The sequence below is a fragment of the Nelumbo nucifera genome, chromosome 2 (genome assembly GCF_055504915.1).
Source record: "Nelumbo nucifera cultivar China Antique chromosome 2, China Antique-T2T, whole genome shotgun sequence".
In the NCBI taxonomy this organism is placed as follows: Eukaryota; Viridiplantae; Streptophyta; class Magnoliopsida; order Proteales; family Nelumbonaceae; genus Nelumbo; species Nelumbo nucifera.
In genome coordinates this window covers 52,675,702-52,746,881 of record NC_142650.1, presented here as the reverse complement: position 1 = coordinate 52,746,881, position 71,180 = coordinate 52,675,702, and the positions used below count along the sequence as shown (strand labels likewise).

General features: G+C 39.9%; 5 protein-coding genes, 1 non-coding gene and 1 pseudogene across 8 annotated transcripts; 4 read left to right on the top strand and 3 right to left on the bottom strand.

The window, feature by feature from the left end:
• Positions 1-4,309: 4,309 nt before the first annotated feature.
• LOC104601322 (F-box protein At3g07870-like) lies at positions 4,310-5,616 on the bottom strand. The gene has a single exon (XM_010264611.2). The coding sequence runs from the start codon at positions 5,529-5,531 to the stop codon at positions 4,425-4,427; it is 1,107 nt and encodes a 368-aa protein (XP_010262913.1). The 5' UTR covers positions 5,532-5,616; the 3' UTR covers positions 4,310-4,424.
• Positions 5,617-5,877: 261 nt separating this feature from the next.
• Positions 5,878-11,766, top strand: LOC104601195 (uncharacterized protein At2g39920-like). 2 transcript variants are annotated; one of them, XM_019198382.2, is made up of 5 exons: positions 5,884-6,219; positions 7,409-7,441; positions 7,556-7,855; positions 9,025-9,225; positions 11,267-11,766. In XM_019198382.2, exons 1-5 carry the CDS (start codon positions 6,125-6,127, stop codon positions 11,433-11,435), a joined length of 798 nt encoding a protein of 265 aa, XP_019053927.1. In that variant the 5' UTR covers positions 5,884-6,124; the 3' UTR covers positions 11,436-11,766. The 2 variants fall into 2 exon arrangements, with proteins under 2 accessions (XP_088753159.1, XP_019053927.1); XM_088897033.1 differs by having other exon boundaries at positions 5,878-6,219; positions 7,409-7,855.
• A 27,526-nt stretch (positions 11,767-39,292) lies between these two features.
• On the bottom strand, positions 39,293-39,364 carry TRNAT-CGU (transfer RNA threonine (anticodon CGU)). The gene has a single exon. It is a non-coding gene; the product is annotated as a tRNA-Thr (tRNA).
• A 181-nt stretch (positions 39,365-39,545) lies between these two features.
• Positions 39,546-40,440, top strand: DET2 (3-oxo-5-alpha-steroid 4-dehydrogenase family protein). Its single transcript, XM_010264446.3, has one exon. The coding sequence runs from the start codon at positions 39,557-39,559 to the stop codon at positions 40,409-40,411; it is 855 nt and encodes a 284-aa protein (XP_010262748.2). The 5' UTR covers positions 39,546-39,556; the 3' UTR covers positions 40,412-40,440.
• Positions 40,441-45,845: 5,405 nt separating this feature from the next.
• On the bottom strand, positions 45,846-60,801 carry LOC104601192 (acetyl-coenzyme A carboxylase carboxyl transferase subunit alpha, chloroplastic-like). 2 transcript variants are annotated; one of them, XM_010264444.3, is made up of 12 exons: positions 60,452-60,801; positions 59,879-60,297; positions 59,702-59,776; positions 58,982-59,089; positions 58,701-58,861; positions 58,393-58,507; positions 58,149-58,303; positions 57,585-57,636; positions 57,422-57,490; positions 56,902-56,979; positions 55,635-56,814; positions 45,846-46,425 (listed from the first exon to the last, which is right to left on the bottom strand). In XM_010264444.3, the coding sequence occupies exons 2-11, from the start codon at positions 60,206-60,208 to the stop codon at positions 55,636-55,638; spliced, it is 2,322 nt and encodes a 773-aa protein (XP_010262746.1). In that variant the 5' UTR covers positions 60,209-60,297; positions 60,452-60,801; the 3' UTR covers positions 45,846-46,425; position 55,635. The 2 variants fall into 2 exon arrangements, with proteins under 2 accessions (XP_010262746.1, XP_010262747.1); XM_010264445.3 differs by having other exon boundaries at positions 45,846-46,410.
• Positions 60,802-62,840: 2,039 nt separating this feature from the next.
• On the top strand, positions 62,841-66,146 carry LOC148802219 (tubby-like F-box protein 5; annotated as a pseudogene).
• A 583-nt stretch (positions 66,147-66,729) lies between these two features.
• Positions 66,730-67,734, top strand: LOC104601321 (protein CHROMATIN REMODELING 5-like). The gene is made up of 3 exons (XM_010264610.2): positions 66,730-66,840; positions 66,922-67,012; positions 67,251-67,734. The coding sequence occupies exons 1-3, from the start codon at positions 66,745-66,747 to the stop codon at positions 67,727-67,729; spliced, it is 666 nt and encodes a 221-aa protein (XP_010262912.2). The 5' UTR covers positions 66,730-66,744; the 3' UTR covers positions 67,730-67,734.
• Positions 67,735-71,180: the final 3,446 nt, after the last annotated feature.

Genomic DNA, 71,180 nt, shown 5'->3' with positions numbered 1-71,180 from the left:
CAAAACAAATACTGAAAGGTCAATTAAATAAATAGGTTGTAAACTAATTGAGGTGTTTAATAAAATGAAAACTATAGGGTAGGCTGAAATAAATTCATCAAACTATAACGGAGTTCTAGTAAATGACCCTTTAGTCTTTAAACCAAAAGTAAAAAAATGGAAATTATCTCTTCAGATATAGACATAGAGTTAGCTAGTGGGGTCAATAGGGAGCTTCCATACAAGTTCTATCATGAATGTGAGCTGCCCAGTGCCTAACCCCATCAACTTCACATTGTACCATCTTTTTTTGTATGTTTTGTTACACCTAACAGATAATATTGTTATACTGGGTCATGATGATATCAAAATATTACAATTGCTCAAAAAGCAATATTTTGTTCTCACTACTGTGGCAAGGGTTTTAGACTGAAAATTTCCCTGGGAATTAGGAAGACGATTTTTTTTTTATTTTTTATTTTTATTTTTTGGGATAAATGAGCATAAGGCAGGTCTTATGCATGTATACAAGTAAATGGTAAAAATATAAGTTGGTATTGTATATCGAATTTAACTTTTATGACCTTCACCCAAACCTGGGAAATCACCTGATTTATAATTGTATAGATAACAGGGAAGACAAACTTGTGGGGCCATTTTTGAGTCCTATCCAGTTTCCAGTTTGCCACATACATAGATTCATTGGTTATTTATTCAACCTCCACTGCTAAACCACTTGACTATAAAATCACTCTGTCATAAATGATGTGTTGAGAAGGGCAAGTAAGAAATATATTGAGACCTAATATTATTTTTTTTGGTAAAGTGGGTTTTGATTCATTGATTGGTTGAGTATATAGTCAAAATTTTCATTTTATTCCTTTTATTCGTTTGATTGTGTTTCATAAAAATAGTTTTTTCTTTGAAATTTTGAATTTTAAATCAAAATCCTTGATTTTTCTTTTTCTTCCTCAAGTTCCATGTGAAAAATTACAAGCTTTCTCATAGACAATGAATAAAAATTTCCATAGGCTTGGCTTAATGCACATAATTCTCTCCATTTTTGTGAGCAAGTGAAAAGTTGAAGGAGATATGATGGGTAGAAAGGTACACAGAAAACCAACAAAAGATGGTAACAGCTACAGCCCTTAACAATTCATCACTTTGGGATGCTCTGCCTCAAAACCTTTGTTGTTTCTCTCCTTCCACTCTTCCAGACTCACCCACCTAAAAACTGCTTATGTGACGAGACTCCAAACCTTCTTACCATCTAGCCACCCAGAAACCCATAAACAAATTGAGGGAATACCCAACTGATATTAAGGAGGTTCAAAAAGAAGCCTAGATCCCCCAGGTGGTATGGCTGTGAACAAAAAGGTAGTCCAGAAGTCTCCAACTGCTGATTGTAGAACACACACCTGACCTCCAATACTACGTCAATACCTTTCCTGCACAGGTTCACCTTCGCATGGATATTATCCAGCACTATAGTCCAAATGAGGAAAGACACTTTTGATTGTACCCCATACACCTAAATCAAGTTGTGAGGGAACTTTGGATGAGGGTCACACATGGCCCTAACACAACTTCACAAAGAAAATACCTGAATGTTCCTTTTGTTGTCATTACTGCTAGTGGCTGGGAGATGGCCCTGAATTTTTGCAAGCAAATCCTCCACTTCATTAAGCTCCCAGTCTTGCAAATTTATTATGAATTTGGGGCCAAACAACATCTCATTAATAATGTAGTAGCAATTGGAAATTTTGCATTATGTATTCTGGGCCACACAAATAAGAGGGCTGGGAACAAACATTTAAGTGACCTGTCATCACACCAAATATCTAGCCAAGATACTTACATACATATTCATATAATATATATAGACACATGCATTTGGAACTTATTATATATAAAGCATTTTCTGTTCAGAAGAAATAAAACTTAGTCATTTATTTCCAATGAAAAACAACTAACATACTGTGAAGATAAACTATGTATTTTAACAGGAAAGCATGAATCTGATCACCAATAACTCTTCGCTAATCTGGTAAATTACTAACATGTCTTTAAATCTGATTTTCACAGAACATCACATACACTCCTGTTTGGCACACTCTCAAACAGAAGGTCTATACTAGTATACCACCACAATCAACAAACTAAATATAATCATCCAAGGCGATCACAACTTAAAGAGAAAAAAACTCTCACAGATCTTATCCCTGGCATGGAGATAAATTCAGATATATGACAAGTAAAAAAAAAAAGATACTAGGAAAAACTGCAATACACAACCAATCTGATACCATGTTTTAATGGCAGAATAGCAGATAAAACTGAGTTTAGCTACCAAACAAATAAAATAAAATAAAACTGTCTTCATAACTAGCTGGAAAGACATTCATATCCCTACTTACATCACCACTGCTAACATTGGGTGTAATTATAGGATGGATCCAAAGAAATATCACGTAATTTTCCAGCACAGGAACTCAATGAAGTGGGAAGTCTGGTTAGAGCGTTAGAGAGAGAGAGAGAGAGAGAGAGAGGCCTGGCTAAATAACTGAGAGCATCGCATCTTTCATTTGGACCCATATATCAGCCAATGGTATGGCTGATGCATTGGCAAGAAAAGATGTATCAAATGCATATCTGTTTGGGATTTTGGTTGCTAGGGAGTTCCTTGAAAATAAGAAATGTGGAATCTTGTCTAATGCACAAAATATACCTTAAGAAAGAGCACAATCATGCAAATTGTGACCTCTTGTTTGCAGTCATGAGGCTACTAGGTTTTATGATAAATGAAGGGATTGGATTCAAGCCTGCATATCTACTGCTTCAGATTCAGTTGTAATTAATTGGTCTTCTACCAAATCCTTTAGATACTGTAGAAACCTTAAACAGGGAGGTCCACTCTCCCCAGTGCCTCTTGTTCTTGTTATAGAGGACTGACTAAACAAAACCAATGATGTAGAAGAGCGAAGCTCTTAGACTTATTTCTGGTCTCAAGTTAAAAAGAAGCTTCAATAATCAGTCATTTTCAATAAGCAGATGGTTTTGTGATTTTTCTATCATAGGAATTGTAATTTGTCCAATTGGAAAATTCATTTTGGTTTCAATGTCGAAGGTTTCATATTCAGCAAGGCAGGGGCAAACGTTTACAATACCACAACTACATATAATTTTTGTCCTAAATTTGACAATAAATTGATTATTTGAGCAGTACAAGTTTTGGCACCAGAACATAAAAACACCTCTTAAGTGGGTTCCTGCAAATCTGTCAGATGAGAAATCTTTTTTGGAAACGAGTTGAAGTAAAACAAAAGTGTAGTTCCCATGATTCATGATGGCATCAGAGCATCATATTTTAGTTTTGAGTTCAGTTCAGAAAATATCTGAAATGGCCTCATTTGAATGGTGAGAGCCATAATGAATAAACCACAGTGAATTGCCTTTGAAGATTGAACTACTGGTGGTTTATCTATAGGCAAGGTGAAATGGGAACATCTTACATTAGCTTTCAAAATAAATTGTAAATTCATTCCAGTAAACCCTGAAATATGGCCCCATTAAAGTGGTGTTTAGTTCATGGTTCTAAAAAAGGGTGGTATGGTTCTAGAACCATATGAATCCTTTTTTTTTTGAAAAATACAATTGTTTTTTTTTTTTTTTCAAACCACACAATGCAAAAGGTATTGCTCTATTCATGATTCATTTTTTTGAACCATGATATGCGATTGTATGATTCATGTGTGCATGGGCTTTCACCATCTACTTTTGATTGTTCTAGTGTGATGGCATGTGCTATGCACAGATGCAAGTAAGAAGTAAAGATATGAATTGACATTATACAATCAAAATTTAATTTTTATGACCTGCACCAAAACCAAGGCAAGTATCCACTTTATAATAGTATAGACGGCATCAAATAGAGATATGACCGGAGGAGCTATATTGGTGCATGCATAAGACACACTTTATAACTGGCATGCATATGCTTACATCGATGAACAATATTTCCTAGTTCAGAAAGCCATAAAAAGTTGTGTTCAAAAAAGGCCATTTTTCTGGTTCTGTAACCATGGATTGCTAGCATACAACGACAATGAAATCGTTCATTTCACATGGCATTACGGGCATAAATTGCTAGAGTACATGGCCACAAGCTAAGGCTCAATTTGGAAAGAGTACAAATACAAATATGTAGAGTACAAATACATACAAAATGTAAGGTTTTGCACTCTACAAATTTGTATTTGTACTCTTTCCAAACAGTGCCTAAAAGGCACAGTGAATGATGGCAAATAAGAAGGACAAAGTCCAGTTGCCTGTCCAATGTTTAATTGTTTATGCATTAATTCAACTGAAAATTATGTGTGTTACATAGTCAGATATAAATCATACAATTCACTACCAAGAGGAAGTTAAAGAAGATGGGATCAAAATTACATATCAATGGAGGCTCTTTTAATTGTCCAAAAGATGCTGCTATTAACATGAGGAGCATAGAAAACAAGTTGACTGATATTTTGATCAATCTTCATTGCTCGACCGAGTTTGACATTGTAACAAAACAAGCAATTGCTGCATGAAAAGATCATCTCTTCCCCTTTTCCCAAGCTAACAAGAGGTTTAATGCAATGCAGAAATCTTGTGGGAACCACATCTCGTATAAGAACTGTGTCGATGTAATACTGTTTGATCCATCTCTTCCCACTGTAATCCTTCAAAACCCATATGTCAATTCGAGTGTGCTTGATGTTCACAAAAGCAAGAAATCCCCCCATCTCCAGGAGATGAACATTAATGATCTTACATTTTGGGAGAGGAGTTCTTTGGAATGTTTCATTACTGCAATCCAGTGAGAGAATGTGACTTCGGGAGTCAGTCTTCCAATGCAAAATTCCACCGTTTACCAGTATTGGGACCTCCATGGTCGATGGTGTTAGTCTGGAAAGAGGCCCATTCACATCTCTCCATGTATCATTGCATCTGCCATTAAAGCAACCTCTTAAACTAAGAATCTGACACTTAATGCCATACCAATGGCGAAATATGCATACCACCTTATAGTCTGCAGTGGAGGGAACAAATGCAAGCCCAAAAGTGCAACCGCTTGCAATGAACCCATTACACGGAGGAAGCCCTAACCATTGCCCAGTGATAGGATTAGTAATATGCAGAAGAGTATAATCGACCCAATTTTGCACCAGTAGCAAACCATTACAACTGGCCCTGATTTGGCCAGTGAAGAACCTGCTTAGGTCTCGAACCCTAATGTTTGCTCCTTCAATAGACATCAATTGTGTGTCGAACAGTGACCTCTTGGTGACAATTCGGTCCTGGATGAGTAAACAAGGCTTGGAGTGAAGGAGGTGTTCTTTGATGAACTGGGGATGCTTGATTAAGTTAAACCATTGGTTGCAGGCATACCTGAACTTATGAAGCGATTCAGCAGGAAGTCTACTAAGGATGTTGCAGATGATATGTTCTGGGATGTACATGTAGTGGGTGGTTCTTTTCTGCTCCCTTTTCTTTCTCTTCGTTTCCATCTCTCTACTTTTTGTACTCTTGTGATGAATAATTAGAACCAATTTCTCAACAAGAAACAAGGAAATACCAAACAAATCTTTCTTTCTTTCTTTCAGAAAAACAAGTTAGTTTCCTATATTGGCGGAAAACGTGTGCAAGTTAGTTTCCTACCAAAACTAAGGGTCTTCAAGTCAAAGTCCTAACCGTTTAAGGTCAGTTTGGAAATTTCTCACCGAAGGTCGTTTTGTGTTGTAACTCGTTAGTACTAACTACGGATGTTACTTATCCCCACTCGCCTTTATCGAGAGAGGTATGCCAGTGGAGGTTTTCAGACGTTGGATATGATCAAGGGCATACCTCTGATGTGTTGCCGTGGCCCACCTTTAGTTAGATGAAATGACGTGTTGGTGGGGCCACAGGCCACTGAAATACACCTAAGGCCATGATTTTCTATTTTAGCCCTGCGTTACGACAGTGTCGTAGCAAAAGTGAACTCAGTGATGACTGATGAACAGGCTGGACTTCAGATTACCGCCGGAGCATGAGGAGACGAAAGATAGATTAGAGAGAGAAAGAGAGTGGGAGGGGGGGGGGGGCGCTTATTGATCGATCGATGGCGGGATTTCAATTTCTGTGGGTTATATCGGTTGATTCTCTTTCCCATTCAACCTGGTCCAGGGATCACAACATCTTTCGTCTCACTCTCAGGTAAGCTTCTTCCTGAATTACATTCGATGTTAATTTTCAATGGTTTGAACAATTCAATTAATGGTGCCCCTTTGGATGAGTTGAATTCCCCCTCCAAGTTACATCAGGTGTGGAGTTCTAATTTCCCAATCAATTGCCAGTTTTACAAAAAAAAGAAGTGACTATTGGAGGGTGAATATGGAAATGGCCTGTCCAAGTGGCCTCCTATCGAGTGGCATCTGAAATTGCTTAATCCATATGGCATATAAAAATATATTCAAAAGAAAAAAAAAGAAAAGCTATTAGTGTTATGAACTTATGATAAATATTAACTACTCTTCAAATCCATTTCAATGGAAATTGGAGCTTCTCATGCCTTCCAATTTTTATTAATGTGGCAGGCAAGGAATCTGAGCTATATTTGATGTACCTTGGATATTGTTAACTTCCCATATTCTTAATTACCAGACGTCTGATTTTGGGGGTGCATTAAATATACCTGATTTTCTGTTTGTTTGGACTATTTATCTGTGAGAGGATCACATAGACTTTCTACTGGTTCCATCTCAGTGATATATTTCTTCAGATACTACTTGAACCATGTCTTCTTTGGAAAATGAAATGGAGCGTGGGAACTCTACTCGAAGTCTTTTGAGTAGAGAACGTTCTGGTATGTTAATCCTAATAATTTGCCAACTTCTTTTGAATGCATGGGTTTTTATTTATTATTTATTATTTTTTATTGATGAAGCTTCTGAAGTACCTAGCTTGTTGACCATTAAAACCAGATGCCATTGGCAAATTGATTGACATGGTGTTTGTGGAGGGGAATGAGATCTACTATTCAATATGTCAATTGGTCCTATCCAATGACCTTATATACAGAATTCAATTTGACTGGATGTATTTTTTGATGTGATGAATAACATGAGGAATGGGTCAGAAAAAGATACCTGGATAGTTAAGATCACAAGTGGTATCAATTTGGCATATAATATTCCATTGGACCAATTGAATGGAATATCAATATCTTTGCATTTCTGTACAATTGCCAATGCATTGGTAGGCATGCAAAATACACCTAATGGCTGATCCCAAGAATTTTTGGAAATACATTTGTCTTATGGTCACCTAATTGCCAATGCATTGGACCAATTGAATGGCATATCCCAGCAGTTATTTCTTTACCTTTTCTTCTTTTTGGGTGCAGAAATGGGAAGCAGTGGCTATTTGATAGAGTCAGGTTTGTATCTCACATCTTTAGCTGCAATAAACTTCATTGCAGCACTTGTAACAGTTGGGATTTTATTTATAACGGTTTAGCATTGGCTGTCATGTTACAATCCTGTCAAAATAGGAATGCTGGGGTTATTGAGCTCAGGGAAACAATTGATGACTTTGATTATTGCAAAGCTTTTGCTCTACATGTGGAGGTTAACAACTTGGAACTGGATGAGTTTCCAACAATTTGTAAGACATATTTCATTTGGTACTTCAGAGAAGGTCAATATCTGAGAGATTTGAACTTGACCATGCTGATTGTTGAAAGATACTTTAGAAATTTGGCACCAGAGGATGATGGTTTGGATGTTAGCTTGATTGATATATATGATATTTTTCCCTCCAATCCTCATCATACACATCCATTGCTGTTGAGGTAATTTTTTTTAAGCCCTTTTGACTTATTCTCTTGATAGCATTGTTTTCTCCACCTTCTTTTTGAAGATTACTGTTGTGAGTAATAAAACATAAATGGCATCTAATCTTAAAGCATATTTTCTGGGGGTTATGAAATATAAAATAGTCCAAACAAATTGGAGAAGAATATTCTTCTATGTTGTTTCCATATTTTCAGTTTATCAAGTCTGACCTGCTCTTCATGCCATGTTTGAATTCACATTTACTTTGTTCAGGGAATATTTTTACTGCCGGGTGCATGGTTTAGATCAACAATCTGCATATTCTGTCAATGATTACATAAATGTCCTACTACTGTGAGAATATTGCCAACCAAAAATCAAATTCAGCTTTAAAAGCTAAATTCTCTTCCACTCTATTTTCTGATAGCCTCTCATTCTCCTATGAAGGCCATCAAAAGAATTGATAAAATAATTAAGAACTTCCATGGGAGTTTGGGGATTCCTAAAAGGATTATTTTGTGAATCGGATGACTATTTATAGGAAGAAGGAAGATTGTGGCCTGGCATTATAGAGTAACAGAAATACATAATTGTTAGGAAAGTTACTTTAGAAGTTTCCTGATGAATATCAAAGTGTTTGGCATTTAATCATTAAGAGAAGATATTGACTTTATGAGAACAATCAGGAATTTAGTTTAGCTAGTAGAGTGACTGTAAGGTGCCTTTGAAAAGCTATAGATGCCATCCCTCCACATTTTGAGAAAACATATCAGGTATGATCCCATTTCCATTAGGACAGTGAAAAATTTTGGGTGGGAACTTGGTCTAGAGAGATCCTTTTTTGACCTGAATGCTCTAGGCTTCACTCCATATAAAAAGACATTTGCCTAATGCTGGTTTAAACAATCCATGGTATTGGGATGGCTGCACTGGAAATGGACCTAACCTCTGGCATGTTTAACACGAAGCTGCCACTCTCAAACTTGAGCCTGCATTCTAACACTTGTCATCCCTAGACTGCACTCCATCTCTCTGCAAAAGCAAGTCCATCCTTGATTTGGTGGCTTTCTATCCAACTTACAGAGGCATGGGATGTCTATTTTCTGTTTTCTTCTTGTATTAATTGATATAGTTCTTTGATCATTATTGCTGATAAAATAGCTAATTTCCTGTCTTTTTGACACAGATCTGGACAGCATGACAGGAATGATTGGGTTGGAGAGGTGAGGCGTCTGGCTCATATGCGTTTTCTAAGATTGTTAATGAAGCTCCAATCTAGTGGGTGGTCCCTGATATTTATAACTAGGAAGAGAGAGGAACAGTGTAATGCTACCACAAAAGAACTCATTTCTGCAGGATATGGAGGATGGGCATCTTTGATTATGAGGTAACATGTCCTTGATCCTTTGGAAAACCTTGCAGAAAGAGGCTGGGCCTTGGCACAACAGTTGGGTTGTTCCATTGTGACCTGGGTGACCTCAAATCTTGAAAACAGCCCCTCTGTATGTGCATGGGTAAAGCTGTGTATATCTGTCCCTCTCCAGACCCCACATTGGTGGGAGCCTTGTGCACTGTGCTTCCCTTTATATCCTTGACCTTATGTAAATGGACAACAAGATGAAACAAGGACAAGTATTGAATTTCTAGTCTATATAAACCCCAACATCTCCCCCCTAATACATACAAAAAAATTAAAAAAAAAGAGAAAAAAAAAGAAAAAAAGAAAAAAAGAAAAAAAGAAAAAAAGAAAAAAAGAAAAAGAAAAAGAAAAAGAAAAAGAAAAAGAAAAAGAAAAGATAATCACCTGATTGATCTTCTATCCTGGGGATTTTCTAGGTTTTAAGGTTGTTCTAGTTAGGGATACTACTATTATTGAAGAACACTCATGTCTTCAATTTTATGGAGATCTAGGGAACTGGATTCATTATGAAATTTTGCATGTTGAACCAGTGTTTTAAAGTGTATGTGGCTCATGCCTGAAAGAAGCACTTTCAGGAAAATGCGTGATCATTCATTCCTTTATATTCTCTTCCTATACAAACCATTTCTCTTATGCGTGTTTTTTAGGTAATTCATGAAGCTTAAGCCTCATGCCCCATGCATCTAGATGCTTGCTTTTAAAACACTATGTAGAACTTATAGATGAATCAATGTGATTGTCCTCCATCTAGTGTAGAGAAGTTAATACGTGAAAATTGTGATCTTGTTTACCTTATATTCTCTGGGAGAATTTTTTCCAATTTTGTTTTGACACCTGAGACATTTTCCTTTTCCTAACTTGAGTTAGAAAATCCAAAACGTTGATTGCTTGATTTACATCATTTACTTGCACATGTGGTGGAACTTTTTGTGAAAATTAATCAACTATTCTCCAAATAGCATGGGTAATCATTTTTCAGATTTTGTTTTGATTTGATGGCCACAAATGGATTTACAAGGTTCTTTTGAAGGTCATGGTGGTCAAATTGATGATCATTATAGCCTCCAAGGGAAAAGCTCAAGCTGGGGTACCTGCAAATTGCTTTTGTGACACTGTTGTCAGTGGACCCTTGAAGAAGTTCCAAAAACCTAGCCCAGAGTTTATCTTAACCACTTCAGGATATGGATGAATATATCTTCCATAGTTGGTACATGTACCCTTTTTATGGTGCCTGTGAACCAATTCTATATATTGAATCTATTATTACATCTTTAAAATAAGAGGACAAAAAGAAAAGAAAATCTGAGTTCACAATTTTACCTTAGGACTGGGAACATATAGCTTTTAGACTCCTTACTTTGCATGCCCTGTAGTTTCTTTGGATTGTGCAGGATACAATTCTTCCTTGGGCGAGACTTTCTAGTGCTTTTGATCCCAACCTTAAGGAAAGAAAATGACATTTCTATATTGACTTGACTACCATTGGTTGACTGTTTCATATGCTTATATGCACGTATCAATGCAGATATTTTTGTCAGGTCCCTCTGCATCTTTGTCCTTTTAAACTCATTATCTTTTGATCAACTTCCACATTAGATTTACCTTGTTGTCGGAAATCTCAACAACCTAATCCTTCAACTAGTGTTAGAGACACGACTCTACAAGAATTACCTCAGTTTTTTCATTGCATTTTTCTAATGGATTTATATTCAGTTCTGAACTTATTTGAACCTTGATGGATCCTTTCTTGGGTCCATTTGTTGGTGGATTTAAATATTCCCTATTTGTCTTAATGGTCTGATTTGTAATACCCTGGCGGTAGTTTTTTTCCAGCACTGTTATTAGCTTGACAGGTTAGCAAAATCAGTACACTACCTCATGTGCATGGTTGTGTAATGGAGTCTGAGCATTTTATTTGTCCTTCCAAAAACCAGTATATTTTTTTAATGTTTGTGTGATATTTACGAGTATTGCCAACAAGCTTGGTTGAAGGCTATTGTTCTTGCAGATCGGATGATGAGATGCAAATGGATAGCTGGAAATTCTTTAACAAAAGAAGGGCAGAACTGCTGAATCAAGGTTTCCGTATGGCTAGTGTTATTAGCTCTCGGATGGATGCTTTAACAGGCCCATGCTTAGGAAAGCGTAATTTCAAGCTTGCAAACCCTATATTCTAAGGTAGAGCCTCAGATTGAAACAATGGAACTACAATAGAATACATTTGAGCAAGGTGGAAAAAGGACTGTTCATGTGTGTGTGTTATTTGGATGGTAGGCACCTCATATCATCTCCAACATATATAAAGGATGTTTTAAGAACCTTTTTAATTTTGGTGGGGGAGGGGGTGGATCCCCTAGCCCCTGCGTTCCACGGTGATCACAACCTTGTCATTTATACTGGCAGATGACAACCTCTTGTATATAATAGGTATTTTTTATGGCATGAAGAAGCCATTTTCTCAATTTATTCTCATCTATAATAAAGATTGAATTATCGATAGATTTTGGTCTATTTTCTAACATTAACTTCTGTCTCCACAGTCCTCAAATTTTGCCTCAGAGAAAGCTTTAGCATATGCTTGTATTGTATAAGCTTTTACTTGTGTACTCTCAAAGCCCGAAGGGGTTTAGCTTTAAGCTTTCAACATTTGCCTTTGGTAAATGAAGCCCAAGATTCATCATTTTTTGGGTCAGCTTTTATTACTCCAATCATGTTTGATGAATGGACTAAATGCTATTGCACCTCGAAGTTTTTAATCTATAATACTATTATAATTACGAATGAGTTTGTAGAGCTTTTTTTTCTTGACTAAAATGGCTCTATTTTTTTGTTAAAAATACCCATATTTATTAATTTGGTCATTGTTTAATTGTGAGAGAAGAAAATGTAATGTGAACTATTACTTTTTTCCTTATTTAGTTCCATCTCATTAAGTCTTTTATTCAAGGCATTAACTCTCATTCTCTCAGTTATTATGTTAGCTGGCTCGCTCTAACATGAATGTGGATTCGATTCCCACAATTACTGACTTGGGGGAGGGGGGTTATTAGTATGGTGCATGTAACACCAAATACCAAAAAAGAAAAAAAAAATTCTCACTCTCACACTAAGTCTTATATCTAATATATTTTTTTTCTCACCAATAAATTCTACTAATTAGATATATATCTAATACTTTTAACAATAAAACCCATGTTTTTTAAAACAGACAAAAAAATGAAACTATTTTTCATAGGTGGTAAGCAATTTAACCATCTGGATCAAATGGGTGATTCCATGATATCATAGTTAAATAATAAAAATGGTGAAATAGTAATAGATACAAAAAATTAAAAAATGAAGAAAAGTTTGAGAACATCTCTAATACTTTTCATTAATCATATTAAAGAAAAATGTGTAATAAACAAGAATTGTTTTTATTGATGATAAAAATGAAATATACAAGTAAAACCGATGCAAAAATAAAATGTTTTCCTATTTGATGCTAGGTCAACAGTTCAACCTTTCCAAGTAGATGCGATCTTTTTGTAACACCAACCTTACAGCATGTCCAAGTCACATATTGTGAACATTTCCCATACTTGTATGTTGTTATTCATGGGAACATGTTCCCAATGCATAGTAGGATTAGACTTGTTATGGGCAGGGCTTTGGGCTTGACTTTATATGGTTTCGGGCTTGGGGTTTAGGCCAGACCCATTAGAATTTTGGCAAAAGCCAAGCAGTCCAGTCCATGAACAGGTCTAGGTGGAATGTACTGTGAGGTCAGTGTGACCATGCATTTTAGGAGTAAACTCTGATTCCTTTTCAAGTCAATTGTGTCAATCCTTGACGAATAATTAAATAATAAAATTCTAAAAAATAAAACACAAAAAATTGCAAAAAAATTATATAAATTTTGTAAAAAAATTTAGGCACATCTATAATATTTTATATGCATCATATTGAACAAAACAAGTATGATAAATAAAATGATTTTTATATACACAGAAATATTAAAAAATTAATAAAGAATAAACATTAAAAAAATTTGGACAGATATCATCATCATCATTGCACGTGCACATTTGCTTGTAAAAGTTAAAAAAAAGGACAAAAGCACGTTCAGCTTCACGTTATTCTCGCAAAATTGGTGCACTTTTTATTTTTTTGGTCCTAAATTAATATGAACTTATGAAGCAAAGTTGACACTATAGAAAGCAATCAACTAATTAATGGCAATTTTGCAAAAAAGATTTAGCTAATGGCAAGTGCCACAACTCACAACCTGCTGACTGGTGTCACAACAATTTTCAATTCTAAATTTTACAACCACTTAATCGATATGCATCATTAGGAGTTCACATCTCCGCCCCACCAGGAGCTGTCCCACGGCATATTCCCGCTTTGTATTGTGAACTTCTTCCAATGATAGTATCAGTCTTGATGACATCATCATTAGGGGTGGATACGAGTCAAGTTAAGCTGAATATTTGACTATTCGAATTCAGTTCGATAATAAAATAATAAGCTCAAATTTGGTCTTGAGCTCAATTCAAACTAGAAATATCAATTTGAATTCGGCTCGAATAAAAAACATTTATATTCAAGATCGGTTCGGCTCAAGCTCAAAATGAACCGAGCCTATTCGAGCTCGAATCCAAGCCTTTGAGATCAAATTTGAACTCGAATCCAAACCTATCCGAACTCGAATTTGAGCTTACTCGAGCTTGAATTCGAGCTTAGTGTTTACAACCTCTGAATAATTCATGGTCACACAAGTTTTCAAGTCAAGGACAAGTGGCAACTATTTCCACCGAATATTATCAGCTAAGCCATTTGGCAACTTTTGTGTCACACATTTATCACAAAATTATTAGTTAAAGAGAACATTTTCGGCGGCAGCGTCTTCACTTGTTGCACACTCGCACAGTCACACTTGCTCTCTGCTCGTCTCTCACAATTGCAGACTTGCAGTTTCGTATTCTCACTTCTCAAGTTCTCAATCTCAAACCAGTTTGAGTTTGGCAACTCAAGATTCAATCGAGGGTTTTTTCTCAATTTCTCAATTTCAAACCAGTTTGAGTTCGACAGTTCAAGATTCAATCGAGGGTTTTTTCTTTCCCTCCCATCCCAGACATTAGATAAAGTAAGAAAATATAAAATACAATAGGGACCACAATATAAGTGTGTGTACACCAATAAATTTAAATATAAATTATATAATTATATATAAATATAAAAATTATATATATATATAGGGTTCGAATAGGTTCATGAACCTAACGAACCGAATTGCATAATATTCGAGCTCGGCTTGATTAGTAAACGAGCTCGGTACTCAGGCTCGAATTCGGTTCGAAGCTTGGTTTGGACCAAGCCGAACCGAGCTCAAATAGTTTGTGAAAAGCTCGGTTCACATCCACCCCTAGTCATCATCAAGAGATGTTTTCAATACATGGCGGAGATGTACTGTGGGGCAGAGATGTGATCTCCATCATTAGGCATTGTTAATGTTTGCATGATTAATTAGTTGTCAAACAAGTCTTACAAGTCACACCACTTGCTTATTGCCGTAAGTGAGGCTGCCAAAGAAGCTGTGTGGATGAAGAAGTTCGTTCACGAGTTGGGAGTTGTTCCGTCCAGCACATCACCCATCCCATTGTTGTGTGACAACAATGGAGCCATTGCTCAGGCTAAGGAGCCACGAGCCCACTCGAAATCGAAGCACATCGAGAGGAAGTACCACGTACTGCGGGAGATTGTTGGTAGAGGGGACGTCCTGATTCAGAAGGTAGCGTTAGCGGAAAATGTAGCAGACCCATTGACAAAGCCACTATCACAGAAAGTGTTTGAGAAACACGTGGAAAGCATGGGACTCCAGCTAGTACCTGATTGGACCTAAGTGCAAGTGGGAGCTGTTAGACAGTTTTGTATGCCCTTAGCTTCAATCAGAATGATGTACTTTATGAGTTTATTGTAAATGAATAAAGATACATATTTGATTCATGTTCCCTTGGTATGTTTCTGTGTAATATCCTTAAACTGGACACTTAATGAGACTCGTGTTAGTTTAGAATGTTCACAGCCAGTGGGTCGGTCTGGGGAGACCTATCCTGACAAGGCTGACACTATGGTGCCACCAAGTCGGTTGGGGTGGCCTATCTCAGCTGCCAGGGTGAGACCCTAGGCACATACAGTGTAGGATTAATTGAATCTTTGAACTGGACCAGATTTCCAGTATTGCCCTGGACCTTGGAGATTGATGGGCAAAACTGGAAAGTTACACCCGACCCCTAGACTCGATTATGATACTGCACTAGGTGTCGGATTGGGCTATCTTTGATGTACCAATCAATGAGATCCTTAGCGGGGGTCAAAACCTGGGTATGTTGGGACAGTCCGAGAATTCATCTGAGTGGGTGATCATAGTGACAGGATCAGCCCCTTTGTCGGACAAAGGTAATGATCGGGGATGCACTCTCTCTGATGGAAACCAAGACTGCCGGCAGCCGATTTCAACCGTTGAGATCTGTTTTGCAAAATATATTTTATATAAGATATAAAAGTATATATATGGTTTCCAAAATGTTTGCAAGAAGGTTTTAATTCCCGGGATCCATATGAGTGGAGAGTGCAACACTGTTCCTTGCAGCCGAGGGAGAGGTCCTCTCTTGTCGGGCAGTGTATGATCATTATGGGCTGAGAGGTTAAGTGTAAGACCATTGAGGATAACACCTGATTGGCTAATCTTGCATCCGCCCACAGTCCCTGGGTGTTACAAGGTGGCTTGGCCCAAGGACCACTTAGTGTAAGTGTTGGGCCCATAGAGCCCATTTGATGGGTTTCAGGGGGTATATTGTCTTCAGCAGTGCATTCGGCCAGGCCTTGTAACAAAGGCTGGGCTGAACCCATGTGGCTGATGTGTAGATCAATGCTTGGGTCCCACGCCATACAAGGAAGCCCAACTGGGCAGCAATTTGAAAGGTTTTTGAGTACATAACCTTAAATGGGTCTTAAGCCCATTTCGAACTGGGCTGATTTGATCAGTCATCTAAAGGGGGCGAATTCTGAAGTGGGTCAGCTAAAAGGATTGGGCTTAGACCCTATCCACTCAGAGAGTCCAAGATCTAAATAAGATTTAGATCTGGAAACCTCATAATTAGATTAGGAGACAGTTGATCTGATCTGCAGATAAGATAAAGATTATCCCTTATCACTAAGGGACTTCTAACCCAAATATGATTTGGATTAGCAACTCCTAATCTGATTAGGAGCTGATCCCTTTAAGATTATAAAAGGGGAAGGGGGGCGGCAGCCTTGAAAAACACAATAACATCAATAGCATTCTTCTCTTTAAGAAAGAGAGATTAAGAGATTTCCTGCATACTGCGAATTCTCTTCTGCCGCCACCTTCCTACCATTGCCATTCCTTCAGTTCGATCTCCAGTTCTTGAGAGCAATCAAGATTGGATCTTGATTTCAATCTTTTGGGGAAAGATTGATTGGAGCTGTACTCACAAGCCGTCCAGTTGATTCTTGCGAAGGGTCAAGTTCTTTTGAAGAACATTGCTGATTCTGCTCCATCCTTCACTGCGCCATCTTCAGTGGGAGTAGATTTTGGATCCTTCATTGGGCGTGAACACCTCCATTGGGAGATAGTATTTCTCCGTATCAGGTATAATCCTCTCCCACTCCTTTTGGTTCAGATCTGGTTCAGTTTATGGTTCAAGATTGATCCTTGAAAATATGATTTTCTAAATAGGGAATACGATTCCCAGTTGAAGGGAGAGATAAAATTTTTGAAATTCGTCCCTTATTCCGCAATCTTTGGGCGTCCATAGGATGGATCTCTCATCCCTTCAGTGGTATCAAAGCCATGGTTCAAATCTTGAACCAGTTTGTTTCAGATCTGAACCTGCGCAAATGGGCAGAAGGTGTTCTACCCAATTTGCGCAGATATGGGTTTTGGGAAATTTATTCCCAAAATTAATGGGCGAATAATCTGAAATTAATTATATATAAATCTGATTATTATTTAGAATTGTTCTTTATGATTTTCTTGATTTATGGGCTGTTCGTACAAGAGGAGATTGAAATCTTGGTTTGCGCAGGGAACCTGCAAGATTTGCAGTTTCTTGATTTATTTATTACATTTGGTTTGTAAATAATTTTTTTTATTTTCTAGACTCAATGTATAGGTATTCGATCTGTTGTAATTATTAATAGAAATAGGATTTCTATTTATTTTAATTATGGATCGAAGATGGCGGCGCAGAAAGGGAGATTTCGCAGATGGAAGAATCGCTATCTGCGATTTGCAGTTTGTGAAACTGCATTCTGTGATCTAACCTCTGTTTTGCAGGATGGATTGTGCGAACAACCCTGATTTACTGATTGTTGTTTTTCTTTTATCAGTAATTAATTTCAGATTATTTTCTTGAATTAAAGATTTAATTAAAAATCAAACCCTAGACCCATTCGAACCAAGATTGGTTCAAACTGTTTGGACCAAATCTAGGGTTTAATCAAGGCTGAAAGTCAGCCCTAATTTTCCCACTGATGGGCCTAAGGATTGATATTTAATTAAATGGTTAATTCGGCCCAACCTGTAAAAGCCCAGTTTTAAATAGTTAAAACTGCTAAAAGCCCACTTAACACATAAAGCTATATGGGTTGAACCGTTCGGCCCATATACCTAGATAATGTTAATGGTTAATATTATGGATTTAAAATGGGCTTCAAATGGGCTTTACAGATAATTAATTGATTGGATCAATTTATCCTTGCATGTGATGTATGGATGTGTGATGTGCTACGTACATGGGCCATAAGTACTTGGCCCATGCTCAATCGACAGTGGCTCTTTCGCACACCATGGCTGAATGCACATCATTGCCATGGTGTCCTTTTTGGTCATTGGATGACCTCCCTCAGTGGTGGGCCCCACACCTCATCATGAGGTCTCGTGCGAAACCCTAGCCGATTTAGGCCCACCAAAATCTGGCTTTATGAAAGTCAGTGGGAGCCACTTTGGTTTGACCTAAAGATAGAACTAGGGCGTAATTATCTGTTCCCTCCAGATAATATGAGTGCATGTGATAGGGAGTTTCATATGATGAACTCTCTAAAGGCCTTCCATCATTAGCACGAAGATGGGTCCTTCAGTAATGAGGAAACGCACCAGAAAATGGGCTATCCATTTGCTGTTGGGCTTGTCTAAGTGTTTCATAAGATGATAGGGGCGTCATAGACCGATGTGGGAGGGGCTTCACCAGAAAATGGGAACTCTCTCACGGTACCTTGGCGTTCACGAATATGATGGGTAAGCACTCACTGGACAGAAAGGTTTACCTGAAAACGGCTCTGAACCTTGTCTGACAGAGGCCAAAGGGAAAACTCATATGATGAGTGGATATGATCCTTCACAGAAAGGTGGTGGGGTTATGCAGTTGAAACAGTTGGCTTCATGCACCTTATGTGATTTCCCACATTTCCAGAGACAACCCGTAGTCTCCGTCACTGAGAAAGGAGGGAAATCTCAGAGATGAATAAATGGAAATGGACCATAGATTAAAATCCATATCTATGAAATGAACATGAATCAAATTAGGTCGTGGACTGATGTTTGCTTTTTTATCAGAAAATGGCAAACGGATCATTTGCAAAGCTACTTGATGACAACAAGTTGAAGGGCCCAAACTATGATGACTGGTATAGGAACCTTATGTTGGTCTTAACCTCTGAGAAATTGGACAAGGTAGCAAAGAATCCTGCCCCGGATCGTCCGGGAGATAGGGCTTCTGAGGCCCGAAGAAGAGAATACCAAGAATGGGAGGAGAAAAACTCCCTTGCCCGCTGCTATATCATTGCCTCCTTGGACAATCCAATTCAGAGGCAGTTCGATCAGATCGAACTTGCTAAAGACGTATTGGACAGTCTTAGGACAATGTACGAAGAGCAGAATCGTTCTACTCGGCAGAAGGTCTTGAAACAGTTCATGACCGTGCATATGTCCAAGGGCCAACAAGTTCACGACCATTGTCTTCGGATGATGGGCTATATCAACGAACTAGAGGCTCTTGGATCCGGGCTGGATCTGGTAACTCAGATCGATGCAATTCTCAACTCTCTGCCTCCATCCTTTAATCCATTCATCATGAACTACAACATGAACAAGCTGAACGTCAGTTTGCAGGAACTCAGCAATATGTTGCAAAGGGCCGAAGAATTGATTAAAAAGGATGAGCCCATTGCCATGCTTGTTGAAACTGGCAAATCGGGCAAGAAAAGGAAGGCAAAGAGAAAGCCCCAGAAAAGGGCTGCCAAACCCAAGAAACAGAGGAAGGACAAGGCATCAGATGCCTGTCATTTTTGCAAGAAGACCGGCCACTGGAAAAGGAATTGTCCTGCCTACCTGGAATCCAAGAAAGGTAACTTCGAAACTTGTGTTATAGAAACCAATTTGTTGGTAGCTTCTGCGTCCTGGTGTATTGACTCCGGGGCTTCAACTCATGCGTGTAACTCACTGCAGGGGTTCAAGGTAAGCAGAAGGCTGAGTGAAGGAGAAGTCACACTCAGCCTTAGGAGAACCATATCACGCATGTCTCTAATGGCTGGGGTGGTGACTACCTTAGAAGTTAACATGTGTCCCATGAAATGAAGAGCATACTAACACTTCTAGACACCTATATAAGGGCACATCAACCAAGGTGAGATCTTGTTTTCTTGTTGTGGAAAACTTTCTTAAACTCACTTGCTCTCTAAGTTCTTCAGCTCGTATGGTTAAGTTCAACTCGTCTCAACCAATTTGGCTTAGCCGAACACCTTATTTTCTCTATTGACTTGAGCATCGAAGTGCTTTTCCCTCAGAAACCACCTTGGGGCCTCAGACTCTTTGTGTGCACAATTGTAAGGTCATTACAACTCATCCAACTTAGATAGTATCAACACCACATGCATTTGTATTGAAATACAATTGCAATACAATGGCACAAAATAAACTTTGCATTTGGTTTAGTAGATGATTTAAGCCCTAAGATTTGTACCACTTGTTGTATAGAGTTGTGTGCCTGGGGTGTCTTCGAAAACATCATTTTGATATTTTCCCCAACAAGGGGCATTTCTACTTAGATTGCCTTGTGCTTATGTGTCTCAAATCACAATAGAAGGGTATTTTGGAGTTTGGACCAATCAAAACCTTGGTGAATAATATAAATGGTCACCACTCAATTTAGCTATATTTGGTCTTTTTTTTGTATGAAGAAGTGTTAAAGGTACTTTTGGAATAAACAATCAGGGGCATTTTCCACGTAGTTTAGGTGATAATTTTACTATTTTCAGATGGAAAAGCAAACACTTCTTATGAAAGGTTAATTAAATAAATAGGTTGCAAACCATAGGGATGCTTTAATAAAATGAGGTAACTTTAAATAAATCCCTAAAACTATAGGGGCGTTCTAAGTAAATCCCTAAAACTATAGGGGCGTTCTAAGTAAATCCCTAAAACTATAGGGGTTGGGCTTGGATTTTCGATCCTGGGCCTAAGAAGTCTGACTTTTTTATTTTTTGGATCGGGCCTAGGCCTATCCCTTAACTAGCCCAAACCCGACCCAACTATATATATATATATATATATATGTAAATTTTGCATATATATATATATATATAAATATGTACACACATAAATATATGTATACATATTTGCATAAATAGATATGTATATGTATAATTTTAGAGTGGGTTCATTGACCAACTTGAGCCCAACCTGAGTGCATCAAATTGCAGTAAGGGTTGGGCCTAAGTTGACCATAAACCCACCCCAACTTGCCCGACTTGCACCCTTAGCTAAATAGTTGGGACTTTTTATCATCTAGGTTGATTGGTCACAAGTTTTTCCGGTATCATAATCGAACCCCATGCCAAAATATTTTATTATTCCCCTTTTTCAATGAAATATTTCTTGGCACAAACTTTCATACTTAACTAGAATACCAAACATACCACGAGGGCACGAGGGGGATGTTTTTCAAAACAAAATTAAATGTCATTCTAGTAAAATAAAAGTTTTTTTTTATAGAAACCATGGGGGTAGCACGACCCCAAAAGTCACTCTTACAAATAGAAACTAACTTGCATGGAAGGTTACAAAGATTTAAATACAGGCAACCTAAACTAGAATGAGCTTCATTAGCTATCCAATCAGCAACTTGATTCGCCTCTCTGTACACGTGCTTATAACTCACCTGACCCTCAAACTGATCTTTCATCTTCAAGCAATCTTGGATGATATTCTTTAAATTCCACGGTGGAGTGGTCTGGTTCCTAAGACACGAGATGACCAACTTCGAATCCCCTTTAATAATCACCACCACATTTCTGAAGTTTGCCACCAGGTTGTGAGCCTCCCACGCAGCCTAAATCTTTGCATTGTTGATTGAATGCACACCTAATGAGTAGCCTTTGAAATCAAGAATCTCTCCCCTATCGTTCCTAGCCACCACACCAATAGAACACATTATGTTATTTTGATGAGATGCATCAAAATTTATTTTAATCGATCCAACTTCAGGAGGGACCCACTTAATGGTCTTCCAATTTTTCTTTCCATTAGTTGAAATTGGGTCGTTGCTCAACTCTCTATATTCTTTAAAAGCCATAGTCACTTTCTCAATAATCACTTAAGGGGGAATCGAGGTATTTGCAAATTTTTTATTATTTATGTTCTACCAAATTTGCCATAAAATGAGAGCACATCTCTCTTTCTTATTTGCATTGTTTTTAATATCCTCATCATGGATTTTAACCCACAAGCCTGATTGATTTTTAGTAAATCCAAAGGGGCTAAGAATGTTATTGTCTACAACCAACCACACTTGTTTTACAAAATCATAACTCATCAATATCTTCCTCCTCACCACAAAAGCAGCACCCCTATCAATACTAAGACCCCTATTTCTCAGGAATATTAACTATGAACCCAGTGGAATGCAGGTTAATTAAAACAATTCTTTAATACTCCCCCAAAAAAGAAAAAAAAACAATTATCTATTCTCTACTTTACTCTAAAATGATCATTTATTCTATAGAATCTTTATACTTTTTGGATCTATACTTGTTGAAAGACCATATGGGTAGGGATTTGTCACCAATAGAACGCTCATAATGTTGTTGGGTCATTGCTACCGAGTTTGGATCTCCTATATCTATTTATAGGACACTACAATTGTACATTGGGAACATCTCCTTTATTGTGGGCACCGGAAAGTGACCCATTTCATGACTTGGTTATTGGAGTCAGTCACCCATCATAATAGATAAAAGGGAGTTATGGGACTCCCAGCGTTCAAATTAAACATCGCTCTCTTGGTTATTTGTGGTGATTTCGCTATCAGGATAAGGTAGTTCGAGTAAGTTGGAGGGAAGGTGTTAGACATTCCTCTCCCTGTCAGTGTGAATATTGCTAACTCTGAACCAAAATAAAATAGCTGAATTCTATTAAACAAGACTTTATTAGTGTACTCTAAACGAATTAAAGAAAACTTTATTCTGCTGCTAAACTTGCTATCGGCTACCACAATTATTGAATATTCATTTTTTTTTATTTCATTGGATTGCTAGTTTATTCACAGCATGCTAACCAAAATTGATTAAATTCTAAGCTCATTTGGGCACCGTTCTCCTTCATAATGAGCTTCAGTGAATGGAGTGGTACTGAGAATTTCCCGTCACACTTTTCCTAAAGTCGATAGCCTACTTGGGGAGGACGAGAACCCTGATGTCTATTGCCCCAAACCATTCTGGCAATTTGTTCTAGGCAATAATAGAAGAAAGAAAAAGGAGAAAACGATGGAAGCTTACCTGTGTGCGCAGATAGTTCACAGAACGTGACCCAACCCAGAAAACACCAAGGGGTTCCGAGAAATCTCTCGACGTCTTAACCCAAGCTCTTGGACTATCGGCCTTGGAAGCTCTCATCGCATCGGAGGTGAGTGACTTAGAGACTGCCGTGAGAAAACCGGTGGGGAGAGATACAATGATTATGGCTGACTCGAAATCGTTGGAAGCTGCCTGATGAAGGGTGATTTGGCCTGACCTCGTAACAGGGGGACACGATGACACAACCTGACTAACAGATGACAGCTCAGCATGATCAGCCCACAGCATCACAGTCTCGGGTACCCATCTACCTTGGGCTAAAGTGACCTCGAGATAGGGTCACCCCGAAATGAGATCACCTCGGTACCAGTTCGCAACAAGAACACTTGGATGCCAAGGCACTTCGACATTCAGTTCAGTTCGGGACTTAAAGGCATCAGCTCGGGGATACCGACGTGCCATTGTGAGGATCCCTAAAATCCCTCCGACGGTTCCTGGGCTTCATGGGATCACGCCGCGTAACAACCAGCGTTATCTCCCCCGACCGATTCGGGCGGACTTGATAAACCTTATTAGTTAGCAACATTATCTCCCATTATCACGGAAACGGATCTCATCGTGATGAGGATTCCGGAACTACTCCGCGAAACCCATGAGGACTCCATTATACAAAGGCTCCACCCCCCAGGGGTGCAAGGTATGCGTGATTTTTCTGCTCTCAAGCCCTTTCATTTTCAAAGAAATTTCAGCTCGCTATTAGCTTACTGACTTAAGCATCGGAGTGACCTCGCTGGGGTTCTCTGATATCCTTGCAGGTTCAGTCCGCCGTCCGTCTGGAAGCCAGGTCACCTCTAGCTGGGAGCAATCAGATCGCGCTAAATCAATTGGCGCCGTCTATGGGAACGCTACTAGAAGCCTCTTTCCACAAAAAATCTCAAGCTCAGAATCAATGGCATCCTCTAGCAATGCCGAAGAGAACGGTGAAATGAACATCTCCGGGGGGCAACCTCAGATCCTGATTGTGTGCATTGGTCAGTTCACCATACCGCTCTCCACGGGTGGGATCCCAACGCTGACTGTGCCTCAAGCAACTGTGCCCGTGAATGCCCCACTTCCTCCTGTAGTGGGTGCAGCTTTTGCTGAACCATCTGTGGTTCTCCCTGGAATTGGACAGCATCAGCTCGACGACCTGGTACACTGCGTGCGGGCTATTCAAAGCCAAATGCAACAGGTCCAACAATTTCAGCATTACTAGCAATAGGTTTTGCACCACATCTACCAGCAACAGTTCCCACCGCTGCAGCAGAATCAACAGCCGGTCCCACCTCGGCATCCGACAACACACCAGAACAAGTATCTCCGTTAAAACAATCGCCCTCCTCGCCGGGGAGAGACTTCCTAGATCTAGAATCCTCTCGGGAGCCAGGTCTCGTCCCTCGGCAGGAGGGAATGGCAAGTTACTCCTCCTGCCTCGCAGCAAGTGAACAGGTCGAGAGATACTCAGCCCGCCAGAGCTACTTCACCTCGACCCTCGCAACTTGAAGGTTCGCTTGTAGGGAACCGGTTCAGGGTTCTGGCCGCGGACTCCAGATGAGGTCCCTCTGTCCACAGCAGCCAGCGTCAGCAGTCCGAACCACTCCATGCCAGGACATTGCCCGACAACACGGAGGTCAGCAGCACCAATAAAAAGCCAGTCAGGAAGCAGGAAAGGCGGCGTCCTAAGGCACGTCGAGCAGTAGCTCGAAGCCAGCTCGCTAGACCTAGTCAGCCCGAGCAGCCTAAAGGTAAAGAGGAGGTGGGCTCGGTAGCCACGAAGACCGCTCCCCTCCTCTTCGGGTCATCTCCTTTGTCCTCCAAGCTCTTCGCGACCCCGATGCCGAAGGACTTCAAAGTACCTCCACTGGATAAGTATGATGGGTCATTCGACCCAAATGACCATGTAGACTCCTTCCAGTCCCAGATGCACCTAGCCGGGGCTGATGAATCTTGCATGTGTGTTGCCTTCTGTACGACCTTTGATGTAACCAGTCCTGGTCACATACCAATTTTTTTATTTTTTGCTAAGTACCTTGTCACTTGACCTGCTCCCAAGAGAGGATGGTGGAGCTCCCTGCTGGAGAACTGCCTGGGGGAGAGCTATGCCTAGCTCCCTGGTGGCGAACTGCCTGGTGGTGAGCTACTTGGTGACGAACTGCCTGGTGGTGAGCTACCTGGTGACGAGCTCTCTGGTAGTGAGCTACCTGGTGACGAGCTCCCTAGTGGTGAGCTACCTGGTGACGAGCTCTCTGGTGGTGAGCTACCTGGTGACGAGCTCCCTAGTGGTGAGCTTCCTGGATGGACTCGTCATTTGACCTGCTCCTAGGCGGCCTGTAACTCGGAGGGTGGTGGAACTCCCTGGTGTAGTGCAACCCAACTGCCCTCTGCATGAGGTGATCTCCTCTCCTTTGTAGGCGACGGGAGCTGAGAGACTTGCGAGAACTCCATCTTTTCCTCCTCTTTGTAGGTGGCGGGAACTGAGGAACCTGCCAAAACTGAGTCAGAGAACCCGAGGGCATTTACCCGGCGGGGACTCTCCGATGCCTAAGTTAGCATTCTGATTGCAAAGAGCTTGGAGAGAAATGAGAGAGCAAGAGAGCAAGGATTACCTCCATTTTTCCATTCCCTCCCCTTGTTTTTGGGGGTCGGAGTCCTTATATAGCGGTGCCCAGTCACATCAGGCGTAACCGCCTCTGTCAAGTCAGGCATAACCGCCTCTCTCTCTGCCGCAGCCGTTACTGCTAGAGCTGAGGTGGCGGGTGCAGGCAGCTGTTGCAGGGTACGACTGCTAGGCAAGGGACAACTCTTAGGGCTGGTAGGCACGGCGCCGCCTGGCGAGAGATGTGGGCGCAGGTCTCTGGATCTGTCAGGTACGGTTGTCAGGCGGGAGATCTTCCTGCGATACGCTGAGCTGCCCCTAAGTGGCGAGCTACCTATGCTGAGCTGCCGAGCTCTTTGTAGGACGCTAGGCTACCTATGGAGGGGCCAGCTGCCTGTAGGTGCCGAGCTACCTATGCCGAGCTACCTGTAGGTGCCTATCTACCTATGCCGAGCTGCCTGTAGGTGCCGAGCTGCCCCTAAGTGGCGAGCTCTTCGTAAGACGCCAGGCTGCCTGTAAGTGCCGAGCAGCCCTAAGTGGCGAGCTACCTAGTTGTCAAGAGGCTGCACTTAGTTGCCATGAGGTGCTAGGTGTCATAATTTCACTGGAGGGCCAAATCCACCCTCATCAACCTTCAAAGGAGTAGCTCGCACATGGTATAGGAACCTCGCGCCCGGGATGATCAAGAGTTGGGCGCAGTTCGTGCAGATGTTTACCTTGCATTTCATCACCAGTAAGAAGTGTCCGATGTCACAAGAAAGCCTCCTCAACATAGTTCAGAGGGAAGGAGAGTCGATTCGAAGCTACATCAAATGCTTCAACGACACTTGTTTGTAGATCCCCAACCTGGATCCCACTGTAAGACTCACGGCAGCAAAGAAGGGTATTACCCACAGGGAATTCAAGTAGCACGTAGTGGCAAACAAGCCCAAAGACATCACCGAATTCCTCAAGCTCGCCGATCAGTTCATCGGGACCGAAGAGGAGATGGACCAAAAGACTGAAGCCCCAGTGGAGAAGAGAAAAAAGGGAAGATGATAACCCGAACAACGGTGGCAGCAAAAGAAGAAAAAGCAAGTCCCCAACCAGGGGAAGAAACAAGTCAGATCAGTGTTCCCGCCACTAGGAACAGAAATGTTTTTGTCATTTCCATAAAGATCCTGCCACTAGGAACAAAAATGTTTATTGTCATTTCCAGACAGATCGACAGGGGGAGCAAAGGAGAAATGTTCTTGAGTCTAATAGCAGACAGAGTGAGCAGTCGTAGAGGCAACTGCCCGAAGAGAGACCAATCCACAGAGTAATCAATATGATTAATGGCGGGTCCATTGTCGCGGGCTACACCTCAGCAGCAGGGAAAGCCTCGGTTCACGAACTGGAACGTGAGGAGCAGAATCCACCGAAGTGACCTAGGCTCGAAGATCCAATATTCTTTACAGAGGATGATGCGTGCGGGGTTCAGTATCCCCATGATGATGCCCTAGTCATAAAGATGAGGATCAATGACTTCGAGGTGAAGCACGTCCTGGTCAATTCAGGCAGTTCTGCTAACATCCTATTCAAGGACACATTCGACAAGCTCCGGTTCTAGGAAGGCAATCTCAAGCCAACAGATACACCCTGGTGGGCTTTAGCGGAGAAGAGATCAGACCGCTAGGTCGAGTCTCAGTACCCGTAGAGGTCGACACGTAGCCCAACATTGCAAGATTCGAGCATACATTCTTGGTGGTCGCAACTCCCTCCCCGTACAACGCCATAGTAGGTCGGCCTATTACCCACCCACTTCGCGGAGTGGTTTCCACCTACTACCTGGCCATGAAGTTCCCTACGGACTATGGAGTAGGGGTAGTGCGAGGCAACCAGCTCGAGTCTCGCAAGTGCTATGTCGCCGCTCTCAAGGGGAAGGCCAAGATAGCGATTGATATTGAGCTCGAGCAACCCATGGAGTATCCCGAGGAGCGAGCTACGCCAATTGAAGAGACGGTCCACATCCCGGTCTCGAAAGATGATCCAACCAGAACTCTCCAGATTGGCGCATTGATCGAGGAACCACTCCGTTCTCAGCTAGTATGTTTTTTACTTAAAAATTTAGACGTATTTGCATGGTCCGCGACAGAGATGCCCGGAATAGACCCTAGAATTATGACTCACAAGTTAAATACTGATCCTTTAGTCAGGGCAGTTAGACAGAAAAAGCGCAACCTTGTCCCGGAGCGCTGGAGGATAGTTGACGAGGAGGTCAGAAAACTCCTTGCAGCCGATTTCATCAGGGAGGTCCATTACCCGACCTGGGTGGCTAACCCAGTTCTGGTAAAAAAGGCCAACGGTAAATGGCGCATGTGCGTCGATTATACTGACCTGAATCGAGCTTACCCGAAAGATTGTTTCTCACTCCCTAAGATCGACCGTCTAGTGGACGCGACCTCAGGGCACGAGTTGCTGAGTTTCTTGGACGCATACTCAGGATACAACCAGATCCGGATGGACCCTACCGACGAAGAAAAAATGGCATTCATAACCGAATTAGGATTGCACTGCTACAAGGTCATGCCCTTTGGATTAAAAAATGCCAGGGCGACCTTCCAAAGACTTGTAAATAGACTATTTGAGCCGTTGATCGGCAATAAGGTTGAGTGCTATGTAGACAATATGGTCGTTAAGACCCAGTTTTCAAATTGTTTAATAAATGATTTACAGTGTGCTTTCGAAATTCCGCGCAAGTATAATATGAAATTAAACCCTAACAAGTATTTTTTCGGTGTCACCTCGGGTAAATTCTTGGGTTACATAGTCAACCGACATGGCATCGAAGCCAACCCTAAAAAAATAAAGGCCATCCTAGATATGAGGCCACCTCGTAAATTGAAGGAGGTTCAAAGGCTGAATGGTCGTATAGCCGCTCTGAGCCGCTTCATGTCTAAGTCGGCAGATTGCTACCTGCCTTTTTTCAAGGCAATTAAAATGTAAGGACTTTGAGTGGATCGAAGAATGCAAGCTTGCCTTCGACGAGCTGAAAAAGTACCTAGCTAGCATCCCGGTTTTGACCCGACCCGAGGAGGGAGATGTTTTAAAGCTATACCTCTCCGCGAGTGATGAGGTAGTCAGCTCGGTACTGATAAAGGAAGTGGATCGGGTCCAACGACCTATCTACTATGTCAGCAAAGTTTTGCAGGACACCGAAACAAGGTACCCGGAGATCGAGAAACTAGCGTACGCGCTGGTCATAGCAGCTCGGAAGCTTCGTCCTCACCAACAAACCTCTGAGGCAAATCTTACTCAAGCCCGAGGTATTTGGAAGACTGACAAAGTGGGCCATCGAACTCAGCGAGTACGACATCCGGTACGAGCCTCGGACGGCGATTAAGGGCCAAGCCTTGGCCGATTTCGTTGCATAGTGCACCTTCAACACCATAGTCCCAGAATTGATCAAGCTTGAGTGCAGAGAGGAAGCTTCAACTAGTGCGGCACCAGTCCTGGTTAGAGCAAGGCCGACCTGGGACGAGGAGCGCTAGATCCTCCACGTAGACGACTCATCTAATCAACAAGGAAGCGGAGCTGACATTATTCTGTACAGTCCGAGCGGGGTGAAGCTGGAGTATGCACTTCGGTTCGAGTTCGCCCTGAATTGATCGTGCTTGAGTGCAGAGAGGAAGCTTCAACCAGTGCGGCACCAGTCCCGGTTAGAGCAAGGCCGACCTGGGACGAGGAGCCCTGAATCCTCCACTTAGACGACTCATCTAATCAACAAGGAAGCGGAGCCGACATTATTCTGTACAGTCCGAGCGGGGTGAAGCTGGAGTACACACTTCGGTTCGAGTTCGTAGCATCCAATAACGAAGCGGAGTACGAAGCACTGATAGCCGGGCTCACTATAGCGAACGAAGTACAAGCAAAACACATCGTCATCTGTAGTGACTCCCAACTCGTAGTCAACCAAGTCATCGGTGATTATGAAGCTCGCGACCCCACCATGGCTGCTTATCTAGCCAAGGTCAGGGAAGTTCTACGCACCTTCCAGTCATATTTAATCAGGGAGATTCTAAGGCCCGAGAACGCTGAGGCCGATGCCTTGTCTCGGTTAGCCAGCATGAGCAGCAACACCATGAGGGCCGTGTATATAGAGAACCTACCTCGGCCCAGCATTCTTGGGGGGGCAGAAGAGGTCGCTCCTATTGCACAAGCAGAGCCAAGTTGGATTGAACCACTCGCGAGCTACTTGCTTCACAGGACCCTTCCTGTAGATCGCATTGCGGCCAGAGGGGTAGAGCGCCAGGCAGCTAAGTACGTCATGATAGACGGATGGTTGTACCGGAGATCCTACACGCTCCCCTACTTGCACTGCTTACGACCCTCAAAGGCCTGTGTGGTAGACACTTGGGGGACAGGGCTCTCGCCCGGAAAGCGCTCTGACAAGGGTACTACTGGCCCACAATGAAGGCAGACGCACTCGAGCTTGTCAAGAAGTGCGATAAATGCCAAAGGCACGCCAACATCCACCATCGACTTGCCGCCGACCTGAAGTATCTCACCAGCCTGTGGTCCTTCACACAAGGGGGAATCGACATTCTTGGCCCGTTCCTTCCAGCGACAGGACAGAGGAGATTCCTGGTAGTAGCGGTGGACTACTTCATGAAGTGGGTGGAGGCGGAACCCCTAGCAACAATCACAACCCGAAGCATACAAAACTTCTTTTGGAGGAATATAGTATGCCGGTTCGGGCTACCTCGGGTGCTTATCTCTAACAACGGCAAGAAGTTCGAAGATATCAAGTTCCAGATTTGGTGCACTGAGATAGGGATACAACAGAACTTCACTTCAGTGGCACACCCTCAGGTAAACGGGCAGGCAGAAGTCACGAACAGAGGTATACTCCGTGGACAAAAGGCCCGCTTAGCCCGAGCCAAGGGACTATGGGTAGACGAGCTGCTCAATGTACTTTGGGCTTACCGAACCACCGTTAAGACCGCCACAGGTGAAACCCCCTTCAACTTCACCTATGGCACGGAAGCGGTGATCCCAACCGAGATCGAGGTACCTACATTACGCCTGGAGGCATACCTGGTGGAAGAAGTACGGGACCTGTCGTACATTCGGACTGCAGCCTACCAGCAAAGGGTGGCTCGGATAATGCCTAGGTCAAGAAATGACACTTTCGTGTCGGTGACCTGGTCCTCAGAAAAGTCATGGTACCTGAGCCTAGTGTCGGTAAGCTTGGACCGAACTGGGAAGGTCCATACCAAATTAGACGGGTACTCGGGGAAGGTACGTATGAACTCGAAACCTTAGAAGGAAAACAAGTACCTCGAGTGTGGAATATCGACACCCTAAGGCGATACTACCTGTGATTGCCAAACTGGAGAGAGGACTACGAGTCACTCCCAGAAGTCCAAGGACTAAAAGTGTCGTGCTGACAAAAGACCTTGACACCTCATAAGGTTTCCAGTCGCCTCCTCGGCATGGGCATACAAGTCCCAGTCGCCTCCACGGCATGGGCATACAAGACCCAACCGCCTCTTCAGCCTGGGCAAAATCAAGAGTGGACTGTGAGTCACTCTCAAAGCCTAAGGGTTAAGGTGCCGAGCTGACAAAAGACCTCGACACCTCATAAGTCCTAGTCGCCTCCTTGGCATGGGCATACAAGTCCCAATCGCCTCTTCGGCATGGGCAGACACGACCTAATCGCCACTTTGGCATGGGCAACTCATTTTCATGCCTAAGGTACAGATAGTTCGGGTATAAACCCTACGATGTCTAAACCACCTCGGCATACAACGAAAAAGTTGAACCCCAACAAAGGGACAACTAACATCACCAAATAGCCCGCACGCAGATAGGTCGTGTAGATACCCTACAATGTCCATGCACCTTGGGTACATTGTGTGAAGTTACCCCTACTTGTAGTCCAGCTCGGTAGCTTGACAGTTTGGGGTAACCTATACTTATTTGGTTAGTTCGTTAGTTAGAGAGTGATTTATACTTAGAGCATTTTGGCAAAAAAGTGTATTTCATTGATGTGAAGAGCTCGTTACAAAAAAAAAATAATAAAACGAGAGAAAATTCTCTACTCTAAGCCGAGCTCGCAGGCCCAGGATTTACAGGGAAGACTTAATGCTCTTCGCCTTCGTCTGTGACCTCGGCAGGAGGATCAACCCTTTTGTCAGCACCTGCCTCTCCGATGTCAAGTGGCTCATCGTCAGTCTCTGCCTCAGAGTCCGGGTCTTCAGCGGTTTCGATGGCCATTTCATTTGAAACCCTTGAGGTGGTGATAGCACTAAGATCGAGCTGTGGGAGCTCGCGCCTGGTCAACCACCTGTTGAGCTTGAAGCCCTTGTAGTAACCTTCCGTCCTGACTTCCATCAGCTCTCCTTAGAACTCCTCCGAGCTCTTGTACTCTTCGACGACCTTTGCTTTGGATTCTTCCACCGCCTGAAGGAGTACCTCGGTTCGTTCCCTGACATGGGCCTTGAGGTTTTCTACCTCCCACTCCAGCGTTGCCTTCTCGGACATTAGCGCCACCTTCTCGGACATTAGCAATGAAATAAGCTCCTTCTAAGCCCGGGCATTGTTCTTTAGCTGGTTGATCTCGTTACGTGCTTCAGCTCGACGTGAGATTCACGAGACGAGGACTCAGCCGCAAGAGCCCGCTTCAAGTGTAGCTCGGACTAGTACGACAAAGCGTGCACAACGAAGTTCACCTACCAAGAGAACCACAGTTAGTATCAGAGAAGTCTTAAACACGAAATTGAAGAACTCAAGACGAAACTTACCACCATGCAGTGAGTAGCCACTCGAGCTCTGAGCTGAGCGACCGATAGTTCGGCCCAGCTAGCAACCTCTTCGGCGTACACCGCACTTTTGCTCTTGAGCAGGCTATATTTCGGAGTCAAGATGCCCCAAATTGTTTCCTCACTGCCCGAAGACGCGGCGGTCGCAGGAGCGGGCTCCGAAGATGCCTCCTCGGGCGCGTGAGGCGGGGAGGCCTTCCCTGATTCCTCCTCGATCAGATCGATTACCGGAGGTTGCACATTGGGGGACTATTCGGACTCAGGCACGGTAGCTTGTGGTGACTCGACACGAGCTCTTTTGGCAGGTCGCTTCTTCTTCCCCTTCATCCGGCCAAGGAGTTGATCCGTGACAAGCTTCATGGGAGCTGCAACGAAAGCAGGACATTAGCAACATTATCAGAAATAAAGTAAAAACACAAACAGAGACGACCTACCAGGACTCAGGCCAGCCTGCATGAGCTTGTCTTCAACCACGTAGTCCGTGAAGTTGAGGCCGAGCTCTACCCAAGATTAGATCACTTCCCTTGTTTTCAGGTCCGGTCTAACACCGGGATCCTGAATGGCCGCCCTCCAATGGGTTGGGAAGGGCCACCCCTCAGTATTACGGACCACGAAATAACCTCTCTTCCAGGCCGAGACCCTATTTGGGAGCCCGTGCAAAAGCTTGTGACCCGGACGAGGAGACAGGTAATAGGTCCGCCTATGCTCGAGAAGAACACAAGAGTTGTTCTTCTTAATGGACAGGATCGAAGAAAAGATATCGAGGTCAAGGGGCAGGTTATAGTAAAAAAAAAAGCGAGATGGTCCCTACTATGTTGCGGATTGAGTTTGGGTGCAGTTGGTCTATAGTGATGTTAAAGAGTTTCAAGACTTCTATGATCTAGGGGTGCAATGGAAGACGAAGACCAGCTACGAGCGGCTCCTCGAAGATCACGATCTCATTGTGATCATGTTCCCAAGTAAAGTTGCCTAGCGGAAGATTATAAATGAGGTCGTTCGGGAGGTTGTACCGAGCTATTAAGGCCTAGAGCCTGTCCGTTGTCATTTTCGATGAGCCGAGGGGGATGCCAGGTTTCTAGAGGCCTCTCGTGCCTCCCGGAGGGGCTGCGCTTCAGAAGGGCAACGAACCATTTCCAGACCCGAAGTAGCTTCGATCTGACTATCGACCTGGACCGAGGCACCCACCTCGACCTCATCTAGAAGACTATCGAAACTAAAACTAAACATGAAAAAGAAATTGAATCAAAGAGGAGAGCTAGGGAAGACTCACCAAGGAGGAAGACCGAATTGAAAAGGAACACCGCACAATAAGACCCAAGCTAAGGAGCTTGAATGCGACCTCAAATTGAAGGTTAATGAACTTATGGCGAAGAAATGAGTCTTGGGTCCCCCTATTTATAGCCACTGTACCGGAGAATCAACGATCAAGATCAAAGTGATCCGGTGACTCCTAAGAAAACTGGTTGCGCGACCCCCGATGTTGAAATCGGTTTAGCGCATTTTTTGACGTCCGCAAAGTTTGTAGATCGCGTGACGTCTGCGCGCAAACCAGATGTGACTCGGGTTATTCTTGGTTGAGCCGAGTAGCCGAACTGGTCCGACCAACGATTCATCCGATGAAGCGGCCTGAACCTCGAGCCAAATCCACTTGTCACATCATGAACTCCCCGCACCAGGTCTAGACCCCTAGCTCGGGGAGTGGGGGGCAATTGATGAAGGGTGATTTGGCCCGACCTCGTAACAGGGGGACACATGGACACGACCTGACTAACAGATGACAACTCAGCATGATCAGCCCGCAGCATAACAGTCTCGAGTACCCATCTACCCCAGGCTAAAGTGACCTTGAGATAGGGTCACCCCGAAATGAGATCGCCTCGGTACGAGTTCACAACAAGAACACTTGGATGCCAAGTGCTTCGACATTCAGTTCAGTTTGGGACTTAAAGGCGTCAGCTCAGGGATACCGATGTGCCATTGTGGGGATCTCGAAATACCCTCTGACGGTTCCCGGGCTTCACGGGATCACACCGCGTAACAACCAACGTTATCTCCCCCGACCAATTCGGGCGGACTCGATAAACCTTATCAGTTAGCAACACTATCTCCCATTATCGTGGAAACGGATTTCATCGTGATGAGGATTCTGGAACTACTCCGCGAAACCCGCGATGACTCCATTATATAAAGGCTCCACCCCCCAGGGGTGCAAGGTATGCGTGATTTCCTGCTCTCAAGCCCTCTCATTTTCAAAGCAATTTCAGCTCGCTATTAGCCTACTGACTTAAGCATCAGAGCGACCTCGTCGGGTTAGCATCCCGAGGTTCTCTGATATCCTTGCAGGTTCAATCCGCCGTCCGTCCGGAAGCCATGTCACCTCCAACTAGGAGCAGCCAGATCGCACTAAATCACTGCCTAAGGCCGCCGTGAACACCAGGGGCTTCGAAGAGTCTCATAGTGCTTGAATCTCAATCTCTTGAACCGTCGGCTTTGCAGTTTTCAGATGCTAGGGATTGGGGGCACTGTGAACAATGAGCAAGAACGATCAGAGGTGGGAGAGATTCCACTCAGAGTGGTCAAAGCTTGTCCATGGCGACCTCTCCTCTGCTGTAACGTCGAGCTCTTCCTATCTTTCCCAAACGAAGGAGAAGGACGAGCTCGAAATAGAAAAAACCCTTCCTTTCCTTTTCGGCAAAAAAGGGAAAAAGAGTTTGAATAAAAAAAATAAGATTATGTTGATGTGGCATGAGTATTAAGAGAGAGGGGGAAGGGCCCGTGTCCCTAGGCTGATTCGATGCCTTGGGTTCCCCTTACCATCCCCTATTTATAGGGTTCAAGTAGGGGTAGTTTGGCATTTTTGATGTTTGTGGGGTAGAAAGGTCCAAAAGAAGTTAATTTCTAGGTATTTTATGTATGAAGATGTGTGGGGGTATTTTGAAAAATTTTAGGGGTAAGATAGTCCAAAATGTGTGATTTTGGAGGTATTATGGGAAGAAAGGTGTTGTGAGGGCATTTAGGGTATTCTGATTGATTTTAAGGGTAAGAAGGTCCAAATGAGGTAAATTTGGGATACTTTGGGAAGAAAGGTGTGTGGGGGGGTATTTTGATGGTTTTTAGGGTAAAAAGTTTCGAACAAGGTAAATTTGGGGGTATTCTAGAAAGAAAGGTGTGTGGGGGTATTTTGATGGTTTTTAGGGGTAAAAAAGTCCAAATGAGGTAAATTTGGAGGAGATTCTAGGAAGGAAGATGTGTGAAGGGTGTGATAGTTATTTTGACGTTTTGGTGGGGGTTCTAACAAATGCTGTAATAAGAGAATATTCTGATCCAAGGATAAGCAGCTTTTGGGTGGTCATGATTTACTTAAGGACAGTTGCTGTGTTGATGCTGTATCATGAGAGAGTTGGGCAAACAAATAACAGCTTGCGAAATAAAATTTTTCTTGGTTTGAAGGCTAGAAATGGAGTTCTTAGGTGAAATTTGGCACGGTGAGGTTTTCTAGGGATTCGATAGGGTCAAATGTGTCTGAAGAGGTCTACTTCTAGGGGATTTTATGAGATCATGATTCTTGAACAATGAGAATGGCTAAAAAAGAATCTTGCTTCAATCAAAAGGTAAATGGTGGAGCATTGAGATGAAATTTGATAGGCTAGGGTTTTAGGGTACTTAAAGTCTCTAGGGGGTGTCAGATTAGTGGTGCGAGGTGTTTAAAAGAGGATTTTCAAGTTATAGAGGGACAAATATCTACTTTTTGGGTAGTACTTGTTGGTAGCAGATCTAAAGTCATGAGAATCTATATCTATATATTAAAAGGGAAAGTGTCCAACTGCATTTTCATGAGTTGTGGTTGTTTTAAGGAGGCAATTTGCTGCATTTCTCTTTCTCTTTGAGTTTTTTAGTTTGGGCAATTTTTCTAAATTATCTTTATGGTTTAGCTAATTGATTAAGTGTGTACTAAATGTTTGAAAATTAATTAACACTACCCTTTTTTTGTTTCTGACAATTGATTAATGCTTCTTTTACCATTAACACGAACAGAAGACAAAAAAGATTATTTTGCCCTTTATTCTTCATCAAAATTTCAAAATAAAACAACTTAAACATGCAACAAGAATCCATACTGCACTTTGATGGAGCCCAATCAAAACTAAAATTACAAAATAATATACTGAAAGACCGGAGAGCAAAAAGGGAGGTCTGAGAACAGAGGTTGAGAGAGATCGGAGAGCAGAGGTTGAGAGAGAGACAGAGGCAGAGGGGGAGGTCTAAGATGAAGGCTTGAAAGCATGACTTTTGATGATGCTCCAGGAGAGGACGATTGAAGTGGGTGACCGTGAGAAGGTACGTTTGTTAGCTGTAACCTTAGGAGCTCGTGTAAAACACCCCACAGCAGGGAGGTTACAAAGCGTCAGCCACTTTCTTTCGCGCGGAACACCCCACAGCATGGTAACTCTGTAACTCGTTGAGTTCGTGTGGAACACCCCCAAGCAACGAATGAGCGCTGGCCGCGTGTGAACAGATAGGCTCTGTAACCTCTGTGTCTGTCTCGGTCTCGGTTTGGTCCTCTGTCAATTCGTCGATCTACTTATTGTGCCGGTAGTTTCCAAGAAATAGCAGTCTGTTTTGATCGATTTTTATTGCGATGCGGATCTATTGTTGTAGACTGTTTAGGAAGGTTTAGCAGATAATTTTGGCTTTGGATGGTGATAAGAATGGATAGTTTCCGTACGTTTTGGTTCTTTCTTTCTTTCCTCTCTCCTCCTTCCTTCTGTATTTGCCGCTCATGGGAAGATGGGTAGGAAATTTTGAAGGAGGTCCCAACTCCCAATTCATGAACAAGCAGCCATGGAAGTATAATCTATTAGATCTTGTGTTGCACTTTCTGGAGCTTCTGCTTTGAAAGGTGCAACCGAATTCACCATCTTTGGCCTTGAAACAGAAGGTAACAAGCGGCACTTTTCCACAGCAGCAATTCCATCTGTGCCGTTGGTGAAAAAGAAGCAACAGAATCTTATACTTCATTTGAAGCAGTGACTGAGCCAGAGGTGGAGGGGGGAGGGGGAGGGGGAGGTCTTAGAAGAGAGAGAGTGGTGGGGGTTTAGGGTACCAGAGTAATCTTGGGTTTAAAAAAAAATTATATAAGTCACGTAGGGTCACATGTGCATAGATTATAAAGAAAGAGTTGATCATTTGCTAGAAACAATAAGGATAGTGCTAATCAATTTTCAAACAATAAGGATACAATTAGTCAATTAGCTAGACATAATAATAATTTAAGAAATTTTACCCTTCTAAATTTTTATAAAAATATAAAATTATTATAACTAAAATCAATCCACTAGCCGTATAAGTACCATTATCGAGTAGCAACGTTTTGCTCTCGATGCCTAGCTCTCTTTTCCAATGTTAATGCATTCAATTATCTTAACATTTTGAGATGTATTTAAAGAGATGGAGCCACAAGTATTGTTGGGTGTGAAAAAAAATCCCATCTTCTGGCAATGTCTATAAGACTATAAACCTTGAGTTGTTTCCTGTTTGAGAAAAAAATCCCATCTTCGACCCAAAATCAAAATCGATTTGGTCATTGGTTCAACCATTCAGTTTGAATAGATCAACTTATGACATTTTAAAAAAGTAAAAAAAAAAATAAAAATTTGACCTAAAAACCATTGATTGGTTCAAATAAATTAATATAATTTGATCGCTTGGCTCAACAGGTTGCTTATCAAGGATTTTTGAAAAAATAGTAAACGATACAGGTATCTTAATTGGTCTCCAATCCAAACGGTCCAACCGTCCAATTCAACAATATTTGAAAACTTTGATATGCTTAATTCAGAAATTAACTCTCATGGAGATTATATTGTGCTTTTTAGTTCAGTTTACCAGTTTGGCATTTCGACCAATTTATATTTCGGCGTATATTTGGGTAAAGTTAGTTCTGGTCTTCACAAAAAGTATAAGAACAACCTAAATCATTTAAAACATGCCAGAAATAGAGCAAAACCGATCTCGACTCCTGGACTTCTTGACGGTGTTTTATCCTAATTCAAATGGTTATGGGAGCCATTATATGCCATTCGGTAGTGGTTTAATTTAATTTGGACCTATTTGGTAATTAACATCAAATAATATTAGTTGTTAATAATAATAATAATAACAACAACATATGGTTAGATACAAAATTGAATTAAAATATTTAATTAATGTAAACAATAAAATAGGTTATTACTTAATTAATTTAAAACTTAGGAAAATTAAAAGTATAATTAAGTATTAAAATAGTTAACATTTCATCTATAACTTAAGCAAATTAAAATTATGATTAAGTATTATAAAATAATACTAAAATTAAATACTAATATATGATCAATTAAATGCTAAGATTTTAGTAATTCAAATTAGTTATTATTGATTGAAAATCCATTTAAATACCATTTATAATAATTACATTCAGTTTAATTTTAAAGTAAAAAAGCATATAAAATTAATCATAGATAAATAAGTCACCTAAAAATAATGTTTGGATTGAATAGAAGTATAGAACTAGCTCTACCCAAATAAAAAATGTCATAAGACTCATGCTTCAATTTAGTTTAATAAAATCCGTACATTGCACGGGTCCGGATGATAGATCTATTTTGCAATCACTTTTATGTTTACCCTGGCATGCAGAAATTTGTAGAAAAAAGAAAGCTTAAGAAACCAAACGAAAACAAAAAAAAAAACGTATAAGGAAGATTGATGACGATGACGACGCCCTCCGCGAGGATCGAACTCGCGATCTTTCGCTTACGAAGCGAACGCACTACCACTATGCTACGGAAGCACCACATTAAATGATATTAAAATATTAATTATTGTGACAGAGAAACACAAACAAGTGTCACATGCGAGTAGGGGACATTCGGACTAACCACGAGAGATCTTTGTCGTTTTTTCCCTACATCAGATCCGACGGTCAAGTGCTCGGGTGCATAAATGCAATCTCGTAGACCTTTTTATATATATATAAATACAAATGGCTACACCTTACAACCTACCCACTGCATCTGCAACCAAAATGGAAATGGTATCACCATCACCAAACTCAGACCTAAATCTGTTCCGCTACTCTCTGCTCACACTCTACCTCATCACTCCTCCCACCTTCATATCTCTCCGATTCCTCCAAGCCCCATATGGCAAGCACCACCGTGCTGGGTGGGGCCCCACTTTATCCCCGCCGTTGGCCTGGTTCCTGATGGAGAGTCCCACCGTCTGGTTCAGTCTCCTCGTCTTCTCCCTCGGCCGAAATCGTTCCAACCCCAGAGCCCTAGCCCTGCTCTCCGTCTTCCTCTTTCACTACATCCACCGCACGTGCATCTACCCGCTTCGCCTCCTCAAAACTCCCAGCCGGAAAGCCGGGACCGTTGCTATCGGTTTTCCCATCTCCATCGCGCTGATGGCCTTCGCATTCAACGTCCTCAACTCCTACTTGCAGATGAGATGGGTATCGCATTACGCGGATTACGAGCACGAGAGCGGTTGGTGGTTTTGGGGGCGGTTTTCGGTGGGGCTGGCAGTATTCTTGAGCGGTATGGCGGTGAACGTGCGGTCAGATTCGGCGTTGATGGCGTTGAAGAGGGAGGGCGGAGGGTATAAGATACCGAGGGGAGGATGGTTTGAGGTGGTGAGTTGTCCCAATTACATGGGGGAGGTGGTGGAATGGGTGGGATGGACGGTGATGACGTGGGCCTGGGCTGGGCTTGGGTTTTTCTTGTACACTTACGCCAACTTGGTGCCTAGGGCACGGGCAAACCATAATTGGTACTTGGATAAGTTTGGGGAGGATTATCCCAGGTTTAGAAAAGCTGTTATACCTTTCCTGTATTGAAAAATATTTTAATAAAATTTTATGAAAAATAAGTGGTGTTTTGTTTTCTTGGAGGAATGCAACTTTGAATGCCCCGCCGAATATACGTGACGTGATGACGAATTGACGATGAGACCCATCTAATATTTTTTTAAAGGGATAATTTATTTATTTATATATACCTGACCTGAGATTTGAGGAAATTAATTATATAATGTAATTTCAACTTTCAAAATCCATTAATATTATTATATCTGTTTTGTTTACTTTTCACATGTTAATCGAAATGGGAATGGCCATTTCTCCTCTGCAATGAAATCTCAATTCAGTTATTTCAAACCATTCCAGCTCCAAATCCAAAAAAAAAAAAAAAAAAAGTAAAAAGACAAAAATGCCATTATCTGTTCATTAAATCGCCCGAAATCAAATCGAATCCAACTGAATACTCGACACAGGACGAAATCAATTACAAATTGAAATCTTGAATTAAAGAAATAGGTTCAGAACCCATACTGCTACGATTATGTGTTTCGGGACATCCTTTTATTTCATTGAACCGGTATGAGTATGTGTTGCGGGACAAAGATCGCTTATTCCATTCCCTTAGAATTCCATTCTATTTCTTACTCAAGTACATCGAGTTTCTGATTTTTACTCAAAGAGTAGAACTGGTCACTGCTTCTGATCACCAACCACAGAGTAAGAGAAAAGGGAATTGGAATCCCATTCCAATCAACCAAACGACTTGATTATGGGCCCTTTCGATTCCAGGTGCCTATTTTGAAGAACCAAAAGGACCCTTAGTTGTTACTTTTAGATCTAATTTGGTAGAGTATATCATTCTTTTTTTTTTTTTTTTTTGAAGAAGAAGAGTAATATCATTCTAACCGACATCATCTAAGATTAATTAATTAATTATTAATTAGTGACTGAGAAATCTTAATAGTGTGGTGTGCTTTTTATGACTTTTCAGAATAAATAAAAAAGATAAACTGAAATGGCAATCTATCCCACCCTATTGAGGCTCTACCGACTCCGGATGGGCAGGAGATTTGAGCTCCGCTCTGCCCCACCCCGCCCTAGTTGGGGCAGTTTTTTTTTTTGACTATTTTGATCAGCCGCCGAGATTTGATTTGGTCCTCACTCTCGTGACGTTAGAAATTCGCAAGTTTAGGAATATTCTGATCAGAACTGGGACGCGTACTAAAATACTGGTTGTAAACATTTTAATTACATGGGATTTTTCGGTCTTCCTCCCATTTTCGATTCTCCCCTGCCAAGCCCTAACCTAGAAGCTTCCATCGGCAAGATGTCCGTGAACCTGAAACCCACCGGCGGACAACATCAAGGGCTACAACTTTGTTTGCCGTTAGATAGCGCATATTGTCTCTGCCATCGTCGTCTCCGTCAACTACTATCTCTCGCCGGAACATCGGTACCCGGCACTATACGACAACGGATTCAAAACTCTGGTGTCCCTTGACACAAGAAATTGTGAGGAGTTTCCAGTTAATGCCGATATCACTTCTTTATACTATTATTTTTTTGTTGTTTGTAAATGCTTTTGAAGCTGGCGGTACCTGAACCCCTTTTTCTCTGAAACGAACAACCACATCCCCAAATCGTTGGTACCTTGATAGAAGGCAATCTATCAAAGTTCCAAAAGGAGAACAATTAACTCTCTATGGTTTGTTTCACCAAATCAAGATGGGCATTTTTTTGCAAGTTCTAAACTTTGTAAGCAGCTATAAATTTAAGAGTAAAAAAATCGAAATTTTATTTTTTTTTACTTGCAATAAATTTGTATCACAAAGTAATAGAGCTTGGTTTGAGGTGGTGCTGAAGTTCTTCCTTGAACTCCTCAAGGTTAGCAGATCAACATGTTATTTATTTATTTTTTATTTTTTTATTCTAAGGTTAAGGTAAAATGTTATATTAGTTTCATAAAAAACCTGTATAGGCATAACTCATGTACGGTGAACAACCATGCATTGAGAATACAAAAATCATTTTATAAAAATCATTTTGGAATTTTTACAATGAGATGAACTCAAATAGCATTCAATATTGGAATTCTAGTAAGAGAATTGCTTTTACAATTTCATTTTTGTTGTCCAAATTCCAGGTTTTCAGCTCTCAAAGCAGTGCAGTAAGTCTCATAGAACTGCATTAAATGGACAAGGAATTCAATTCTTCTGCATTAGACAAAGGGCACCAGATTGAGCAACAGAGAACTGGATCCAGTTCTGTTTTTTGGGGTTTTGATAGGTTGCCTTCGACCAGGGTAGCATTGACTTGGGGATGCGGATGTTTGTTTCGGAGAGGAAGGAGTTTAGGGGTAACGCCGACTTCAGAAGTATTAAAAAGCAAAAAAAAAAGTTTGCAGGGAAGGAGGAGAAGAAGAAAAAGAAATCCTCAGAAGAAGATTGGAAGAAGAATAGAAAGAAGACAAGCATGCTTATTGCCGGTTGATTTCTTGCCGTCGGTGGATTCTCCGTTCACGGACGTCGGTTGTGCAGTGAAATCGCCAATGGATTGCTTTTTGTGTTAGGACTCTGAGGAGAAAATGGGAGGAGTAAGAATGAATTCTCACATCCCAATCCTAAATAATTCAAAAGAATCAATGATTTTAAATTTCTCGTCTTTTTCTATCCGGTTCAACCAGATTCATTTAACTAATGTTCAAACGCCCATTAACGTTAGCTTGATTTTGCCCAGACAACGTGGTCGTCTCTCATTGGAGGGTGCATTCGTCCAGTGCACCTGTGGGTGCACAGAACGCAGACTCTTCGAAATGGCCAGTTTCAGTTACAAATCTGACCCATTGACATACCTAGGGGGGTTTGAATGGTTAGATTTGGAGTGAAATATCAAATACCTCAAGGATGAACTCTCAACTACTTGCGTGCATAGTGCATACCACATGGGACTCAATCAGAGGAGACTAGATCTCTTACCCACAATAACCTCACTACAGTCGAGAACATCTCCTGTATTTGCATGTTACCATTACTCATGGGCAGATTTTCCAATGTACAGCTATAGTGTCATATGGATAGGATTCTTGCAGGCAGGAGATTTGAATTGCAACTGAAGATCCAATCCTTGCTCCTTGGTTCAAAATGCTAGCTCTCGTATTGATTACTCTCTGCAGTTTAAATCTACACCATTTTGCCTGCTTTGGTCAATTGCTTGGGCGATAAAATACAGTTTCTTAAACCATACTTGTATGAGGTAGGGTAGTCCTCCCGTCAGTTCTGGATGAAATGGAAAATTGATTGACCTACCAGATTATTAGGATTTCTGGTCATTGAACCAGTTGATCTTTAACTGAAGGGTGTATATACTGATTATTAAACCATAGTCTCCATTTGGATAAGCTTTTGTTTCTGAGCCTTGGGTTGTGGGAGAAAAACAAGGGCCAGAAAGTATTTTTGAACTTTGGTAAGAATCGCTTTTAAAAACATAACCGAGTAAAGCCAAAATACTTATGAGCCCTAAAGCACAAAGCATAAAATTGGAGCTTATTCTGAAGCTTATCCAAACACAACTCTAGTTATTGAACCTAGAAAAACAAAGAGCCAGGAAGAAGCAATTTCTACAACACATTGTACAATGAAATATTATCATGTAATGGAGAATAGCATATCTAAATCCATTCGATCTGTTTCAATAACATAATAGGATCTTATCCACAAAAAAAGGGTAAATAAATAGAATTGCAATGTACAACTTGTTGGTAATTTGTAATTACTAAAAAGAGGAAAGCAAACGGAAAAATCCTCTCTGTTGAGGTTTTTAACAAATATCGAAACCTCCACTCAGTTTTTTCCCAACACTTGAACACCCCATATTGAATGATTCTGCTGTTAACTTTAACAGAATAGGGGAAATATCAAGAATGTCCTTACAGGGTAGGAATGGCAACCGGGTGGGGTGGGGCCAGGTTTTGCCTGTCCCATACCCGACCCCAAATTCAAATTCCCTGCCCCAAACCCCGACGGGGCTAAAAATCCTAACCCCAATCCCGTCCCCGTGGGAAACGGGGATCCCCAACTTTGCCCCACCCCACCCCACCCCACCCCGCCCTGACCATTCTTACTTGTATACTTATTAATTTATTTTTTAGGGAAATTGCCTAAAACTCACCATGAGTTTTCAGCATTTCTCTTAAACTCACCACAACTTTTCAAAATGTCTAACAGATGTTAATATATTACCATTTTAACCTTCATAAAAAAAATAAAATATATACAAAGTAAATCAATGGGTGTTAATATATTACCATTTTAATATTTAGACATGAAAAATAGAAAAAGTTCAAAAAAATGTTTTCAAATATAAAATACATAAAAACATAGAAATTACAAAAAAATATAAAAATTATAGAAATTGCAAACAAAATAAAAAATTATTTTCAAATTATAGAAACTATAGAAATTGTAAAACAAAATCAGAAAATAAAAATTGTAGAAAAAATACCAAAAATTTATAGATTGTAGAAAATAGAAATATGTAAAAAAAAAAACAGAAATTATAAAAAACATTAAAAATGCAAAAAAAATAAACAAGAAAATTGAAAACTGAAAAGACCATTTTTCCTCCAACTCACCATTCAAGGGTAATTTGGTCATGAAAGTTGATATTTATGCTGACACAAACACCTCTGTTAAGAAGCATTAACAGTGTACTAATATAAGGTGGGCTTTGGAAAATAAAAAACTTACTGACATGGTGAATTTTAGACAATTTCCCTATTTTTTATATTTTGGAAACCTACCTAAAATTATTTTATATTATGTAATATAATATAGTAAATTGCCATCTCTATTGCAGGGGCTTTGAATATTTTGAATCTAATACCAAAAATGCTCCACTTCTGGGTGAGTCACCTGGTTGTCGGCATAGTCAAATTAATAGCTTTAAGAAATATCAAAACCATTCATATTGATGTTTATCCTCTAACTATGCCACATGTAAAATTTGGACCAATTAGAGGTTAGCATGTAATCCAATGTTTGATGTCTTAAATTTCAATGGACAAAATTTATTAGATGGCATGCAGTTAACAGGGGTATTTGGTGATTGATCTTTTAAGCTAGAAAATAGGTGATGTACATGCAAAACACGTCATTTTCTTTGGATGATCTTTCAAACCAAACAGGAGCATTATTAGGATTTTGGCACAATTTTGATGTCATCTGTAATTAGATTTTGATAATAATGCGTGAAGGTGGTTTTTGTCCTGCCATTTCAGTCAGAGGGGAACACAGCATCTTATCAGAAAGCTGAGGGAACGTTTTTAGTATTTATAGAAATCATAGGGGAGGTTTCTGGAGTCCCAAAAATATTTTTCATAAATAAAAGAATGAAAAGCACTAAATTTAAGTGTGAAAAAGAGAAAACAAGTCAACAACATTCCAAGTTCTGATTTGGGGTAGTGATCGCAAACCTCTGACAGGAAAAAAAAAGGTCATCTCAAACTTCAAATTTGGGATAGTGAAATGTTCAATAATTCAAGTTCCAACCAAGTCAAGTTTCAACTCCAAAATGCAGTTTTCTGCACAAAATCTTCGAAGTCCCAATACCAAATACCGATTTATTTGGTAGAAAACAAACATACTAAAAGGGCTTTCCTCCCAATCCCCTAACTGAATCCAGGCGTAGATTAATCCATGAGAAGATGGGATGTTGGTCAGCCCCATTTTCTTATAGCTGATATTTGGAAGCTAGTGCCTTGTTTTCTTATAAGAGGCAGTAAAATCTAATTATCTATACATAGTGTATCTATGATAGATCTAATACCATAGCTACCAAAACGAGACAAATAAAGGCACAAAATATGAGGCACAAGTGAAAATTCAGCAGTAAATCCTATTGCCTTGTGTTTATGTTAATAACCTCGGATTCTGGCAATGAATGGCAAGGAAGCTGGCATTGCAGTAAAAGAACCATGATGGCAACTAAGAGGTAGTGTGTAACCGATTGTCCAACCACTTGTTTCTCTTGTTGAATAATATCTGGAAAAGAAAAAACTGATGAAACAGAATTAATGCATAATGGAAGATATTTTAGAAACAAAAGAGGAGGCACCACAATCCACATTGTACGTTTTGAGTTTAAAATGTAAACAACTAAAGGACCCTTTGAACTAGGGGTGCAATGGGGCTTGATTAGGTTGGGTTGAGGTCAACCCTTGTGTAACCCATGTTATTGAACCCCCAACCTGAAGTCTTAGGGTTGGGCTCAGCTTGGATTCAGGTCATGGTTCAATGTCTCAATACACTCGACACTTCAGTATCAAATGTATAAAAACATCAATATTCTTTTTCAAGTTTCAAGCAATGCCCATCTTACCACCATTAATGTAAAAACAAGAGACATCTCCCTACTTTGCATTATATAGCATTTTGGTATCCCTGAAAACTGATACATATCAATATTTTGAAACATGGTTTGGGTTCACCCACTTCTCTATTTCCTTTTTCCAAATGTTTTTATTTCCTAGACTCAGGGTTGTGGTCGATTCAGTTTTAGTGAACTCAGATCTGCTACCCACAAAGACACAACCCACATGTGTCCACAAGCATGGTTTGCAATTTTGAAATTATTGAACATTTTGCCATGTATACATGGAGAAATCTTGGAGATATTTCGCTAATTTCGCCAAAGATATTTAGGAATTCTAAAAAATCAGTAAAGTTTTTTAGAAACATGGAATTAGTTGATAAACTTGAAGGAATCAATAGAAGTATAATTGCACATTTAAGGCTCAAAAAAACGAAAGCAAAGAATTGTATAAATCAAATAGGAGAAAATCAAGAGATTTTAATAGTTATCTTTCTCTTTGTCTCCCTTTTAGCCTTTTAGCCATCTTTTCTTCATTAAATATGTCACTTGCCATTTCGTATTTTGTTATTTTTGTTACTATATGTTTAGATTAGATTGAGGATTCTCTCTTGTAATGCACTTTTTCCTTTTCTTTTGAATTATGGTGGATTGTTTGGAGACAATAGGTTCTAAAACTTTTGAACTAGAGTAAGCAATGGGTGATCAATTAGGAGAGTTGGTAAATAACAAAGAGAGGTAAAGGTGCCTGGTCGAGGATTATCCTGAAAGGAGAGGAAGTGAAATGGGTGGGAAACTTCATTCAAGAGGCTTTAAAGGTTCAAACTTGGAGTTTAGGGGATCACAAACGCACAAAAAGGGGAAGGATGCTGGTTATTTAACTCAGGGAGAACTTTTGGAGAAGATACATTCGTTTAAGTCATTGGAAAGATTTAGACAGGATGAGAAGCATCTGCATCCTTGAGGAGCCTAACAAAGCAAGTTGAAGACTCTTTAGCAACTCTTGAGTTTCTTCCAGTGTTTTAAAAGGTCTGGGAGGCATATGCCAGGCAAGGCACCCCGAAAACACCATGAGGCGTAGGGGTGGAAAAGAATCGAGCTTTTCATGAGCTATTCGAGCTCGGCTCATGAAAAGCTCGATTCGGCTCAGTTTAAACCGAGTTCAAGCCCAATATATAGGCTCGACTCCAGCTATATATATATAACATTTTTTATTTTTTATGTATAATAATAAATAACTGTTGTGATTCTTATTTTTTATATATAAAATAAAAATAATTTTTATATGCATAATGATAAATATTATACATGTAATATTTTTATTTTTTATATGTATGGTAATAAATAATTTTTATATGTATAATTTTTTTTTATAGGAAGCTTGGCTCACAGTTGAGCTTGAAACAGCTGGAACCAAGATGCCTTCGGACTGATTTGAGGTGGAGAGACTCAACTTTGAGAGCCTCTTTTCCTTGGTTATTTAACTTTACCCTAAACCAAGATGCCTTTATTTCCTTTTGTGTTATTCCCCCACTTCCTCAAAAGTCAAAACAGCTGGAACCTGAACCTCAAACTCCCAAGGGATGTGGAAATCAACAAAGTTTACATTGACCTTTGCATTCACCCCACAAGCAAGTTCTCTTCTAAGTTTCTTTTCTTTTTCTAAGGTTCTTATTGCAGGTGCGTAGAACACCTCTCAGTTTCCAGCAAAGAAATTTGGGTCCCTCACATTCCTCCTATAGTGTGCTTCTTCCTATGGGAAGCTTGTTTGAAGAGAATAAACACTTACGACCACCTTCAGAAGAAGAACAAAGGCAGATTACATCCCTCTCCTCATGTATGCAGCCTTTGCCTTAGTGATGGTGAGTCAGCTAATCATCTACTCATCCACTGTCAGGTAACTAGGAAATTTGGCATCACTTTCTCAACCTAATCAGTTATAGTTAGGTTGCTCTTGAGCACATTTTAGAGTTCCTTTGGCAATGGTAAGGTAAAGGGCTTAGTAAAAGAGACAAGGTTTTTTGGCAAACAATTGCTCATGCTGTTATGTGGGGGGTCTGGGAAGAGAGAAACAAGTGAGCCTTTGACAACTTGGCCAAAACTCAAGATGAATTGATTTCAATTATGACTGTCACAGTCATAGGTGTTTTGTGTGGGCCACCAACTCTGAGCTTTTCAAATTTGTCTCGATCAACGATCTTCATAGAAATGTAATGAACTATCTATTCTCCTCCCCCAGGTCCCTTGATCACCTCCCAAATCATGAGTACCAGGGAGGAAGGGGTGTTAACCCTTTGATGGAAGTGCTTTTGGAAATCCGGGTGTAGCTGGAATAGGTGGTGTTTTCAGAAGGGGAGATGGAAGTGTTTGTTGGGCACACAGTGGACCAATGGGGACTGCCAACTTCAGAAAGGCAGAAATTATATGTTCACTGGCCTTCATATAGCTAGAGACTTGGGTATTCTGCACCTAACTATTAGAGGAGATTCTGGTAACACCATCAAGAGGTTAGAAGAAAAGGTGGTCCTTGGAGATTAGCTGACTACCTGGCTGAAGCCAGAGTTATTTTGAATTCTACGGTTGTAAATCTGTTTTGGATTCCCAGGGAACAAAACATAATTGTGGAAGGCCTAGCAAATTCTGGTGCTTTTCTAGATTGTCTTTATAGTGCTCTCTCTCTGCTAGTGTAGTTTTTGGCTGCTTTTTGCCCCTCTTTGTACATCATCTCTGTTGAGTTATTGGGCCGACTTTATTTATTTTTATTTACATAATTTAGTTAGGAAGTTATTGGGTCTTAGACCCATTAGTTTATGGTAAGTGGGTTTTTAGCTTCTTACAAGTAGCCGACCAACTAAGGGCATAATTGTACTTGTACAATTTTTTTATGAGTATATAATTAAAAAGAAAGGGGCGGCCAGATTTGATTTTTCTTGGCTTCCTCTCATTCTCTTCTATTTCTTCTTCTTTTCTTTTATGGTAGAAACTTTTCCCTTCTTTTTTCTTCTTTTTCACAAAGTTTATATCAAAACAGCTATCAAAACTTTTCTACTTGGTATCAGAGCAAGCTTAAAGACTTCTTGAGCTGCTCCATCATGCAGCCCCAGATCGGCCAACTGCATGGTGAGGTGAAGGGCTGATCGAAAACCTTAGGTAAGCCCAGTTTTTGGATTTTTTTGGTTGAATTGCAATCCCTTGTAGCTCGTTTAGGGTTTTACACCAAAATCAGGAAGAACTAGAGAAAGGGGAGAGAGTCCTGTTTTAGGACTCTTCAATTTTGACCTAGGAAGTGGCACCCTAGTTTTCTAGGGTTCCTTGAAGTTTTCTGAAGGGGGTGGTCAAGTCCCACCTTTTCTGGAGGCCTCTGGAGGGAGCGGCAGCTTCTCTCTCTCTTCTCCCGCTCCCACGAAAAAAGGAATCTTTAGAGAGAGGAGCTTCTAGGGTACCAGAAGGGTGTTTGAGGTGTATGAAGGAGATAAATACCTCTTTTTTCATCTCAAGGTGATTTCCTAACCTTTTTTGGGAGTTATGGAGGGCTATGGAGTTGGAACAAGGGGGAGGAGGTGCTAGAGGCCTCTTCGGGGTTAGAACCATCACTACAGTTAAGTTAGATGGTATAAACTACTTAGAGTGGTCACAATATGCAAAGTTGGCCATTAGTGCCCGTGGGAAATTGGGGTATGTCACCGGTGAGGAAAAGAAACCCGAAACTAATTGCTCTTGATGGGTACAGGAGAACTATATGGTAATGATTTGGTGTGCAATTCCATGTTGCCCCATATAAGTAAAAACTTTTTATGGGCTAACATCGCTAAGGAGATTTGGGATGGAGTTGCAGAAACCTATTCACATAATGACAATGTTACTAGAGCCTACCGGTTGAGAAACTAGGTAATTGCTGCCAGACAGGGAGATAAATCTATTGCTATTTATTTTTCAGCCCTCAAAACCTTATGGCAGGATATAGACCATTTGGAGATTGTGGTTTGGGAAAGTAGCAAGGATGCAACAACTTATCAGAAATTGGTAGAGAAGAATAGGGTTTTTGAGTTTCTAGCTGGACTTAACCCCAAGTATGACATTGCATGGCAGCATATTCTTTCCAGAGACAGTATAACTCTCTCGTAGGCATATGCCTTTGTGTCAGGAGAGGAGAGTAGGAGGAATGTGATGATGAGGAACCCAAGCCTTGAGTAGTCGGCTATGGTTAGCAGAGTGGAGACAAGGGTGGAAATGAACTCAGGAAGGAAGATACGAATGATCTGATTTGTGATTACTGTAAGAAGTCTAAACATACTAGAGATAACTACTAGAAGCTTTACCCTCACCTTGTGCCGAGCTGACTCAGAAACAAGAAGGGAAATGTGAATATGGCAGTGACTGACGACTTATTAGGACCACCTACTACAACTTCCCTAGAGTCTATTGCAGCAGTTGCAGTGAGGGCCGAATTAGAGAGATATGGGCAATTACTAAACCAGAGAGATACAGTCAGCCCTAACCCATTATCAGGTGGACAACAAGGTACAGGTGGATCAAGAGGTACCCATTCTACTTCTTTTGTACATGTAGGTAGTTCACATGTCACTACAAACTATGTTTCCACTACAATTAAGGAGGGACCACCTTGGATTATAGATTCAAGAGCCTCAGAGCATATGACCAACATTTCCACCATTTTCTCCTCATACCACCTCTGCTCTGGCAAAGATAGAGTTTCCATAGCTAATGGATCACATGTTCCCATTGCTGGGAAAGGGTTTATCAAGATAACCGATACCATTTCCCTACCCTCTGTCCTCCATGTTCCTAGATTGAGTGCTAACCTTTTATCCGTTAGTAGTTTGACAAAGAATTTGAATTGTTTAATGATTTTCTCTCCTAATCATTGTCTTTTGTAGGATTTGGAATCAAAGAGGACGATTGGGAATGATTGTGAGGTGAATGGAATCTACCTTCTTGATGCGCTTCCTAGTCATCAGAGTCATCATGTCAACAGGGGTATTGAGTCAGAGTTAGTGGGTTAGATTATGCTTTGGCATAATCAGTTAGGGCATTTGTCTTTTTCTTCTTTGTGTTTCTTGTTTCCAAAGTTGTTTGAGTCTGTTAGTTTATCTAGTTTAGAGTGTGAATGTTGTCAACTTGGAAAACATTGTAGACATTCCTTTAAAGCTAGTAATAAAAGATGTTCTTCTACTCTTGATATTGTTCATACTGATGTATGGGGGCCATATCACATTCCCTCTATGGGTGGCTATCAGTATTTCCTTCTGTTGGTGGATGATTATTCTTGATATTCTTGGCTATATTTGATGAAATCCCATGATGAGGTGCCATCTTTGGCTTGATAGTTTCATCAGATGGTGCTAGCACAGTTTGGGGTATGAATAAAAGTGTTTAGAACAGACAATGTCAAGGAATATTTTGAAAAAAAAAAAAAACCTAGCATCATACCTATTAGAGCATGGAGTAATCCATCAAAGCAGTTGTTCATACACTCCACAACAGAATGGTGTAGCAGAAAGGAAGAACAAACACATTGTGGAAGTTGCAAGAAGCATGATGATGACCTCTATTGTTCCAGTTCATTTTGGGGGTGATGCAGTTCTTACAACAGTTTTCTTGATTAATCGGGTGCCTTCTCATATTCTTGGATATAGCACCCGTTCAGCCTTTTTTTTCCTAAGGGGGGAGATGTTCCATATTCCTCTAATGGTGTTTGGTTGTGTATGCTTTGTCCAAGTTCTTGGTGCTCACTACTCAAAACTAGATCCTAAGGCAAAGAAGTGTGTCTTCCTTGGGTATGCAGGAAACCAAAAGGGGTATTATTGCTATGACCCAATCTCTAGGAGTCGGTATGTTACTATGGATGTCACCTTTTTTGAGTCCACACCTTTCTTCCCGGGGGGTTCTTCTCAAGGGGAGTGTTTTGGGGAAAGAAGTGAGCAATCTATACCACTTCTGGTTCCAACTCCTTTGTCTATGCCAGTGTTTGACCCACCTATTTCACCCACTTTACCACCTCCATTGCGTCCTGTTTCTCAGTGTTTTACACGACAGCGTCTATGACTGCACAAGGAGGTTGATTCCACAGCAGAAGAACCCATATAGTCACTTCCTATCGACTCTTCAGAGACTCCAGATTCGACTAACACTGATCCAGGTATGCCCCTTCCTTCCTCTGATGGTTTAGTTCCTATTGATACTACTAACCCCATTGCAGATGACCTTGACCTTCCTATTGCACTCAGAAAATGGAAGAGAAAGTGTACTGCTCATTGCATCTCACACTATCTCTCCCACAATAGACTATCTCTTTCATTTCCTCCCTCGACCTTGTGCCTATACCCAAGGGTGTTAGTGAGGCTCTCTCCAAACCTGAGTGGAAGACAGCTATACAGGAGGAAATGAAAGCTTTGATTAGACGTGGGAGATTGTGGATCTACCAGAAGGCAAAGAGACAGTTGGGTGTAGATGGGTTTATATAGTGAAATACAAGGTGGATGGGAGTATAGAAAGGTATAAGGCAAGGCTGTTTGCAAAAGGGTATACTCAGACTTATGGCATTGCATCAATGGCAAAGATGAGTTTAGTCCGGATTCTTCTATCACTAGCAGCTACATACTCTTGGCCACTCTTCCAATTTGATGTGAAGAATGTTTTTCTCAATGGGGGCTTGCAAGAAGAGGTGTATATGAATCTTCTAGCTAGTTTCTACAATGATATGGAAAAGGGAAAGGTATGCAGGTCGAAGAAGTCTTTATATGGTTTGAAACAATCACTCAGAGCTTGGTTTGACAGGTTTAGAAGAGCATTGGTTGGTTTTGGCTATACTCAAACTCAATCAGATCATACTCTGTTTGGGAAGAGGAGGGGGTCTTTGGTGTCAGTTTTGATAGTGTATGTGGATGACATTGTAGTTATAGGAAATGATCTGAGTGAGATTGATACCTTATTGGAGGTAATCTAGTTTCATGGAAGAGTAAGAAATAGACAGTTGTGGCAAGGTCAAGTGCAGAAGCTGAATACAGAGCCATGGCATACGGTGTTTCAGAACTCATTTGGATCCGTTCCTTGTTAGGAGAGATTGGGATTGTGGCAAAAGAACCTATGATGCTATACTGTGACAATCAAGCAACAATTAACATTGTCCACAACCTAGTTCAGCATGATAGGACGAAGCACATTGAAGTGGACAGACATTTTATAAGAAAAATGGTGACTTCAGGGGAAGTTTGCTTGCCATATGTTGCATCTGGTTTGCAGTTTGTTGATGTTTTTTACAAAAGGTGTTGCAAGAAACAAGCTACAGCATGACCACGCAAGTTGGGAATGTGTGACATTTATTCCCAACTTGAGGGAGAGTGTTGAGTTATTGGGCCGACTTTATTTATTTTTATTTACATAATTTAGTTAGGAAGTTATTGGGCCTTAGGCCCATTAGTTTATGTTAAGTGGGTTTTTAGCTTCTTACAAGTAGCCAACCTACTAAGGGCATACTTGTACTTGTATACTCTTTTTTATGAGTATATAATTAAAAAGAAAGGGGCGGCCAGATCTGATTTTTCCTGGCTTCCTCTCATTCTCTTCTTCTTTTCTTTTCTAGCAGAAACTTTTCCCTTCTTCTTTCTTCTTTTTCACAAAGTTTATATCAAAACTTTTTTGCTATCTCATGTACTCTTCTTTGTAATGAATTTCTTTTATCTTTTTTTCACACACACACACACAAACACAAGCACGCACACATCGGGAACATCTCCCCATGAATGACAATTGAGATGCTCCTGATGTTCGGTTATAGTGTCTTGTGGTTAGCAGATCTGGACTCAGTTTTAGCAATATCACAAATAAAAGGACATAGTTATCATGCTTTAGAAAAGATTTGCCTTTAAACGTAAAATTGTTGATACATAAATACATACATTTATTGATAATTTGATGCATAGTTGCATATACAAATAGATGCATACACAAACAAGTATACATACATATATAAATGTACTTCAATACATGAATACATGTTTATATAACCCAACCTGAAAGTTAAGTCAGGCTCATACTTTTATATGCATCATTCGCCAAACAACCCTTATATGCATACATTTATTAATGAGTTGAGGCATAGCTGCATATACACATAGATGCATACACAAACATGTATACGTACATATACATGCACTGACATACATTGAATACATGTTTATATAACCCAATCTTTTCAGGTTGGGTTCAGCCTAACCCGGCCCAAGTTGCAGGCCTACTTTGAAGTCAAGTCAGGTAAGGTTCATACTTTTCCTGCATCATTCACCAAACAACCCAACTAGCACACACATTGGAATTCCATTTCAGAAAGCAAAAAATTGTGGGAATGACTCCTATGCATTACCAGAAAAAAAAAAGGCTTCAACATAGAGGCTGGGCCTTTTTCTGCTGGGGAAATTTGCAGATGAAAAATTGGAAAGGTGAAGGCAAGATTTAATCCCAAGCCAGTGGTAACTAGATCCACTGACTCCGCCAGCTAAGGTAGCTATAAAACCAGAAAAGTAAAAACAAATTTTGCCATCGTTATTGGAAGTATGGAAACAGAACTGATGGTTGCCACTTCCATTTCCTCATGGCAGAACCTCTCTGATGAAAGGTAAAGTTCAACTCAGGCTGAAAATAAAAAAATAACATAGAAAAATGGCATGGAAAAATCTACTTAGATAAAGCCTAAGGTTATCCTCATCAAATGAATCCAGACAACACTAATGAAACTACTTTTAGCTGTGATCTACAAATGCTGGTTCTTAAACAAAGAAAAATGCACTCTAGCTACGTCAAATGGTAATTTTATGGATAGGTAAATTCTGTATCAGTTCTTAGGAAATTATAAAACAACGAGATTGGATAAACTTACATCAAGTAATGCTGTGTGTTGCATTTTCATTATTCTTTAATCTTGATGCATCTTCTGAACTGCCTCCTTTCAAATCCTCCAGGTTCATGCTTCCATTTGGTCCTCCAGAAGATTCCATGGCCTTTGCGATCTCCTTCTTTAGCTTTTCATGCTTCTCTACCAACTCTGTGGAACTTACAGCCTCTGCGAGGCTTTGCTTTATTTGTTGAATAAGAGCATTAATTTTAGCTTTTGAATCTGGCCCAGGATCCCTTCCTGCCATTTCCATCTCTAACTTCAGCAGTTCTATTTTGTTCTTCATATCTGATGAATTGGCAGCAGCTTCTATTTTACTTCTAATTTCATCATTCAGTTCCTCTATATTTTCCTTGAAGTCCAAGAATGAGGTCTGCTCATTGACAACTTTTGATTTAATTGCCTCTACATCCAAATTCAAAGACTTAAGCACATCCATCAATTCCAATTCTATTTCCTTCTTCACCTTCAAAATTTTAGCCTTTAGCCCTTGATCCAGATCCCTCTCGGTGGACAAATCAGTGTTAGCAATATCAGCCTTAAGTGCCTCAAGTTTCTCCTTTATGTCTGGTCGGTCCATGACCTCTTTGAATCTCTTATTGATTTCCTGTTTCAAAGTTGTTATTTTATCATTCTGCTCTGAGAGTTTCTTTGCTTTACAAATTTCCTTCAACATGTCAAGTTTGTAATTCAAGCTTGCATAGTTAGGAGCCTCTGATAATCCTTGATTGAATTCCTGCTTTAGCTTCTCAATCTTGTCCTTCAGACTCTGATTAATGAGTTGGTCTGGTGAATTTCTTGCTTTTGCAAACTCCTCCCGCAGCATCTCAAGCTGGTCCCCCAAACCCATGGCATTGACTGCCACAGTAAATTCCTGATCAACCTCCCTTTTCAGTTTCTCTATCATCTCATTCAATTCCAACTCCGTAAACTTGAAAGATGGTTCCCCAGCTTTCAGAACTTGTTTCAGATTTTCAATCTCATCTTCCAATTCGAGGTCTGGACTTTTGCCATGCTCTTCCTTCTGAGTAATCGGTCCATCTTTCTTCTTCATGTTCACTTTCTTCTCTGGGTCAACTGGAATTCCTTCTTGAAACACACCAATTTGACGGAACTTAAGCATACGATGGTTTAATAGCTCTGGTGTGTCCATCTTCAGGAGCTCCTGTACAAGTGGATGATATGGTCTAAGTTAGGATCTCAATGGGAAAGTAGGGTTCATCTACAAAAAGCCAACATGGCAGATACATACGTCCATTGTTTCAACAATAGCAACTTTTATCTGTTGAGATGTCCAAGATGGATCTGAATGTGCACCACCTAGTGGTTCCTGTCAAAAGAGTAAGTGAGATAAGATGAATATGATGTGGAAGTTTCATGTGGAAAAGCAAGAGAGCATCTATAGCAGTGTGTTTAAATATAACAATATCAGCCTTTTTGGTATTTCTAGCTGTTTAAAGATTTTTTCAGCCTGGACTTCATGAGCAGGCCACAAAGCATTACCCACTACAGCGCTACTGCTACAATGCAGGCCTTTGAATCTTTCAAATATTATTTGTTTTGTCAATCTATTAAGTGCTTAGATGGCTTCAGTTGAAGGATAGGTATTGATGTCCAAATTTATTATCCTTGTGTTTTTTTATCAATATTTATTATCCTTGTGTTAATAAATCATTTCTTGAAAGTATGACATATCAGGGTTGCCAACTCCTTTTAGAGAAAAGAAAGGATGTATCAGAATATGAGAAGTTTAAAATAGAGGAAAATATTACAGGGATGATGCCATCTGCAATTTCCAGCTTGACCAACTCAGGAGCAGTTATTTTCAGCTTCTCAGCTGCCTGCAAAGATGAAGCGTACTTAAAACCACTATAACTAAGTTAATGTAGCCTGCCTGCTATAAATACAAAGACAAACATTAAAGGTTATCTAAACCTGTGGAGCAGCTTTGGCACTCTTCCACAAGATTGCTGCACATGCTTCTGGGCTGTATCATAGAGAAGGAAGTGAGATCAATGGATACTGGGTAGACAACCAGATAAAATGAATAACTTTGATGTACAGATTATATGATGCCAGAAAGATGTTTAAAGTCAATCAATAACAAGGAACAATGGAAGCACAAATGAAAAAAGCTCAAGTTCAACATTTAAATAAGGTCATTAGTAAGTTGCAGCAATAGAATTATCAAAGTCAAATAGATTAACATATAATGTAGGACAGGAAAGAGAAACCCCAATTAGGATGAATGTGGTGGAAAGGAGAGAGAGAATTAAGGATCTGAATTATGAGACAAAGAGATTCAAATCTGAATAGAAAGGATTAAGGGAAGAAATATTGCACTTTTAGAAGAAATGCGGTAGAAAAGAAGATCAAGCTATTACTTGCAGGTAACTTGAAAATAAAGTTTATTCAATTAAATCACCATAGGCACAAAAAATAGTGGCAACAATAAAGTCTGGAAGAGCTATTACCATAAAGTGGACATCTTTGAACTACCTTGCAACATAGAAGACTGCATTTTCAAGCATTAGTAATTTATTAGCACAGCCAATAGCCAAAGCGCCACCAGAACCGCCTTCTCCAATGACAATAGAGACAATTGGAACCTTCAAACCAAACATAGCCCTCAAGTTGTGTGCTATTGCCTCACCCTGCATGCAGGTCAAGCAAAAAAGATCATTTGAGACGGTATTTGACAATCAACAACCAAGTATGTCTGGAAAGTAAAATGTATGCATACTTGTCCTAGCTCCTCTGATTTAAGGTCTGCAAAAGCTCCTGGTGTGTCAATGAATGTGATAATAGGAAATCCATGGTGATCTGCATAACGCATCATTCGCAAAGCCTTCCTATAGCTGTTTGAAGATGAAGTCCATCATAATTTATGGTGAGATTCTCTTAATATTATGGAATACAATTAAATAGAACTCATGTGTTTAGTTCTAAAACCATTTGGATCTTCATTACCACAGAAAATATTCCTTCAACAAAACCATACATGCCTAGTAACTACTTTCCATATAATGCGTCCATGTACAGAGAACATACCCATGTGGAGTAGGCATTCCAAAGTTGCGATGAATGTTCTCCTTTGTGTTTCTACCTTTTTGGTGACCTATGAACATGTATGGTCTACCATCTATGGTTCCAATACCGGTTACAATAGCAGGATCATCATAGCCTGCTCGATCTCCATGTAGTTCCACCCACTACACAATTGAGATGAAAGGAAACAATTTGATATAATTCTCCTCATACTAGAGGTTTAGAACTAAGAAATAATCCTTCCAAGTGGATATGAATCTCTAGTCCCATTTGAATTGTCATACCTTGTCAGTGATATTCAATATATGGTCAAGAAATGTTGGTCTATTAGGATGTCGAGCAATATACACACGTTGTATAGGAGTCAGATGTGTGTATAAATCCTTTAGAGCCTGAAGTCAACATTGTAAAATCCAAGACAAGCATTCAGGTCCAGAAAGTATCTTGCCAATGAAAATGACAGGAATAGAATCAAGTAGAGCATGATGAATGGACATTCTCACATAACCCTTAATTGTCAATGTATGAGAAAAGGGTGCAAAACGCAGCTACAAATACCAGCTTGCCGCTACTGCTTCTAGAATGAACATTTTTTTGATGAATTTCTAGAATGAACATCATATTTAGACTGCAGAATTAAGATTACCTACAAGGGCCAGAGATAAATTTAAATTCTAGATAGAAGGATAAGGCCCAGAAGTAATATACCAGCTTGTGCCATCTTTAATCAAGGGAGAAACTTGGGTACCTTGCTAGAATCAAACTAAGAAGTCTACCCAGAATATTTCAAAGTAATCCAAACCTAACCTCAGAATAAGAAAATGAGATGGATGATGAAAGAAGCTAAGTTAGAAAAAAAAAAGTCAAACAGCTAATAAAATGCACGATGTCCTTCCTCGACACTTTTCTGCGTGTTGTACTTGTTCAGGACTTCGTTTTTACTCTAATATGAAATTACAATTGTTCTGGATATGATTCGGAAACTACGCATATCATCGACTTGCCTGACGATACTTATTCTCCAGTGAGATGATTTGATCCTTGAAATCCAAACCAGTTTCCTGTGCCATCTTTCGCACCTACAAGCAGGAGAAGCAAAATTCTAAAGCAAACTGAAATCTGCAAATTTTGAATTCATGCTGTAACGTCTTGTATGAGTAGCAAAGAAAAGAGGAGTTTACATCTTCTATCTTCTTCTCCAGACCCACAAGCGGTTTCTCGAAATCCAAAGTAACTGACTTCTGCTTCTCCGCCAAAGGCTTGAAATGAGAGAGATGACTAAGAACTCCTCCTTTGACATTCGGATCCGGATTGTCAGGCCACGGGTAATCATGCTTCTTTCCCTTCTTAATCTTTGCTGTAACAGTGAACTCCTTCTTAAAGAGCACACCCAACCTTGCCCGCCCAAAGAGTCTCAACGGAACACCACTAAGACCATTACTCGAACTTCGGAGAAGATCCGAAGCAGAAGTACCGGAAGATGAAACTAGAGAATTAGGCACAGAAGCCATTCGCAAACTCTAAATCCACCACGAAAAAAACCGAACAGATCTCCAAACCAACTCCTCTATCAACCAGAGGCAGCTTCGAAATATTAAACCTGAAAAAGGAGAAGATCAGAAATGTCTACAAGCTATTCGCAAAAAGGAGCTCAAATTCACTGAAATCATATCGGAGGAAAACCAAACCCCCAATCAATCTCAAAATCAAAGAAAACACAGCAAACAAATGATTAAGATCGCCTGACAACAAACCTGAAGAGATGGAAAGCTGCAACAAGTAGGAGAATGAGTGAACTCGTAATTCAAAGAAGAAGAGCTAAAATCTCTAGAATGGCCGCACCAGAGTGTTTGAGATCTTGGGGGAACGAAGAAGAGAAGATCTGAACCAGTAAAGGAGAACGAGAGAGAGAGAGAGAGAGAGTAAACCGGGAGACGGCTAGATAAGATAATTAACTAGGCAAGTAGCAAGAGACCGAACGTGACATCGCATTGAACGCCATTTAAGTCCTCACTTTGGGATGGTCGAGAGAGAGAGAGCGCAACATTTTCGATATTTCTTATGCGGGAGAAGATGCCCTTCTTTGATGAGCCTTTAGCTTTTCGGTTAGGCCGTTGGGGGGACCTGGGGTTTTGAGTGAAGTCGCTTGCTTCTTCTTTGTAATCCCTGTATCCGCACGTGTGTCGTTCTCCAGACGCGCGTACGACTGGATCCCTCCTAAACACTTCCAGATGTTTCTGGTGTACTCGGCGAAGAGCGTTTCCAATTCCATGAACAGAAGTGAACGGATTCGGGAGTTTTTTGTTGCCAAAAGTTTCAAACACTCTCTTGACTTGAGTCTTGAAGAAATCGTCAAACGTGTTTGTTATGGTAGGAAGATTTTAGGTGGGCTTTCTTTCGTTTTTTTTTTTTTCTTTTTCTTTTCTATATCATGGTCTTCTCTTCTCTGGAAATAGACATATAATGGATGATTTTTGATGAGCTGAAACGTTTGGAGCTTGGAGAAATGTGAAATAGTTGGGCTGAGCTTTACTTGTACGCTTGTAGCCGCTCAGACCGTCTGAGTTGTAAGGTTGTAACTCACAGCTGTAGGTTGTGCCTATCCTTTCATCTATCAACACCGTCGCAGCTTGTGCTTCTCGTTCACCTCATAAACCGGGTGGGTGGGGCATACCATACCATCTACACTAGCCAAGTAGCTATCAATTAGTTGTTGGCAGCTATCTGGAATTGGCCAGGCCCAGGCCCAGCCCCACCATGAGAATTTCAGTTCGGACTGAGATGAGGACTTTAAACGAGTTCAGCCCAAACCCAGCCTAATCTATTCGGGCTGGGCCTCAAGCAGTGAATGGGGCATAGGTAATGTACTAAAATGTGGTTTTATCACTTTTATGTATAAATTATATACTGAAAATGTGATGGGATGCTTTCAAATAAATTTTTCAAACTAACACACAAAAAAAGGGGCTTGGTTTTATATACAAAATCAGGTGTGGTTGACAGTTGTGACAAGATGCTGGATGTCTCAATCTAATTCAATTTAATTTTTTAATTAGAAATAGGTATTTTCAACCCAAGTCTTATTTAGCCTCGACTAAAATAGGATTATTGCAGCTAGTCAAGTTATTGATTAAGAAAAATCCAAGTTGTATTCCCTGTCTGTACCTCATATATTATATATATATATATATAAGTACTATTTTATCTAATCAAATAATAATTGATACTCTAAAGCTAAATGTTACAAACCATTAAGGGGTTTTCTAATTGGGACAATTGCTGAGGCTTTATAGCTGGCCTTGTACAAACTACAAAAGGCTACAAAACCCAGTTAAAAAATAAAGAAAATGTTACAAATCAATGACGTGTTCACTCTTGACTGGGTTGCATAGCACATTATTCACGTTTTGTTTGTAGCAGAGCCCAACCTCCCTTGTTAGGGGGGCCTTGGGGCAAAGTGTTTACCAACACATTCCAACATTATCACTGTTCACATATCTGATATCTCGTCACAGTGTTCACATATCTGACATCTCTCACGAGAGATGTTTTGAATGTATGCTGAGATGTGCATGTAGGACATTTTTAGGGCTCATTTCATGGGGATAGATTTGAATTTCTCATCATAAGAGAGATTGGATCTGCTCCTCACACAGGACATCTTATATGCATATCTCATCATGCATTAGGAACATCTTCCATGTTTATAGGTTATTATTCACAGGAAATGTTCCCAATGCATGATGAGATATGCATATGAAGTCAGTGTGAGGAGTAGATTCCAATTCATCACAAGACTGAGATTCCCAAGTCCCAACACAGAAATAGTTTTTTATTGGGAGGAGATCAAGATTCATAAAGTAGTGTTTTGCATGTGGTATCAATAGTAGCTTTATAAGTTTATATAGATTTTAAGTGGAGGTGGTCTCATAAAGGGACATCTGCAGACTGCTTTATATGTAGCACTAGATTATATAAAGGAGTGAGGATCTTCTCCTCATAGAGCACGCCTCACACTGACCTAACAGTCTGTGCGCTGACGTAACAGTCTCTCTTGGTTGCACGTCGAAAACATCTCCTACACACTACAAAAAATAAATCCTAATCCCATATAAAGGTTCTTGATTTTTTTTTGATACAATTATGTATGAAAAAGGGGTTCAAGATATGGACCAAGAAATTAGAATGATAAGCATGATAGCGAATAAGGTATTATTTATGTCAAAACCATTTTCATATCATATGTTTTTCACATCATACATTTTCCCTTAAAAAAAGATACAGGAACCTTGGCGTAGCACCATATTCAATCCCAATTCCAAAAAATCTGTTGGAAAGGTTGACGTTGAATCCAAAGTTATTTGCCCCTTTCCAGCTAATTAGTCTGATGCTAGATTCCTTTCTCAACAAATATGAGTATACGACTTTTCTTCAGCCTTCAGTCGGAATTTTCATTCAATAAGGGAGCGTTCTACGATATGAGTATTTTTGTTTTTATTTATTTTTAGAACCGCTACATGCCTACATCAGCAAAAAAGAAAAATATGTTTTTGAATTCTGTTTTCATTTTCAACGTAAAAAATAAATTGATTTTGTTTTGAAAAATAATACATATTTTGAAATTAACAAAATATTGGTTTTAAAAAAAATCAAATTTTTTAGTATAGAAATTATATGATTTGTAGAACATAATGTTGAATAATCAGATGAAAACATATTTTTGAAACCATATTCAAGAACATGTTTTTTGTTTCAATTTCAAAAATAAAAAACATGAACATAACCAAGAACATGTTTCTTGTGTTTTTGTTTTAAGAAATAATCTGTTTTCAAACAAGATCGTTTTGATTTGTTTTTAAAACTGGCAACAAGAAAAACAATTCACATTATACAATACTCCCTAAAAGAATTGAGCTTTTCACAAATCAAGTTTTTCATGAGTTATTTGAGCTCGACTCGTGAAAAAGTTCGATTCGGCTTGGTTTAAACTAAGTTTGAAGTCAAACTTGAGCCCAATATATAGACTCGCTTACTAATTAAGTTGAACTCAAGCTCGATATATAGACTCATTTACTAATCGAGCTAAGCTCGAGCCCAATATATAAACTCACTTACTAATTGAGCTGAGCTCGAGCTCGATATATAGATTCGTTTACTCACTACAAGAAAATAGAGTTCTAGTGGCAGTTTTCGACCTGGAAATTTGGCGATTGCCGCTGGAAAAGATGGATTTTTAGCGGCAGTCAATTAAAACTGCTGCTAGAGTCCAAACAATTGCCGCTAAAATATTCCTCCCACCCTCTCTCGCTCGCTGAAAATATTCACGCCACTCCCATCCTCTTTCTCTCTCTCTCTCTCTCTCACAGTTGTTCATTCCTCTCTCGCTCTCCCTCGCTCTCAATATGGTAATAGGTTTAATGATTCTTCTGAGATGTTAGATTTCTCCGTTTAGTTCGAGCCCATCAAATTTTGATTGAGACGTAAAAAACATTTGCACCGTATACTATAGGAAAGTCAAAACGAAAAAACACCAACTGTTTAGTTTATCCTTTTTTCAGAACTAAACAAGGTTGTTTTCTTTGTCCCAGATTAACCTCACTAATCCTCTATTTTCTCCTTTTTGTTTGTCTGATTATCTTATAATCAATGAAAGAAGAATCTATTTGGTTACAATGTCGTTCAAAGCTTTGTTCAGGATGTGGGCAGCCACAGGAGATCGCATATTAGCCTTGATGTGTCATGGTTCCAAACGGATTCGATTGAATAGGGCCCGTGGGCTAACCTACCTCTGGAGTTACTTATGGATGTGATCCAGAGAGTGGAGGATAGCGAGACATCGTGGCCTACGAGGAGAAGTGTCGTTGTTTGTGCGTCTATTTGTAGGTCATGGAGAGAGATTGTCAAGACTCTTGAGAAATGTAGAAAGGTTACCTTCCCTATCTCATTAAAGCAGTTTTTATGCCTCTCTCTCTCTCTCTCTCTCTTTTCAGATAATATTCTTTTGCTCTCTATTTTCTCTACTAATTTTCCTTTTTTTTGTTGTCATTGCTTCAACTTTGAATAGCCCGGGCCCCATGATTCACCCGTTCAGTGCTTTATAAGGAGGGACAAATCAACTTATACTTATTGGCTCTATCTTGGTCTTTGCTCTGGTATATGTTTTGTTTTGTAAATTTTTTCATTTTCTAAGACATTATTTTTATTGTCGTATTATATTTCTTTTGTTGGTCATTGTTTGAAACTTTGAATTGTTTATCCAACAAAAATTTCAATGTAATTAATTCAATATTGCTTGGGTGCTTATTTCCACAGCTTTAGTGCAGCCACGCTTGCCTTGCTCATGTGCAAATTGGGTGTCCGGTTCCATTTTCCCCTTGCTCGTTAGACTAGAAAAAGAAAATATCAATACAACATTTGTTTTATTTTCAGACCCCTAATTTATATGTTTGGGGTGAAAAAAATATGAATTCAGCATAATTTGATTCTCTTAGAGGTGAAAATTTGGGTATAAAAGCAAAAACCAATATTCATTCATATAACATTTTTTCTCTATCTAAGAAATTAGAAAGTTTTTGTCCTAAATACTTGATCTTTTGTTGCTTCTATGTTTTTGATGAATGGTAGCAATGAATGCCACAGTGCAGCACACACTGAATTGAGCTCCCAAAGACATTCTGAGACCCATTGAAAAAAAAAAAAAAAACATTTTTCTTTTGCCCTTTGATTGGAGATGTGCCTTCATCAGGCCCCTAAAATAGTTATTATTAACATCAAACATGATTATTTCTGAAATATAAATTAGAATCTAGATCATTTAGAGGTCAACAGAACCTGATCATAAATAGCTTGTTTTGACCACCGTTAAACTACAATTTTGAATTTAGCATTTCAGCTTGATACCATCTCCGTGATCTGTGGAAACTAACAAATCTGATTTGATAGAATAATTGCTGGTTAAGTTGGATCTTAAAATTGGTTGCAAAACAACAACTCTTAATTTTCCTTAAGTTGCAGATACCTTCATTTTGTAAGTAAAAGAAAAAAGCTCTGAAGCAAAATTTGCATTTGCTGCTATGATACTTGGATGTCTGTAGAAGGGAGCCACATCGTATTAGATACTTGAACTTTAAATGAAATTTGTATCCAATACCATATACAACCGTGTCCTCACTGAATCTGAGTAACATAAACTTGCTGGCCATAACAGCTGCAATGTTGGTGTTTAAATTTCAGAGGGCGTGTGACGGTGGCCTCTGTTAAGAATTTTCTGCTCGTGGCATCGGTGGATCCTTTCCAAAATGTCTCATTAGCAGAGCAGGAAAAGGTAATACTACAGTTTGGAAAGATTGGCAAAGACATCTTCACTATGGATTATTGTTACCCACTCTCTGCCTTCCATCCTTTGCTATATGCTTGAGCAGCTTTGACACTAAACCAGTCTACGAATGACCCCAATTCGTGTTATAGATCATTGCTATGGTACTTCCATGAAAGGTGGATGTAAATGGAAGTCCTTTTGTGTCTGCCACTTGTCATATCCGAGTACCTTAGTTGTGAGGAATTTAGTTTTTAAGAGGGCAATTTGAGCAATAATTTCTTGTTTTGTGGGTTGCAGTCGGTGGGTGGGAGTTAACCTGTAACACTTCCTCAGGAGTTTGTAGTTACCATCCATATCAAATTATTTTATTTCTTTAAATTTGCGGAAATCCTATCATACCAATTTTACTTGATATTAGAAGTTTCTACATTGACATGTAGGCACATGTACTGATTATTGAGTTGCTTGTTATACCAGGAATTTGCAACTGTTGGTGGAAAGAATTCAAAGGCTAAAGCAGAACGTAAGGGTTCTAAAACTGAAGGGGACAATATTCTGAAATTTTCAAAAACTCACTTCAGGGACGTGAAAGGAAAATAAAGTTCACCCAAATCTAACATCTGTACAAACAATGACACACCTCAGAAAGATCAAAAAGTTGAACTTATTGCCAAGGAGTAGGGATAGATGTCTGATACTGAGCTGTATCAATTCAATGAAGAAAAATGGATGGAGTGGTGTGCAGATGTCATGATTGATGAGCAAAAGACACTGAAATGTCTTCAGAGGTTGCAATATACCAGTGCAGATCTTCCCAAGGAAAAGGTTAATTCTTGTTAGTTGCATATTTTATTGTATTACTGTTTTCACATTTTATCATGATATTATAACTTTTTATCTGTTCAGGTGCTTTCCAAAATTCGGAATTATCTACAACTTCTTGGCAGAAAGATAGATGAAATTGTACAGGAACATGAGGAGTCATATAAGCAATCTAGTACGTAATTAGTTCTCATCCTCTTACATTCTTTCACAGTTGACTTTGGTGCTAAACGATTTATAAAACATACATGCATGTTTACCTTTATCATAGTAGTTTGATTATTATTGTTGATCGAGTTAAAGTGTGCTTTCCCGGTCTCTCAGCTCCAACCATTAGTTCTTTTTTTTATTTGGCCTTCTTATTGAAATCCAAACAAGTAGACCAACTTAATGGAGATTCTTTTTGTTTACAGGGATGACTATGCGATTGTGGAATTATGTTTCCTCCATTTATAATTTGTCTGGTGAGAGACTGCATCAGATTTATTCTAAACTTAAACAGGAGCAGAATGCTGTGGCAGGGGTGGGGCCCTCCCACCTCAATGGTTCTGTTTCTGGCCCCATGGACAGAGATAGTGATCCCAGTCAGTGCCCCTCGTTCAGCCACAGTAATGATAAGCCTAGAGGGTACATGAAGTTTACATTGCACCAACCTTCAGAAGCATTTCACAAAGAGCAGGATACTGGAAAGTCAGAAGCTTGGAAACGGAGAAGAAGAAATGATGTTAATGTCCAGTCCTCGTACCAACCTCTCGGCAATGGTAATCGGTTACATCAATCAAATGCTTCTGGAATTCTTGGGCGGGGCCCAACAGACAGTAGATTCTTTACTGGTGAGAGACACCAGACTCGTTTCCCTGCTGGGCAAAGTCGACCATCAGATATCAAATAGTCTTACCAAACCTTACATATACAGTGATGAAGTGCCAAAGAGTTTACTTCTGAAGAAGTAATTCTTTTTTCTTTTTTAAATTTATTGTAATTATATGGTCTTCTGGTGCATATAACAGTGGCCATTGCATTTGTTATTTCTTTTTGTTAATGGAATGAATTAATGGAATTTGTATTTTTTTTATTTCATTTCAATTTGGATGATTGAATATAAAATCGGTTATTTGAAGCAAATTAAAATCTTGTTTAGTAATTAAAAATAATTATAGGTTATTTTAAGCAAATTTCAGGTTATTTGGGCAGGTGTGAAAAAATATGTATATAATAGTTTTAGCGGCAGTTGGTGCATCTTTATCGGCAGTTTTTAAGTTTTACCGGCAGTCAGGAAACTGCTGCTAAAACTTTTAGCGACAATTGTTTTAGCGGCAGTTTGCTGACTGCTGGTAAAACATTCAGCGGCAGTTTTTAAGACTTTCATTTTTCTTGTAGTGACTAATTGAGCTAAGCTCGTGTTTGACATATATACTCGTTTCCTAATTGAGCTAAGCTCAAGCCCAATGAAACTCGACTTGTTAGGTTCGCTAGCATAATCAAACTTAATCATACATACATATGTACATACATACATACGTACGTACGTATGTACATATATATAATTTTTATTATATGTATAATAATATTTTTATTTTTATATATGATAATAAATAAATTATATTTTTATTTTTTATATGTAGTAATAAATATTATATATAATATTTTTATTTGTTATACTTATGATACTAAATAACTTTTATAATTCTTAATTTTTTGTATGTAAAATTAAAAAATAATTTTTATATGTATAATTTTTATTTTTTTATAGGAAGCTTGGCTTATAGTCGAGCTCGAATGTACGAGCTTTTAAGTTGAGTCGAATTTGAGCTCAAGTTTTTAACTTGAATTGAGCTCGAACTCGAGCCTAATATTGTTTTGACGAGCTGATCTCAAATAGCCAAGCATTCGGCTTGACTTGGTTCAAATCCACCCCCACGTTATTTGTGTCCAAACATCTTAGGGGCTCATTTTGAAAAGAATATAAATATAAATATGTTTAGTGTAAATACATATAAAATAATACAAAAATAGTAAGGTTTTGCATTCTATATTTCTAGTCTTTCCAAACTAAAATGTTTTGCTTCTCTTATAAATTTTTATTGGTTTTTTAAATGTATTGTCCTAGATAAGGGTGAGCAAGAAAAACTGAAAAATCGATTAACCAAACCGGTTGGTTTGGTTTCGGTTCGATATTCTTAAAAAACCGCTAATTTTGGTTTGATTTCAGTTATCCATTTAAAAAAACCGGCGGTTATTGAAAGTTCTGCCATCATTAAAGTTCGGCAGAGACTTTCATTGAAAATCGAAAATTTCATTGAAAGTTCTGCCAATAATCAATTTTTTATTTTTCTTGTCTTTTCCCCATACTACGAGTGTAGACTTTTTTGAATATTTTCTCTCTCTCAGTTTTCTCTTCTCTTCCAATCTTCTTCTTCTTCTTATACTGTTCTTATTCTCCACTCTATACGGCCGCACGGCCCGCACCAACCACCAGCACGACAACACCAAGTGGCAACACCGGCTGTCGCCGCCTTGCCGACAAGCAAGGGCTGATCTTTGTATCTCTCTTTTCTTTCTCTCACCTCTGCTCTCTGCGTCTCCGACAAGTTCTCAGACTCTGTGTCTTCGACAAGCGGCAACACCGACACCAACTAGTCTGGCATCGATAGCAACCACCGACACCAATTAGTCCGACATTGACAACAACCACCGACGGTTTTAGTTTTTTTTATTTATTTTAACTGCATAAAAAAACTAAAAAACCGAACCGCGATTAACCGATTGCATCGATTCGGTTTTAGTTTGAATATTTAAAAAATTGATCAGATCAGTTCAATTAATACCCCATATATATTGGGATAGATTCCCTCACCTTTTAGTTCTCAGCCGTACAACCTCATAAAAAATTCTTGAGGTGGCAATATTTATAAAAAAAAAGACCCTTTTATTTTGTGTATGGTGGCTCCCACTCTTGAGCCCGGATCTCCTGCCCATGAGAACCCTGCCCACGCCTACCCACAATACACCACCCCTCGTGAACTGGGAACATCTCCCCCTGCATAATACTATGCAGAGGATGAGATTTTCTCCATGTGTGGCTAAGATAAACGTGGGCAGGGTTCTCGAGGGCAGGAAATCCGGGCTCCCCACTCTTATAGTGAGATGAATGGGCACATTGAAATCGTTGAATCATTAGCACATTTTTCTTTTCCATTGTAAATTGGATGAAAATTTTGAGGATAAAATATAAAAACCTCCCCTGGATTTTTCAACAATAATACAAACCTTTCCTATATTTTAATTATAATAAAAACCTCCCCTCTAGTTTGAAAAAATGTACAATCACCTCCCTTCCATTAGGTTTTCATTGGGGAAAAAATGATGCAAAGCATTTATTTTTTAAATACAAGTTTTACCCTTTAAATTATCCGAGCTAGTATTAAGTCAATTTTGGAGATCCTGATTCTTGAGTGTGCAAAACTTGAAATTTATGTTGGTATTGTGTCTTATTTTGTAACTGCTAGATTAATTTTAATCTAACAGTTGGTGTGATCCCTCTTTAGGTCAAAGAGGTTTTACATATAAAAGTTTTTTTTTTTTTTTTGTATGTAGAATTAAGGCCTTTTTTAAAGAGGTGTAAGAGAAAAATACAGATAGGGATGGTAATGGGGTGAGTATCCCCGGCCCCATTGGGGATGGGGAATCCCGGACATGTACCCGCCCCGCAAGCAATGATCTGGGGACGGGTAATCCCCGATATTTCCCCGCCCCGATGATTGTATCCAACTCCAACTTCCAAATTTGAGTTGTTTATGTTCACTTATTCAGCTTCGAATCCAGTTTAGATACAATTGGGTATTGAATAGCATTAAAAAATCAAATTAAAAATGATCACATTACTCATTACTGTATATACTATTATTCCAAATTGACTCAAAATGACTTAGGAAAATAAAGAAAAAGCAAGAGGAAAATAACAGCCATTGAAGAGTGGCATCACAATTCACAAAACAAACAAGTAGACAGGGGACTATCTGCTTCTGTCCAACATTTTCGGGACGACTCATGTCCACCAGCAGATCTAGAGAGATGACAAACATTCTCCAGAAAACAAAACTCGAGGAAAAGCCAGTCACTTTGGAGTGCCCAATTCCTCAGAAATCAGTAGAAAAAACAATCACTTTGAATTTCACATCCAAGAGAATTTCTTGAAGCACCAAAAAATGGAGCTCTGCCAAATGTGGAAAACACAGAAAAATGCAACATCAGCAATAAAAAATTAAGATATATACATATTTTTTTCTGTTATTTAACCAAGAAAACAGATTCAGTAGGAGCTTATTAAAGTATAAGTTTGT

Coding starts and splice junctions, on each gene's coding strand:
- LOC104601322 (XM_010264611.2), bottom strand. CDS start 5,531: ATGGAAACGAAGAGAAAGAAAAGGGAGCAGAAAAGAACCACCCACTAC.
- LOC104601195 (XM_088897033.1), top strand. CDS start 6,125: ATGGCGGGATTTCAATTTCTGTGGGTTATATCGGTTGATTCTCTTTCC. Junction 6,220..7,408: donor ATCTTTCGTCTCACTCTCAG/GTAAGCTTCTTC, acceptor TTTTGGGTGCAG/AAATGGGAAGCAGTGGCTAT. Junction 7,856..9,024: donor ACACATCCATTGCTGTTGAG/GTAATTTTTTTT, acceptor TTTTTGACACAG/ATCTGGACAGCATGACAGGA.
- DET2 (XM_010264446.3), top strand. CDS start 39,557: ATGGCTACACCTTACAACCTACCCACTGCATCTGCAACCAAAATGGAA.
- LOC104601192 (XM_010264444.3), bottom strand. CDS start 60,208: ATGGCTTCTGTGCCTAATTCTCTAGTTTCATCTTCCGGTACTTCTGCT. Junction 59,090..59,701: donor TGGAGAATAAGTATCGTCAG/GCAAGTCGATGA, acceptor TGTTGACTTCAG/GCTCTAAAGGATTTATACAC. Junction 57,491..57,584: donor GTGCCAAAGCTGCTCCACAG/GTTTAGATAACC, acceptor TCATCTTTGCAG/GCAGCTGAGAAGCTGAAAAT.
- LOC104601321 (XM_010264610.2), top strand. CDS start 66,745: ATGGAGTGGTGTGCAGATGTCATGATTGATGAGCAAAAGACACTGAAA. Junction 66,841..66,921: donor CAGATCTTCCCAAGGAAAAG/GTTAATTCTTGT, acceptor TTATCTGTTCAG/GTGCTTTCCAAAATTCGGAA. Junction 67,013..67,250: donor GGAGTCATATAAGCAATCTA/GTACGTAATTAG, acceptor TTTTGTTTACAG/GGATGACTATGCGATTGTGG.